The following is a 56,963-nucleotide window of genomic DNA, read 5'->3' on the forward strand; positions in this document are numbered from 1 at the left end:
CAGTTATATGGTCTGTTAACACGCTCAGGGCACGGAGCGCTGCGCTCGCAGTCACGATAGTTCTCCGAATTCTTGTAGTTTCCTTGGACGTTTAAGGAGCGAAGTGAAGACTGTGGGTGATATTCGTGAATACCAAGCTCGTGACACTCCGGGACAGAGTGAAAGTGTTCCTGCACAGAAGAAAACAATCCGGAAGAGCACCACTTGCATTGCGCCGAATTGTAAGTTCGGCTACAAACATGCAAACCACGCGCTAAAGAATCATTGGTTTCGAGGCGCTGAGACCCAGAACTTTCAGAGAGACGTCAGCTTGCCCTTCGTCGTGCTGAAAAAAATGTTTCAACCGCATTAGTCATGTGCCAGCGCCACTTCAAGGAGCATGTCATCGAGCGTATGACCGGCAGGAAGATTGTGCAGATTCCGATGACGTATGTGCGGTTAGAGTGACGCTGTTCCTTCGGTGCTACGCGACGATGCGCCTTATATATTGAACATTTCTAGAAAAACAAGGCGAGACTCCAACGGCACGTCGGCCGTTGAAATAATCCGGAAGAGACAGCGAGCAACTCCTCTGGAGACATTGGCCAAACTTACACACGCTCCAAGCAAATAGGATGCGAATGCAAATATCGCGTGTTCTACTAGGTGAAGAATGAGTATTTGTAGACAAGTGATGAAATTAACCTACTCAAAGACGGCCGACGAAATGTTTGTGTGCAAAAGATTCAGCTTCAAGTGCAGCGGCCGCGGTTTACAATGCAACGACTGGCAGATATGCCCTGCCGCTGGCATCTTTTCTTTTCCTTTCGCCAGCTGAAGCGTTCAGGAGTCATGGGTTGTGAGCAGCATAAAATCGAAATTACGAACAGCATCATCAAGCTAATACATTGCTCGCCTGCATTCCTTGTGACGACCAAAACTTGGCTCCTGAGCCTACTCCAGAAAATACAAAGCACCTTACGCTGCGGCTACTCTACGTGCATTTTGAGCGCTGTGATGCAGTGAAGTGTTTCATTTAAATCTATAGTTGCAATAAAAGCTTGGTTTTGCTGCATGGTTTGCGTGCGTGACCGAAGAATTACCTAAATTATTATTGTATTCATACGATCTTCACGAGTCCAAACTATGATTTTATTGCGATAGCAATTATATGGACACTCCAAAGCAGATTTCTGCCGTCGTCGTCGCCGTCGCCGTGAGGTTCCGTATGACGTCAATGGTGATGAAATCGTTGCCGCGCGCCGCCGAACGCTGTATGTACTAGTGAAAGGGCGCGAGGGACGCGCGCTTTCACGGGGAGTGAACCCACGGCGGAGAACAAACGCGCGTTCTGCGCTGTGCTCCCTTATGGGCTACAGAAGTAGGCGTCTCTTTCCTCCTTTACAATCACCATATATGTCGAGCAAACGCGCCTTCTTCCGACGCGCGAAAGGCCGTTGGGGGGAGGGGAGGGAAGGGAGGCGACGTTTAGCTGCTGCACCAAGTGCCTATTTATATCAGAGGCTCCGGCAACAGTCACCAACGCCGCACTCATTTTTGCGAACGCGGGCAAAACGCCGACGGCGTCGACAACAGTTCTGCGTGTTATTATCGGCTGATAAATACACACAAGTAAATAAAATACAATAATAAAAAAACACAAGACACACTAACACACCTGAGCTTAATATACACAATGATAAAGAAAAAATAAATACGAGCAATGAACAGTAGATATAAAAAATGAAACAGGGCGCGGATCAAATATACAAGAATACACTTAACAGCTATTCACTAAAACAACGTTCAAAAGAAATCAAAGTTCAAAAGAAAAACAAATGGTGTCATACGCATTGCCGGGCAGCAGCAGCAAGTCCATAAACCGTGGAAGTCGGTGCACAAAGCTTTCCCGAAGAAGGCTGGCGGTCCGATCTTGTCGAGGTGGATGCGAATTGCTGAGCTGGGGTTCCCGGGAGTCTAGATTGGACGTCTTCTCTCAAGCAGGTTGAGCTAACTTGAGGCGAACTACCGTGAGCTTCGTTGCAGACGCTGGTTTGACGTCTCGTACGTCAACAAGTTCCTCGGAGTTCCGACGTGGCCAGGCGGCCCAGGCGATACTGGACGGCACTAGCCCCCCAACGGCTTCTCAGCAGCGCATAGGTTCAGCTTCTAGACTAATCAGCAGGGCCCAAAACATGCGCCTAAATAGCCTCTCATTTCCCTAGTTCCCTAGGTAGGGAAACTGCCGCTACGTAGCATTCTCCGAATTCAGCTCTCTTAGCTCCCAACAATCTTGGCCGCACTCGCACTATGGACGAAGAACCGCAGATCAGCCTCTCTCCCACTGTCAAGGGCCAAGGTTGATCCCGGCACTACCACGTGGCCGTACGCGCACACTTCGGGGCCCGTAATTCGGCGTGTCGATGTCGAATGCATTGTACGCTGCACAGTCAGGAGCCCACGTGTTTGCCGCTCGTAATTCGGCGTGTCGAGGTCGAATGCATTGTACGCTGCACAGTCAGGAGCCCACGTGTTTGCCGCTCGTAATTCGGCGTGCCGATGTCGAATGCATTGTACGCTGCACAGTCAGGAGCCCACGTGTTTGACGCTCGTAATTCTGCTGCATGTTCAAGTTTATACAGCTGATAAAGCTACAATCATTACTCCGTATAGCTCTCTACAAATTTGCTATCGCAATTGATGCTTCGCCTTTCAGGTGAAACTGCGACAATTTTTTCATGCTACAAGCTACTGCTTTCATCCTACATAATCGCACGATGTAAGAACTTTTTTTTTATCACCAACAAGTTTATAATATATTTTATAAATTTATATTAGCCCCAATACTAAAATCCTTTGGTTAAATTTCCTTGACTGCAGTCAAGGAAATCGAATCAAGGGATTTTAGTTTCAATATTTAGAATCAAAGGATTTTAGGAATATCAATATTTATTCCATTGTGTTTTACATCCCTTCAAGCCAAAGCATTTCTTTTGCACATGCCGTGGTATACGAATACGCCCTGCACGTTCGTGTACAGCCCCTACATACTACATCTATTCTGCAAAGCAAACTTCGCCTTTCTCGCTTCAGAAGAACTGATGAAGGGCTATTTCATCCATGCAAAATTTGTGCTTCTCCGTGTTTACCGATTCTTGAACGATTCGTTCAACGTTTACGATTCTTGAACGTCAAACGGAGAAACAAACAGGTGACGGAAAAGGCAAGTACGTTACCTTCGCAAGTGACAGAGCTCTGCTGCGTTCAGAAATTTGTAACTGTCTATAATGTCACTGGGAATGTGGTTTTCAGTTTAAATACGATGGTAAATACGCCGCAGTTGCAATGTAACGTGGCCGCAGCAACAGACGAGGCGCGCCGCCTGTGACAGACCCCGACCGCAGCGCCAATTTTGTCATGATGCGGAGAAGCGCTGAACTACTCTTCGTGCCCGGCGGCTGGCACCCCTACTATAGTGCCTAGAATGTAAGTATATTCTAGGCACTATACCCCTACCCCTCTAGCCACCCATCTAGCCACCGTACCTACGTCACGCCTTGAAGAAAATGGCGGAATGTCCAGAATCATAGAGTATGTCCAGAATAGAGTGTACTAGACAATGGTCGAGTGGGCCGAACGGCGCTCTGCCGCTGAGGCGCCGCGTGTGGAAAAATAGTGCGAGGGCGCTGCGAGCGAACTGGATTGGAGCGGAGGCGCGCTCCGCTGCATATTCAACGTACTTTCGCTGCGGGCGCCGAGGCCGATTGCGCATAGTACGCTCTTAAAATAGTGCTTTATTTCAACTGCAAATTTATGTTTACACCATTTTGCCAAACATATATATTTGAGGCATGGATTATACAACGCGACGTCTTCAATTTTGCTGTCGTTGTCAAGCGCGTCGTCTGCTAGCGAGCGCGGGACGCCCAGTTTTTCTCGCAGAACCTCTGTGCAGTACATTTTTTTTTTATGTTTTAGTTGCTTCGGTGTGCCCATGACTCTTGACGGCCTGTACCAAATGTAGTTTTAGCCATGTGAACTGCTGTTTTTACCACTGTCCTCTAAAAGTAACTGGTATCTCCGCACCATGAAGGCTACGTTGAAAAATTTATTATTGATACCGTCTCATTTTACGCGCGCTTCTTGTCGCTGGATATTGATCAGGGACAATGATCGAAGAAAACAATATTAGAGTGAAATAAACCAGGTTTATTAACTGCGTGGCGCGAAGAATGACCAATGTGTTTCTAGGTAATTAAATCAAAGGGTACATAGACATATATGTTCACGATATATATGTAAGGGAAAAATAACAAATCTTCTAAATGCAATAATTGAAAAAGTGAGAACTCCCGACCGGGGGGAATAAGCGCACGTGTTTGAGTAACAAACACACTTACTAGTGAATACTGCAAATAAAACTCGCATTCGCAGAAATAATATTCATAGCAGGCAAAACCATCTTATATATATATATATATATATATATATATATATATATATAGTAGTGTGGTGTGTGTGTGTGTGGGTGTGTGGGTACGATGCCGAATAGTCGTTTCCGTTCGAATGTAACGCATAACAGCACTATTGAAGTCTCAAAGGTGAGTGACTGCATGCAAGTGAGGACTGTTATTCCGAATGATTGTGCTGCCGGAGAGTCGTGGCTGTTGCGCAGAGGCGCAGTTCCTGAGAGAATTAACGGACGGGTGGTAATAAATCCTGCTTAACAAGTTCCTAGCTCTCAATCAATATAAACGCCCCGTTTTGGGGCAGCCTGTAAATCTGCTAACTTGATTCAGACAAGGATTTTTGACAGTCTCACCGTGTTTTCAACCCATTAAAACTGAGTGCCCCGTGTGGTGCCACACTTATCTTCTTCAACGAACGCAACAGATCTGCACATATATCTACGTGTATGTGAGACATGCCGTTCCTTTAATTGTTTCATTACGGTCGTTATGATAGTGCACCGAATAACTGAAAGCAGCTGTTTATAATATACAAGCTGCTGAGTTAAGCGGTCATACATTTGGGAACGGCATTACATTTATGCATGAAATGTAGGATAAGCGTAACATGTTTTTCTCGGAAATCAGACTCGAGAATAATTTATGTTGTTGACACCCCCAGAAATAAGCCGAAGAACGCAGCCACCTGCTTTTTTTCTTTTTTAATATAAGCAAATTCTTCGGTTTTACGTGGCAAAACCACGATATGAGTTTATATAGTTTTTGCCACCTGGGGTTCTTTAACGTGCACCTAAATAGAAGTACACGAGTCTTTTTCTATTTCATTCCCATCGAATTCCGCGACCTGGATTGAACCCGCGTGCTCAAGACCGTATCCACTATACTATATAGCCACTAATTAGGCTACCGCGCAGACTTTCTTTTGTTTTTCTTTTCTTTTTCTTTGAAGTATCGACTGGGAAAAAAATCCACGTACGGCTTACGGCCAAATATTAGCATATAGAATTGCCGCTTTAGGCTATGGGATCAAATATCTTTGTACGCATTTTTTATATTATTGTATAATAAAATTCCCCTTTGATTTGATTTAATTAACTAAAACCGTTTTCGGCGCTCGAGGTCCGACTGCAATAAATGACCTCTTAACGATTACTCCGCATTCTGTTACGCGAGAAAGGCGAAAATTTGAATGAAATGTTGCGCTGGCAGCTTTTTTTTTTTTGTATAACAATACTTCCCGTAAATCTGAGGACAAGGCGCCGGATGGGCAGCTATGTTTTATTTGTTTGAAGCGGCAAGCAGGAAGGTTGCATATCTTTCTCCTTCTGCGTTTCGCAGGACCTACTGATGAAAAACTTTATGTGCAACAATACACACGAGAGATACATGCTGCTGGAAGAACGAGAAAAGTATTTTTTCTCCGAAGGAAACCGTACAATAACATAGTAGAATGAAAGCCGACACTGCGGCCGCAATGCACGCGCAATGGCCGAGCGGTATTAAAAAAATAATAAAAAATAAATAAAGAGAAAGAAAGTAATTTATACTTAAGGCATAAATACATGTCATATGCAATTACGAACCCCATTTTAGCGGTCTGAACGCAAATACCAGCGCGCGAAGTAGTACGAATGACCCTGCCGAGCAGTATCGCCAGCAGTTTCCAACGGCGCGACCTTGATGCAGCCCAATCCACTTCGACCGCAGCGCCGCCCCAGCCGCTCGTCCCACTCGACAATATTCTAGTACACTCTAGTCCAGAATAGCGGCTTTGTTTTCCACTAAGCGCGAGACACCGTTCCGCTTTATATTATTTATTTACAGCGGTGTAGCTCTGTGCAGTGCAGTAGACTTATTCGTAGTATTATCGACGCGGGTATACGCTTTCTCCCCGTGAATGAATCCTTGGTGCAATTTCAAAGATCGCTTTAATTAATTTCGCACAATAGACCCGTATGATGCTTGAATAATATCGCTGATTAGTCGCTCTCGCAATTAAGTGGTGTCCAAATCCTCTAGCTTTTAATTACGGTGGCTAGATTGGTACTTTTAATTGCAAATCTTAAAGGCCATGCTTTAGTTAGTTGAAGGTGGCAGAGTCTATTTTGAGAACTGAAAACATGTCGTACACGTCAATTTTTGTGCACCACATATGTCGGAAAAAATTATATTGTCTGGCAACTCTGGGACTCAAATTACTATGCGCGTGAACAGGCGTAAAAATGGCTGCGCTCTTCCGTGGTTCCGACAGCGATTCCGACGATGTTGGTGAGCTTAAATTAAATGAAGACTATGCCAACAACTACAACAGGTGGAGAGAGAAAGAAGAACTTCAGAAATGTTAGTAGTAACGCCTCTTTTATTTCTTAGTCTCTGCGGCTTACATGCCACCGCGCGAATGTTTACACATGGTAGACGAGCCATGTGGTTTCTTGCCCTGGATACGCGTTCTAGTCAAGTTCTATGACCGTTTACTTGCCTCGGGAAATTTCACCGCAGTCTTTAATTTATTTCTTTAGTGAAGGACAAATATGGCGAGGACGTCACCTTGGATTGCTCTTCGAGTTCATCGGAATCAGAGGATGAGGATGCAGAGGTAAACTTGTCAGCTGATCTTCAGGTCGCATTAATTTTCGCGAACCTCTTGGTGCTATTTTTGCCTCATATGTTTTTTTTTTTCGTGACAGGAACTCACGCCGGCCCTCGAGAAAAGGTTCTTGGAGACCCTCAGTGCTCTTAAAAGTAAAGACCCAAAGATCTACGACAAGGGCACAGTGTTTTTCGAGCCTAAAGGTAGGACACATCACTTTGTGCCTGGGATAAGTTCGGTAACGCTTCCGCACAGCGGTGTAGCTCTGTGCAGTGCAGTAGACTTATTCGTAGTATTATCGACGCGGGTATCCGAAGATGGTCGTGTTCAATACCGCTCACGAAATCGATTGATGTTGACTGTCGCAGTCGTAGCAGTAGTATTTGGACCTATCGTGCTTCAAAGGCACAAACTGAAAGCATCATGGTGAAAGAGGCGGTGGCTGTCACAGTGCGTCTGTTCTATATGCACTCGGGTGACACGTCGTGAAGTTTTGGCAGTGCTTTTTCTGCTCTCTGTGCCAAGTTTTTTGTCAGCTGCTTTTGACACATGAACTGTATTCCAAGTCGATCATTTTGTTCTGACGAATAATGATTGGCCCGGATCTTTTTCAATCATTGGCATCTTCATACTGCACCATGCTAACACCTGTGTTCAGATTTCTGTGGGACTGCTTGCACTATCTTTTTGTTGTCATTTTCTTTAGGCAGTGTCATTTTCTTTAGGAATGCTCTACCTTCGACTTTGTCTTGCTAGGCGCCGACAATTCAGTACCTGTTTTGTGCACACTTAGTAGTTCACATGTTCTTGAAATATTTCTTTCTTTAGTAGCAGCTGTGGGCTTTACTTAGGTATTTCAATCGTAATCACATTAGGTTATCCTGGTTGCTTTTTAACCTTTGGATCTTTTAGTTCTGTGTGTTTTTAACTGTCGCCTGGAGAGACTGCTGAAAAGGCTTGACCATTGACAAGTGCTGTATATCACGAGAATTTAGTGATACCTATAAAAAAAATGGCAGTGTCGCCCGTAATGCAAAGCAATAGCTGGCTCAGCATTAGGAACTGTAAGTCTTGCACAGTTTCGTGTTATTTCTCTTGGAGTAAACCTTTGGAGAGGCACACCATATGTCTCTTTTAGAGAAGACCAAGTCGTCAACATTTGTGGAAGGTGCATACCCCTGTAGTGGAGAAGTTGTTCTTTAAATATGATAGACGCAGCCTTTATTACCTTGAAGTTGTCATAAAGTCGAACCTCATTATTTGCATAGTTGCATGTGACATAAAAATACGCTTCTTATATTCTGATATCAGCAAGAAAAACTTTATTTTACTAATGCATGCTGCTGGGCTAATTGATTCATAATTCAGGCTTAAGAATACCGCAAAGTTAGAAAAACGAGACACTGACAAGAAGGACAATATCCTTGCTATATTCTAGCAATAGAATCAGTTGGAAGTTGTGGTGCCTGTCCTGTCCTTCTCTGTCTTATTTTTTACTATATTTGAGCTTGAATTTTATATTTGCTTCGTTGTATTCAATAATTCAATATATTTGTGTTTATTCTATTGATGTATGATAATTAAAGATTGCTGGTGGCCATGAAGCATGACTAATCCTTCTATCCAGTTTCATGTCACTTTCTTGAACACAATGAGCATCCCATGCATTTGTTTACTGCTTGTATACATCACTTCAGTTGTTCTATGTCAGATTTAACCGTGATACTTCTTTTTGTTTTTTCACAGGAGATGCAGATGAAGGTGAGCCAAGTAAGGAAAAGCAAAAGGAGAAGCCCATGTTCCTGAAGGACTACGAAAGAAAACTGATTGTTGAGAAGCAAGGGTAAGCTTTGCCCAAGGCACTCCTTTCTTTCTCTTTTTGTAACTGGTATCATTTGTCATGCATAAGCACGAGAAAGTGCATAAAGCATGTTGTCCACATGGCAGGATTGTACTGGCCATGGCACCAAGTTCCCAAATCTTCCATTGTGCTTTGAGCAGTGTGGTTGTCTACTGACACCAACGTAAAACTTTGAATAGTGATGAGGTGCTGTAGCGCACTCAGTAAGAGACTGGTTTCTGTTAGTGCATGTGTTCTTACTCGGTGCTGATCTGAGTTTTTACAACACCGCTGATCTGAGTTTACAACAACTTAGTTGTTGCCCAACTCTTAAACATTCATGGTGGGTGCCCAAAACTTGCTTCACTCTTATTCTTCCTTTGAACAATACAAGTGTCCCATTGTTTCCTTATTCTCCTATTTTTTATCGTGTCATCCAGGCTGCATCCGCTGTCTGAAATTTCTGGGGTGGGTCATCTTTAGCTGATTATATAAAAATAGAAAATTGCTGCGAAAACAAGCAGAGGCTACTCTTATCAGTTTTCTCTGACACATTCTTTCAAATGCTTGTTTAGTGAAGATATTAACAGCACTGTAATTTCCTCTTAAAACACTGATTGATGTAAAATGTTGAGTTGTGCACATTTAGGATATGCCTCCAAGTCATTTTTTAGTTATTGTGTTTAATTCAAAGTTAATCAGCTTTGGAAACAATGTTTCATGTCAAATGTTGAGGTGTATATACATTATAGGAGTGGTTTCTACCATTCATTTTCAGTCATACTGTGTTTAAGGTTCATGACTGTTGGGTTGACAAATTGTTTCTCTGTCCACTCTTCATATTGTTCATTTTGCACTTCTTTTTTTGGCGCAGCGTATTGTCAGATGATGAAGACGACGACGCAGGACATGCTGCTTCATCAGCACGACACAAGCAGGCCCATTTTGCCACTGCTGCCGAGGAAGAGCAGTTGAAAAGGAGGTCTGCCACTGTTAACTTTCATTGATAATGTACTAGTTAATAGTCTAGTATTAATAATATACTATGCAGCTGCTGAAGAATACAAGAGTTTAGAGACTTTACAAGAACGTTGTGCACAGCCTAACATCAACAAAAACTGTCTTTATTGAGACACCAGCGTTCATATATGCAACGATTCCTTTCCTTTGATTCTATTTTTTATCGGCAGTCGCAGTGAGTGGCTGGTATACTGGCAATAATGAAGGCGTGCCATCAAGCCAGCCGATGACGAAGGGCAACAACAGTGGAAAATAAAAATGGAAAATTAAAAGAACCGTTACATGATTACCAGTAGGCCTATCCTCAGCCTTGTGCTGGGTTTAAGGTTCTTTTTCTGGAAACTGTTCAATCAATCAATCAATCATTCAATCAATTCTTTATTTCCAACAGAAGTTGGGGGGTCCCGCAGGCAGAAAGCTGTTGCAAACGACTTGAGTGTTGAAGGCCCTCATACATTTTGGCTATAAAGTGGCAATTGTAATTTTGTGACTAGAGCAGCAAAGTTTTTCGTTTTACTTTCTGTAGAAGACAGTAGCTTTTTTTTGTCATTTTATAGCATACAGGGCTGTATTGAACTCTCTTCAAGGGCATTTGAGCAGTGTTCCTGTGGAAGTTCTGCACGCAAGGTTCACAAAAGGTTCCTTCCAGCAGTGCTAAACGCTCTATTTTTTCACTATCTGCTGAAAGGTGCTTCTCTTAATGTTGTGCATTGTGCAGCTTCAAGGTAGCCCTTGCAGACTTCGATGACGATGAGGAGGATGACGGGTCACTGCTGCGGACAGCGAAGCACAGTAAGGCGCTACAGGTAAAAAAAACAAAAAAACTTGCATACTGAAGCTTTGTATAGGTGAAGCAATTTACAGTGTAATTATTGAAAAGCTTATGCAATAAAATGCAGTGAGGTCACAAGAGATCTCTAGTGAACTACCATAATTAGATGTGTGTATAGTGATTTTTGAGACCGAATTAAATATGAATTGAATAGTCCCAGAAGCTGATCTAATATGGAATACTGATCGAATATTTTTCGAATAATGAATAGCCGTTATCACAATTCTAAAACAATGTTCAGATCCCCAGTATTATTAAAATTAGCAAGTTTCTGTCATTACAGAGTATGTTATAAAGCGTTGCTCATTAAAAGCACAAATGAAGCATTAGGAACAAACAAGCAGTCTCTTCGCATACGCAGGACTCTTCAGAAAGCATGAATGATCGCTGTACAGCCTGTAAAGTATAGCTGCTTAAGTGGCGTAGCCTGCACCACTACACAAGTTGTCCTGTTTTATGTCTATACTGTGCCTGCGGGAGGTGAAAATTTATCGTACAATTGCTCAAATTTTATGTTTCGCCATCAGCATGGGACAAGTGCACTCCTCTGGTAATCATTTACGGAGCATGTCAGCTATTTTTCCTCTTGGTAATTTGTCCCGATTTGTTTACAAACTTTTTTTACTTTTGCACTGAGATACTCGCCGTAGTGGCTCTGTAGCTATGACTTTCTGCTGCTCAGCACAAGGTCATGGGTTCAATTTCCAGCCATGGCGGCTTCACTCTAATGGAGGCTGAATGACAAAATGTTTGAATATCAAGCATTGAGATCATGTTAAAAAAAACTTTAGGTTGTCAAAATTAATTAGGGGCTGTCACGGTTCGTTTATGGAAAGCGACTTGAAATAACATCGCTATCCATGTTTTCTATTCAAATGAAGGATGAGAGCGCTTGATTTCAGGAGTGAAAAGAAGAATGAATATTTGCATATAGAAAGTGGAAGTAAAACGTACACATAAAGGATAAAGAACACTCTACACTGCTTATAGCAAACACGTTAGGTGTATCCGAATGCACAACGACAGTGGAATGAGAGTGGGGTGCGACTCGCCAACAGATCGGGCACATGGTCGCGTAGGTGAAGAACGCCAAGCCGTCATCAACAGAAGGTACCGGTCGCTTCTTGAGCGAACTCCAGGTTGTCACGAGAAGGGACCTAACCTCTCGAGAAGGGCTCGAGAGGTTAGGCAGTCCAGGTTCTACCTGTAGGAATCTGGAAGCTCGGGCCCGTGGCCCGACAGCTCACTGCAGTCGCACGGTGGGACCTTGTCGTAGCTCCGGAGGCTAGGCAGTCCAGGTTCTGCTGGTAGCAGTCTTGAATCTTGGGCCCACGGCCTGACGGCGTACTCCCGCTCCCGGCGGACGCTGACTTCTTCGGTGCTCACTTGCGTCTGAACACCACCACACCATTCTAGGGTCTCTCCCACATCTCTTCTTCCTTCCTTTTCTTCTACGTCACCCATCGTGAACGGCCCTTAATGGTCGCTTTCTTCTTAGTATTTTGTTCCGACGGCGTGTCAGATTTCGTGCGCGTCGCTTCTTTGTCATCGGCTTCTTGCGCTCACCCATTCACTCTCGATGTTAAGTTGTCTTCGCCACACCGCTCCCTTTATCTACGACACTGGCTTCACGCGCTGTCACTCCCTAACACACAACAGGGGCCTTCCACTGCAGCATTGCTCATGACCTTTAAACCATGTTCGTGAAGCATCAGTTGATTTTATACTGACACAAATTGCTAAATTGCACCCATTGGACTATTGGGAAGGAGGATTTTAGTGTATTACATAATGTCCTTATAAACATCTTTGATGAATGTTTATGTGCATCTGCGGGAATGCTTGCACCATGGTGTCAAATGTGAAGACATTAATATTTTACTTTGCCTTGAAAATTTCCATTTATAAGTCTACGGAGAACAAAGCCTCAAGACACTGCAATGTACTTGTACAGAGTAGCATGGTGTCGGCTCGTTGACTGAAGATTCACAAACAGCGCAAATGCTTTCAAATTTCCAGTCTATGGGCTATCATTCGTCTTCGGAGTGGCATCTGATATATATTTGACGAACTTTTTCCGCGCATATTGCATGATAACAATTGCCAGTTTATTTGTTTAGCATGGCACTTTAATTCTGTGCCCCTTTATGGAGCAGTACAATCAATTTGTTCTTGTGCCCTGCTTTTGGCATGCATTCATTGCATGCATAGTATGGTAAGAAAAATAACTGATATATTTATTGATTTATACTGCTGTGGCAGTTTGTAATGCAATGTAACAGTGCGTTTTGTGGACTAAATTTAGTCGACAAAGCACTTAGTTTTTTTCTGTAGTGCATTCAATGTTTTTCATCATTATTGCGAGTCCTAATGCTTTTCAACAGGGGGGCAGGATGCTAAAACACTTGTGTACCTAGATTTAGGTGCATGTTAAAGAACCCCAGGTGGCTAGCATTTAATTTGAGTCCTCCTCTGGTGATGCCTGTCATAACCCATTGTGCAACTTTGGGGGCATTAAACCACCCATTTTTAAAGAAATAGCTGCTTTGGAGCGCCAGGTGTCATTCATTATTAAAGGAAGCGTCTACAGTTGATAGTAATTTGAATTGAATTCTGGGGTTTTACATGCCAAAACCACGATTTGAGTGTGAGGCACGCCATAGTTGGGAACTACAGATTAATTTTGACCACCTGGGGATTTTTAACGTGCCCCCATTGCACGGGATATGGGCATTTCTGCATATCACCCCCATCGAAATGCGGCCGCCACGGCTGGGATTTGATCCCGCGACCTGGTGCTTTGCAGCGCAACACCATAGCCGCTAAGCCATGGCAGGGGGTTACAGTTGATGGTGTTAGTTAAACACCAACATATTGTATTTAAATGGAAGCACTAGGGGAATGCAGTATTAGAAAATGCGGCTTATTTCTTGTGTGTTGGCTTTATTCGCTGAGAATGGCGAAGCACGCAACATCCAGCACCGAGCACATCTAGCCATGTGCGAGCTTTTAGTGCCGAGGCAACCGTAAGAGGCTTGGGTCTTCACCTTCATTTCGAATTCCAAGCACCAGCATCATTAAGCTCATATTCTATGTGCCTCCACTTTGAGTTGTCAATTATATCCGACCTCACGCTGCAATCAGCTAGCCTGCTGGTTTGCTCAGATGGTAGAGCAACTGCCCTCGGAAAGGTGCTGGTCCCAGGTTTGATCCCTGGATGAGGACAAATTTTTCAACTGCAAAGCTTTCTTTATGAGAAACCCGTTTGTGTTTGTGTTGTGTTTTTGTTCCATTTGTTATGTATCTGAAGATATGTGTTAACTGTTTCTTAGGCTGAAGCGGATGAGGAATACAAGAAGTGGCTGAAAGGGGAGGTGGACAAGATTCATCAGAGAAAAGATGCCGAGAAATTGGCAAGTACCAATCGTGCCTCGATGTTCACATTACATATAAGTAATTCTTAAATGCATATGTACTACAATGATTGTGTGTGATGTCACATTTTGTTTAACACAAGGAGTGTAATGAATGTATTAACTCTATAAATGGCCGCATAATTAGTGCACAAGTAATTTTTCTTAATTTCTTCCTCTGTTTTGCATGAGGTGCTAAGTTAAGGTATATTTTAAGCTTTACTTCTGATATACTGAACAAATAGATTTCCAAGATGCCTTCTGCTTGATATGTGCCAAGAAGGGATGCTAAAAAGGTTGTCAGGTGATTATGAGGTCAGTTTGTTAGATTATACCTACAAATACCAAATACAAACATTAAACATGAAATAAGCAAATAGGTCATGAGCTCAGTCTTGGAAATTCATAATAGAAAAGTTTGCTCTGTTTTCATTGCTAATAATAAACCTTTTTCCAGCAGAGAAATGCCGATATTAAGAAAGTACACTACTAGTGTAAAACTAATTTAATGTTTTTCCTTGGTGTTCATTTAAAAAAAAAAAGACAGTTGTAGTTTACATGGCAGCTGCTAAACAAAACTGCTGAGACCTTAGTCATATTGATCAGCAAATGCCAGTGCAGAAGGCAAACAGTGCTCATAAGAACATAGGCACAACAGCAAGCCTTATACTGCTGGTACATGGGCATTCCAAAAACGAAGTGGGCGATGCCACAGGCAGTTTCAGTGGCCATCGAGTCAATAGTCTACAAGTCAGCGGAGTTGCCAGAAACTGTATTGAAATCTCTAAGGCCTTCAAGAGGAGCGGACGCGGACATTCTCGTCAACAGCATGTTCAATGTGGCGAGCAGTAAGCAATCTGTTCGGTGAAAAAGAATAGCAAGAAACTGTTTACTCTGTGAATATAATTTATTTTCTTGCAGCAAGAAGTGCCAGTCCCACGTCATGACAAGAACATTGCAGCCAGTAGCCCAATGTTGCCATAGCGGTCAAATAAAGCCGACAACAATCTGTACAGAATGTGCAAATGCACCATCACATAACTAAAAATTGTGCATTATTTCAGTATGCCATCTATATACTGTACAATTAAGGCTGTTCACATTCGGGGATGCAGAATTGTCGCTTGCAGATTTCAAAAACATTTCAATGACCGTCGAGTTTGCTGTGTATTAACGATAGTTTCAGAATTTTGAAGGCTATCAACTCGATATCCAATGAAAAGTACCCATGTGACCGGGGTATTACGGTCAATTTTTCAAATTCAAGAGCTCTGTCTTTGTGCCTGCGTTCTTCTGTGTCTCAAAGCTCTGGCTTTGAATTCTTTTGCCCAAATGAATGTGAACCAACTCTTTCATCTTTCTACACTTCCAAACCTGCATTCTGCAGTTCTTTAAAGCTCGTGACACTGATACGGCACTTTCTGCTGCACTTTCAGGGCTATCTCCACGACTACTGGAACAGCAGCAACTTGGACAAGGCTGAGGATTTCCTCCGGGACTACATTCTCAACAAACGCTATCTGGAGAGGAGCAGGTTGCCGGCAGCCAAGCTCGACGATGAAGAGGATCTGAGTGCAGACGAAGCAACTCTTCAGGAACAGGAAGTGTTTGAGCACAAGTTCAACTACCGCTTTGAAGAGCCAGATTCTGAATTTGTGAGTGGCATGTTTTGTTCTTTTTTCTCCTTGGCTATTTTATGTGGAAAAAGGTGAATCTCGTGACACGCTTTACTGCACCACTACTACTGCACCACCACTACTGCACTACCACTACTGCGAAGAACACCAGTAGTAGGTGCCCTTAATGATCTAAATTGGTGCCAGTAGGGTACTGTTATTTTACAGGTACAGTGGAATCTCGATGATACGAATCTCACGGGGTCACGAAAAATATTCGTATTAGCCGAAATTCGTATCACCGAAACGCAATTAAAACTAGTGAAATTAAGGGGGGACGCGGGGATCAGATCGCGAAAATCGCGAGAAAAATCGATTTTTGAAAACCACGCGTTTCGGTATCTGCAACGCCTAATCTACACTGTATCAAAATGGTTTGGCTGCAAACGCACTAAAAGTGCCCGAAAAAGATTAATTCGTCAGTGCGCAGGGTGAGAAAACAGCTTTAAATCGCGCAAAATCACCGCAGTTCACTGAGTCATATCTCGTATTTCCCGCCACCGAGTGCCGCCATCTTGGTATCGTTCGAAAGCTCAAAGTTTCACTGTTCCACTTCTCAATTCGTCCGTAGTCGCCACCTTGTAACAAACGCACAAACACGAAAGAAGCGTGGGTCTGCGATAGGTAGTCACACAGGCCCTCCGATGAAAGCGGGCCTCCGATAGGCTGCCGTGGTTGCTGCTGTGACAGGGGCAAGATGGCAACCTCAGTTGTCTGCTTCGTAAACCACGCCGGCTTCTTCACTTGACACGCAGAATTCGGATTACTGAGAGCTCCCAGGTTAGTGATGGGTCGTCGCTAGTTGAAGAAATTTTGGACGAAGCACGCCTTCGGAATACGGACGCGCAAGCCTCCTACGGCAAGAAAAATACGGCGATTAGCGGGAGAAGCGGAGGAGCACCCGACTGAACGTGCCGCGCTACCTTGTACCGTGGATTACGTGACACGCTATCTTGCACCATGTGACTCCGGCACCGATAACACAGTCGACGGAAGATGCGCCAACGGAGGCTCCTGCGCCTCTGCGTACGGCCGCGTGAATCAGCCGAGATCGTATCTTGGTAGACATAGCTCGCTGCCACTAGGCAAAATGGCGCAAACACAAAGAACTGCGGCCCGAAGCACAGCAGCCACTCCGTCCGCGCCGATGGCATGCGTAAAAGGCGGAAAAGCACAAAAGCAACAAAACCGCCACCGCTTCAAACTCTTCGCGCCAAGTTGCGGCCTCTGCGCTGTCCGGCGCCGCGCCTCCGCACCAAAAGAGAAAGGGAGAAAGCGCGTGACTGCGCGCTGTTCTCTTTCGCGGCCGTCGGTGGGGCGGCGTTTATTCGTATCAACCGACGCGGGTCGAAAATTGATTTGTAACAACCGTTCTCTAGCACGTTGCAAAGTAATGGGGCTCGGCTGGGACCACAGAAAAATTTGTATCATCCGGTAATTCGTATTAGCCGTGATCGTATCATCGAGATTCCACTGTATCTGATTTATTAGATAACAATAGGAAAAGGATAGCAGTAGTAACTGGTCAGAAGAAAGTGCTGCCTGGAAGTGCATTGAAGATGTATGTTTGTATTAGACATTCTTTCATTACATGCTTGCTTAACCTTTTCAATGAGGGACAAATTAAGAAAAGACAAAAATCAATGAGCAAAACCACAGTGCAGCTGGCCTCCGCTTTCAACTCAAGGCACCCTTGAGTCTAAGTAAGGTGGAAATGGGGTGAAGAATGTCCTGCCACCATAATGCCAGCTGGACAGGATGTACTCTGAGCAGGCACTGATTGTTATATTACTGGCGGTCACACAAGTTGCCATCCTAATAAAGCCTTATGCAAGACAACGGTCCTGGACTAAAGGCCTTTTACTTCCCAAAATAATGTTTTTTTTTTTCCTTCCCTCCCCTAGTGTAATATCATAGAAATTGAAAAGAAGTGTGAGCTCGAGGGGAAAAAAAAAAGGTGAATTACACACTGTAACTGAAATAAAAAAATAGGCTTGTGTAGGGTGTGCAGTTTGAACAGGTAATTTTTTAAAGGGATACGAAGGAGACAGAAATGTAGTTGAGAGTAGCAGAAGGTCAGACATAATGGCAGGTCAGGGAATTGGTAGGCATAGCTGTTCAAAAAAAAAGCTCAATGCCCAACACAGTTTTTGAGCCTATAAATGCATTTGTAATTTTTACATTGTTGTTGCTTCTTTTACGATCCAATGCTGTGGTAGACTGCTGAACACGAGGCCGCACGTGTAATTCCCAGCCAAGGTGGCAGCTGGTAATCAGTTAACCTGGAGCCTTCCATTATGGCACCTTTCATAGCCCCAGTGCTCCTTTGGCACATTAACTCTTTCCCTACGATGGGGTAAATAGGTGTTTTTGTAGGTTACACCAGATTTTATTTTTCTCAAGGAACTACTGCACTTAATATTTTATGTAATGCATAAACAAAAAGCAGAATGAATGCACTTTTCATGCATAAAGGTTTTCATAATGAGGTGTATGTCGTAAAAAAAAAAAAGATACAAATTACCAAAATCAACATTGTGGGATAGAATTGAACTAAGCTTGTAAAGACACGCTTGTATCTACTAAGAAAAAAAATGTAACAAAAATTATTTTCGAAAAAATTGATTTTTCATTGAACAGGTATTCCGTTACAAAAATTTAACTACAAGCACTACAGTTGGGCATGCTGGGCTGCTAGTCGCCGATGTTCCGGGCTGGTTTGCGTCGTCTTCGCTCTCAGAGTCAAAGTTCAACAAAAAAGCAGAATCACAAGATCTGCGATCTTTCGAAGTGTGCGGGCCGTTCTCAGAGGTGGCCATTTTTGCTTTCTACTTTGACGTCGCGAAACTTTGGAGCGCATTCAAAAATTGCCGCCTGGTGGGAAAAAAGTGAACTGCTTAGAAAACAAAAATATAGTTCTCCTCCTTCACTTCTGATGCCGCAGTGTGTCCATAAGCGGCGCGGAAGGTCTCAAAAGCGGTGCTTCAAACCGTCGTTAGCGGGCTAACGATGCCCAATGGGCACTGTACGGAAAGAGTTAAACCCAACAAATCATTCAATTGGTCTTCTGTTATGGGCATTTGACCATGGGCCATCCATTCTTTTTGTTTGCAGATCAAGAAGTACCCCAGAACAATGCAGGATTCCATGCGGCGGAAGGATGATCGGCGAAAAGTCAAAAGACAGGAAGTGAAGGAAAGAAAACTACAGGTGCTCTGACACTTTACCTTTCTGTCGGCACCAGCTGCAACGTGCAATTGTGCGCAGCGGTAGATACTGCTCAAGTTTCTAGATTCTGTGTGCCTTTGTTAATGTACAAGCATGACAACATAATTATCCATGAAATATGTGCAAGCCCGAATTGCAACTCTTTTGAATATTGCCACGCTTCATGGGAATGTATTCTGCGACGATAACTTTCGGAAACAGTGTCACCTTGGTGATAGTATCGCCATCAAGCACGCGCTGATTGGCTGGTTGAGAAAAATTGGATGACGTGCTCAACCAGCCAATCGGCGCACACTTGATGGCCAAGGCGTGGCCAAGGCGATACAGTTGAATCCCCTTACAACGAATGCCGCTACAACGAAGATTTTTCGATTCCCTGTCAGCTGCCCATAGAAAATAATGCAAAAAAAAGTCCCTTCATAACGAAGGCGTTTCATTTGGTATTTCCGCTTCAACAAACTTTTCGAAAACGAAACTGGCACTGCCGAGTAATCAAATTAGAAGGCCCTTCCAAAGCTGTGAGGATCGTATGTCCGCTTGACAGGGTTTTCGCGAACGAAATCAAATTCAAAGTAATTTAAGCCACTGCAATCTATAGCCACGTGTGGTCATCACGCGCCTGCGCGAGACTGCAGGGGATCACCGCAATCGCTGCCGTTTTCTGTGGTCTGTGCCCGGTCGAAATGGCTACGCCAACGAAGAAGCGTAAATTTATCTCTGTCAAGGAGAAGGCACATATGATCGCCGAGGCAGAAAGCGGAAGGCAAATATCTCGTAGTTTCAACGATTGCGATAGCAGATTAGTAGACAGCTATACGAACTAAGGATAGTAGTTTTATTGGCCGTACAAACTTGTAAACATTCGCTAACTAAATTACCAAGCATGGTGACACGCACACACAGGTTAACACGAACACATCTCGCTCGATGACCGCGGAAACTGTGTCAGCATGCTGGATTGAGAAGGTGCCGTCACTCGCTTCACCGCGAACTAAACGTCGAAAGCACAGCGCACTTGATTCTACTGGCACTAGTTGCACTTTGCCCACATCGCAGATCGCTTTGAAGATGAGGCCCGCGCGGGCGCTCACTTTGCGCACGTCGCAGATTGCTTTCAAGATAGCGCCCGAGCGGCCGCACCGCAGTCACTGTTGTCAACAAGATGCTAACGTCTCGTCGTCTGGGGTAAATGACAATCCGCTAGACAGACCGACTCTGGCGACTGCTTTGAATATAATGGATCCTTTTCACCTCATCAGAAAAGTTATCAGAACCCACGACAATGACATTGCGATGCCTCTTTTAACAGACTGTGAGACCCGCGTAATGCCTTTGCTTGCCGCGAAGCGAAATAAATCCAGGCTGACCAACTTCTGGAAATAAACTTCCGGTAAGCGCAAGCTTGTCAACTTTGTCGTAAATACAGTAAAACCTCGGTGATACGAATCTCGCGGGGTCGCGTGAAATATTCGTATCACCCGAAATTCGTATCATCAAAACATACACAATATCAAGAAAAATGAATTTATTTTTACTAGAAAAGATTTCTAATAGTGGAATCCCATTGATACCTTCCTCGCTGCTGCGTTTTCCCGGCTGCTACGTCGCGTTTTCGCGGTCCCGACCTAAATCCCATTGACTTCCATGTATAGTCAAATCTCGATAATTCGAACTCGCAGGGGCCCAAAAATTTGTTCGAATTAAAAGGACTTATTTTTGAAATATTCGTGCACCATAGCACGACGTACGAACGGTGTGTTCGTGAAATATCGCGGCGCGCAAGCACATATCGAGCGAGGGCCACGAAACTGCCCGCGCTCGCTTCGCGATAACGGCAGAAAACGAAACTTCAGGGAGCGGGCGGCGCAGGCACGGCGAGAGAGCGAGGTTGTGGTTGTGAAGAGGCGACACGGCGACGGGCGCGCGCGGGGACCCTCACAGGTGAGGGAGGAGGGCGGCAGGGAAGCGGATTTGGCCTCGGCAACTCTGTCGCTTCGGTGGCTCCCCTCGCCCTTCCTCTCAACACCCTCGTAGCCCCCTCACCTTCCGACTGTCTCCGTGCACTATCTCCGTGCGCGTCCGCCGCTCCCGCCGGCCCGGCGCCGCTTAGCCCGCTCCCTGAAGTTTCGGTTTCTGCCGTTAAAGCGTTGGCCGAACTGGGCCTCCGCCGTTGCTTCCCTCTGCGCTGCAGCCGCAGCGTTGGCTGAGACGTCGGCACGTACACGTGTGTTCCAGCGCCACGCAGAAACGGCGACCTTGGCGTGATGTCGCATTTTTTTTCTTCTTTTTTTTTTTCTTTTTCTTTTTTTTTTTTTTTTTTTTTTTTTTACTCCGCGCGGCGTTGAGGGTCTCGCCTAAGCTTTTGCTCTCTGGCGGTGTCGGAGCAATGCCGGTCGGAGGCGCCGCCGCAGCGCGCCAAATCACGTGGCGCCGCCACGTGATTTGGCGTGCTGCTGTGCGCGGTTTAAGTTGCAACAAGCGACCGGCACGTTGCAGATACGACGCACCCGTGCGGGTGCCGTTACTGCCGTAAGCGACCTGCGACGTGCGCATAGTGCGCGCCCGCGCGGACCTTATCGTCGAAATGATCTGCGATGTTGACAAAGTGCGCCTAGTGCCAGTAGCTTCGTATGCCTTCGACGTTTAGTTCGCGTTGAAGCGAGAGACAGCGCAAAGGTCAATTCGCTCGCTGCTGTTGCTGCTGCTGCGTTTCCGTTGCTTCACCTTTCGGGCGAAACTGCGGCTTTTTTTTTTTCTTTCTTTCGCGGTCCCTTGAAAAACGTATCAATGGGACGTTTTCTTCTTGTCCAAATCGTCAACGATCGCCTTCTGAAAGGCGTATAAGTGCGCGCACGTGATCTTGGGAATGTTTTCGCACGCCACTGAACGCCTGAGCAAGTCGAGTGCAGGGAGCGTTTTTGCCGTCGGGGCTGCGCCGCGGTCATCGTTGCAGCATTGGTCCTCGTCTAATTTCTCGCTAAGCATCTGCTAGGCTGTGATGTGGTCCGGTCCGCTCGACGTGGGGACCAATGAGAGATTGCGCAGCCGCGTGACGTAGTCGGTTGCTTGGCGACTATGGATCCCGCCCAGATCCCGCTGTGACGGTGGCCCCGCTGGCTCGGCCGCCGCCGCTGTTGCTCACGCGTTCGTATGATCCGTAGCGGCACGGCAACACGTTCGGAACAGCCGATTTTTTTCGTATTGTGAGCAATGTATTTCGGCCAGGGAATGTTACGAATTCGTATCACACCGAAATTCGTACCAGCCGGGTTCCTATCACCGGGGTTTTACTGTATGCAGTGGAATTGTGATAACTCAAACCGCTTCGTTGCGACGGTGCATGTGCCGTAAAATGAGTGTTTCGCGATCGGCCGGGCACGCACGCGTGTTGGGTTAGGCGTCGGCCGTAATATACGAAAAATGCTGGTATATAGTATACCAAAATTTGTATATATATACCAATTTCGCGTCAACGAAGTTCCGCCACAAAATTTTTCACGTGTCCCGTGAATTTAATTGTAGCGGGACTCGACTGTAGTATCGCCGAAATGGATCGTTGCAGAATACGTTCCATGGTTACACGTTTTGCCTAATGACCGCTTTACCAAACGGGCACTGTTACTATCACATCATCACTCTTGTGTATGAGGCACTTTCTGTATCCGAAAGCTTGTGAGCGTTATCACAAGTTCAACACCAAGAAGACGTTTAAAATCAGATTGTTTACCAGACACAAATGGTGTTGTGCATCCTCTAATCTACGTGAGCACCAGTGATCGCTCTGAAATGTACTGGGATGCATGTATAAATACCATCGATGACCAATAATTCAGACTTCACGAGGAACGTAAATAAGTCCGAGCTATCAAAAGTCCGAAAAAAACAAATGTGCCCAAAAAAGAAAATTTTATTTTCGTTTCATGCACCTGTGCAGGGAAGAAGTGATCGATTTGTTGCTGCACACACTTCCGCTTACGTGCAGCCAAGTACGCCTATATTTCTGCCGGTTTTCTGTTGTCGCTGTACGCTGATGCTAGGACTGCAAAAGCTCGAGTCAGATCTGCACGGCACATCATCATCCGAGTTAAAGTTGCTGTTTGACGATGTGAGAACTTGCTCAATTATTTTGTCATCGTTCAGTTAGGCACACAACGCGTGCTGTCGACGTCTGTAAAGCCTTCAAATGTAATGGCGGCAGGAATCGGCGCACGGCAGCCTAACAGATGATCAATGATGTCCGCATTTGAGCTCGTTGTGGTAGGCGGCAGTTCAGGCTTTTCAGTTGCGGAGTCGGGGTCATTTGGACTGCGACTCGAGACTCATTCGGAGTTAGACTGTGAGGGGACCGTTGGTGCCACTTGACGTGGCCTGTCGATAACTGCACGAGAAAGACCTCTTGGAGCCTGCAGAGCGCTGTCTGGAACTCCACCTGAACAAACAGAATGGCGAGGGCTGGGATGCCGGAATAGGATGTGATGATCGCGATGTTGATGCGACCTCACAATTCAGGCAAAGCCTCCAAGATCAGCATTTGTAATTTAATCTGAGGCGTAGTGCTGCGACCAAGACAAGGCCTCAGGGATTACCGTTTTACGTGTAATCTCTGAGGCCATACTTCATGTCTCATTGAGGTTGCCAGAGGACATAATGGCGGCAGAATCCGCATATGCTACAGTCATGGGTGGAATCCGGATAATTGAATGTAGAGCTGGCGGCTGTCCAAAATATTGGTTGTCTTTACACATTAAGTCTACAGGGCCATTGGTGGTGCTGCGAAGCTGTCCAAATTATCAAGCATGTCCGGATTGTCAGTGTCCGATTTATCGGTCGGCGACTGTACTGGACTGACTTTATCTGGAAGATCAGATGTGACAACCGACAACTGTGCTTGCCATTGTCTTGCACTTTGAGTGTTGCTTGCCTCGCTGGGCACAAGTCTGCCCAATAAAATGTCCTTAACTGTTTTCTTAGTATTTCATGTTTTTCAAGATCACTACAACGGGACAATATTATTAGTAGCCATAAATTACCAACAAGCTTGTCATTCTTTTATTTTTGATGGGCTCCTGCAAAGCTTTACTGGACTGCCATGTAAGGTACCGTATTTACTCGCATAATGAACGCACTCGCATACTGAATGCACCCTGAACTTGCTGCCGGGAAGTAGAAGAGACACGGTACGATTCGGCGTCTGATATGGTGTCCGTGAGTACGCTTGTGTCGGATGCCATATCAGACGCCGAATCGTACCGTGTGTCTCCTACTTCTATTGCCATTGCAATTATATGGGCACTCTAGGCGCACTTTTGTCGTCAGCGCCGACGATCGCTGCTTCATCTCCCGCATTCAAGGACGGAAAGCGGGGCGCATTCCGTCGCGCGCATGGTGTCAGGGGTAGGGGGGTGGCGCAGCAACTGTGCATTGCGTGGCCGCACGTGCCCTATCTTGAAAGCGATTTGCGTCGGAGGATGAGTCTAGGTGTGACGGCGGCTTATAACTTTGTGCATGCTCCGTTCTCGCCGCTCAGTTTGCGTTAAGGGGGGAGGAGGGGATGAAAAATAACTTTTTTGTTTCTTGGCAGAAAGGGCTGAAATTTGGCACACACGCTGTACATTGCAATAGAGGGACAAATCCAAAATTTCATAAAGATATCTTCATTAGTTTTTGTTTTATAAGAATTTACAAAAGTTTACAAGTTCCTTGCTCGTGGAAAGCCTGGCACAGTAACGAAACATGGTACGGAACTGGGAATACTTTGTATGTTTGCCCAGATGTCTAATCTATATCAAGACAGTGTTAGATTTTTTTTTTAGTGCCCTTATAATTTTTTACTCAACATGACATGCATGTAACTTGTGTTTGACTGCATAGAGCCATGCAGTAATTGTGAAGTAATTAAATAATGGAAAAATAAATGAACATTTCAAGACTGTCTTGATGTGCAGCACAGTTCATGGATCACAGCAAAACAAACTGGATCAAAATCGGTCCAGCCATTGTTGTGCTATGCTTTCCACGAGCGAGGTGACCGACCAAAAAAACACTATTGAGAAAACGAGCTGCAAAGTTTTGCAAGCAGTGCAGGTTTATTAGAACGCATCAGGGCGGTAATTTTTGGCATCAGTGCTGTCAAGCATCTTTTTGCACCTTTGCCTCTTCGTTTGGTGGGCTTTGAAAATTTAATAGCCTGGCTAGTACATCAAATTGAACTTCCGTTCAGTTGCGGACATCGCGCGAAGGGAGTCGCGCACGCTGCATGCTCGCGATTCTGCCGTCACCGCTGACGCGAAACGCGGCTCGAGGCGCGTCTGAATGGTGCGCCGTTCGGGCGACTATTTGTCCGGTGAATTTTCGGTTATTACACTGTAGCTCGTCGACGGTTGGGGCTCGCTCAGAGGCGGCGTGTTCATGTCGCACGATGCATCAAACTAAGTACACCGTCTTCGCCGGCGATGGTGACCTTCGACCCGCGTCGATATGATCTCGGCTGGTTCGCGCGGCCGTACGCCGAGGGGCGGGAGCTTCGGTTGGCGCAGTCTTCCGTCGACTGCGTTATCGGTACCGATGGCACAGGGCGATTGTCGGTTTCGCTGCTTGAGTCACACGGTGCAAGATAGCGCGGCACGCAATCCACGGTGCAAGGTAGCGCGGCACGTTCAGTCGGGTGCTCCTCCGCTAATCGCCGTATTTTTCTCGCCGTAGGAGGCTTGTGCTTCCGTATTCCGAAGACGTGCTTCGTCCAAACTTTCTTCTCCAACAAGCGACGATCCTTAACTAAACTGGGCGCTCTCAGAAATCCGAATTCTGCGTGTCAAGTGAAGACGCCGGCATGGTTTGCGAAGCGAACAACTGCGGTAGCCATCTTACCCGCTGCCGCAGCAGTAACCAATGGGAAGACGCCATTCAGCACGGCAGCCAATCGCAGGCCCGCTTTCATCGAAGGGCCCGTGTGACTACCTCTAGCAGACCCGCGATTCTTTTGTGTTTGTGCGTTTGTTACAAGATGGCGAAGACCGACGAATTGAGAAGCGGAACGGCGAAACTTTGAGCTTTCGAACGATACCAAGATGGCGGCGCTCGGTGGCGGGAAATACGAGATATGGCTCCGTGAACTGCGGTGATTTTGCGCGATTTAAAGCTGTTTTTTCGCCCTGCGCACTGACAAATTAACTTTTTTCGGGCACTTTTAGTGCGTTTCCAGCCAAATCATTTTGATACAGCGTAGATTAGGCGTTGCAGATACCGAAATGCGGGGTTTCCAAAAACCGATTTTTCTCGTGATTTTCGCGATCTGATCCCCGCGTCCCCCCTTAAAGTGATACACAGCATGAAGGTCACTTCGCTTGCTGTTACTGCCGCGCTTCCTCACGCCAGCATTTTGACAGCGAGTGTCCGCGGTCATCGAGTGTGATGTGTTTATGTTTGCCTCTGCGCGTGTGATACCATGCTTGTTAATTTAGTTAGTAAGCGAATGTTTACGAGTTTTTAGGGCCAATAAAACTACTATCCTTACTTCATATAGCTGTCTACACACTTGCTATGGCGGCGCTCTATATATCACAACATATATCATCATCACACACTTGCTATCGAGTAATAGCGAGTAAATACGGTATTGTTTTAAAAGTTGTACACCAGTGAACACATTCAGCTAAAGCCAGGGGACTTCAATAGCATTAGTCTGAAAATCATTAGTCGGACAATATTTGCACCATTTCTTTAATTCACATTTTCTGAAGGGTGTACTCCCAGTGCATGGTTGTACCTTGCTGGTCAATTTTACAGATACTGCATTGAATTTAATTCATGTCGAAGCATCTTGCATCAGCTAGCAAGCATGCTTAGTATAAAAATAATATATAGTAGTTTGATTTGAAGGATGGTATAATTTTATTTCAATTTAAAAGTTCAATGCTATAAGACGTTTGCCTTTCTAAATTTTGTTAGGTTTGTGCAGTTAGGAACCCGCCGTGGTTGCTCAGTGGCTATGGTATTCGGTGCTGAGCACGAGGTCGCGGGATCGAATCCCGGCCACGGTGGCCGCATTTCGATGGGGGGCGAAATGTAGAAAACACCCGTGTGCTTAGATTTAGGTGCACATTAAAGAACCTTAGTTGGTCCAAATTAATCCAGTATCCCCCACTACGGCGTGCCTCATAATCAGATGGTGGTTTTGGCACGTAAAACCCCATAATTCAATTGTGCAGTTAGGCATAATAGTTAGGCTGCTTTCTGATCTACTGCGGTAGCTTAGTGGCTGTGACATTGCACTGGTCACAGCACTGCTAAGCTTTATATCACAGGTTCGATACCAGTCACGGCAGCCACATTTTGGTAAGGGTGAAATGCCAAGACGCTCGTGTACTTAGGTTTAGGTGCATGCAAAAGACTCCAGGTGGTCAAAATTAATCTTCAGTCACCCACTACAGTGTGCCTCAATATTGTATTGGGATTTTGGCACAGAAAACGCCAGAATTTAATAAATTTTTGCCTTGATGGAGTAACTCATGTTGCCATGTTCCTGGATGCTATGAACTGTTACTGTGACTAAGCAGTTTTAGTATTCTCTTGCTAAGCATACGGAAGGGAAATTTAATACAATCGAACCTTGATGAAGTCGCATGTGACATGAAAAAACCTCCATTATAAACATTCATATATTTGTTACATGCTGATATCTGCGAAAAACGTTTTAGCTTTACTTCGTTATATGCAGTGTATTTTGTTATGTCCGTGTTCATTATACAGTAGAACCCCGCTGTTACGTTTTTCACGGGACCGTAAAAAAAAACGTAAGAGCCGGGAAACGCAAGAGCCAGGAAACAGGAAAAATTGAGAAATGGGAGTAGTGTTGAACTGCACACAATATTTTAATTCTTACGTGCGACAAAAAGTAGTTTCGCCCGACAGCCGAAGTATCGATTGCGGTGAGCTATACAAAGTAAGAATAGTAGTTTTATCGTCTGTATAAACTTGTAAACATTCGGTTATTAACTAATTAACAAACATAGTGTCAGCGCCCACAGGCAAACATGAACACATCACACTCGATGAGCGCGGACACGCGCAGTTAAGCGCCGCTGCAGAAGCGAGCAAAGTGAACTTCGTGCTGCTGTCTATCGCTTCAACCCTAACTGAGCGCCGAGAACACGCAGCACACACAAAGCCACGAGCCGCCGACGCACCTACACTGCGTAGAATCTACCCCCACGCAGATCGCTTTCAAGATAGGGCCCGCGGGACCGCGCGCGCGCCGCCGCGCAGTATGATGCCAGAGCACAACGCTGCCCGCTACCCCCCCCCTCCCCCTCTTGCTGGTGCCTCGAGCGCAACGGAAGGAGGCGCGCTTCCTGTCTGCTTTTCTTTCGCGCGCGAGACGCGGTCGTCGGCTTCCCTCGCACGCTTTCACTCGCACATTCAGCATACGGCCGCGCGGCTTCCCTCGCACGCTTTCACTCGCACATACAGCATACGGCGCGCGGCGACGTATGTGCGAGTGAAAGCGTGCGAGGGGAGCCGACGACTGCGTCTCGCGCGCGAAAGAAAGCATACGGCGCGCGGCGACGGCGTTATCGCCCTTGGACTTTATACGGAACATCTATGAGCCAAAACCAATTTTAGGGCCGCAACGCGTCATAGACATCATCTTTAGATAGCAAAAGCGGATATCAAAGGCCATACTTTTGCTGGCGGAAACCGAAAATACGTAATAAATGTCGCCCCCAGCACTTTGGGCGGCCAATGCCATCGTCAAGCAACCAAGCCAAGCGACATGAAAAGTCAAAATGGCCGCTCGGGCCGGCGCGGTGTGGCAGTTCGCAACGTATGATGCGGGAACGGTCCCACAGTTGCGACGTAACAGCGGGGTTACCAAAGCATTGGGTTCTATGGGAGCTGTGCCGGGACCGGCCGAAAACGACGTAACAGCCGGGAAAACGCAGCACCCGGGAACGTAACAGCGGGGTTCTACTGTATCAAGGTTCTACTGTACCAGCTATAGCACCAGTGTTCCACAAGGGCTGGAAAGCAAAAGTACCCTTAAAATATTTTCCAGCCAAATAAAGTTTCTATATATATATATTCGTGTTTTTAGATTTAGGTACACAAAAGAACCATAGGGGGTCAAAATTATTCATAAGCCTTCATCTATGTTGTCTTTCATAGTCTGCAAACAAAGGTATTGAACCCGAACAATTGCTTGTGAATATTCCCAGCAATTTTCTAACATCTCCTGAACATCTTGAGGATTATGAGTCATTTTTCGAATTGCACCATTACCATGGCCAGCAAAGTGTAACAGAAAGCTCACATGCAAAATTTATTCAGCAGTAGCTTATCACTGTTTTCTGTGCAGAAATCTGATGAGAAATTGGGGTTTGTGGTTCATGAGATGTAGCTTCTATCATGATGTTATAATTTATATTATCTCCTATTATTTGGTACAACCAAATAATAGGTGATTTTAATAAATAGGTTGGTATAGATGGTTACACGATGTAATCATCTTTACATTGGGACAACATCTGTAGCAGCTATAACTTGTCTATGGTACTGGAGGTGATAGTATTGCCATGCATCTTGCCATATCGCGCTTGCTAATGCATATTGCCGGTGCATTCATTTCTTTGCTTTCAGGAGAAAGAGCAAAAGAAGGAAGAAATCAATCGGTTAAAGGCACTGAAGAAAAAAGAAATCCTCGAGAAACTTCAGAAGCTCAAGGAGGTCACGGGAAATGACCAGCTCGGCTTTGCGGATGCCGATATTGAGGGAGACTTTGACCCTCAGGAGTATGACCGACGCATGAATGCAAGTACTACATATAGTAACAGTATTGACGATGTAAGTGAGCAGTACAGTTGAACCCACTTATAACAATATTCAAGTGCCACGAAAATTCCATTGCTATAACTTATAATTGTTATACAAACCTGAAAAAATTTCGAGATAAGCAAAGTTGCGGAAATTGCTGTAAAAAGTTGAGTTCTTTCTAAAAAAACTCGCCACTACTGACCAGCTTTTCAACAAGAGCTTCTAAACTGGTTCTTCGTAAAGGTTTCGAAGGAAAAAAATTCAAGCAGAAACTCCACCGGGAATTGTCTAAGTATGCGAAAACATTGTGCCACTTGCCCATCTCCACGCAGCCCAGTGTCATTATCAGTGTTATGACACTTAATCCGGCCAGTACAAATGACAGCACTGCGGCAACACAAACTGGTGCAGACGGAGGCGCAAGGTGCATTGATAACGCAAGCAAAGTTCTAATCATCATAAGCCGCTATCGCTCTTTAGCTCCTTGTCCATCTGTGTTGAACCATTATAAACCATGATCAAAGTACTCTGGTGGCGGCATGGACCGATCAAACGTACTCTGGCATGGCTGCGTGGACCATATCTTGAAAGCGATCTGCAAAGCGGACAGAGTTCCACAGGCTGTGTTTTTGCCGCTTTGCTTGCGTTGGAAGTGCCAGGCAGCACAAAGGTAAAGTCGCTTGCTGCTGCAGGCTCCATCTTGAAAGTGATCGTCTTACACGAGGGACGGACGGACAGTTTTCTCGTTGGGTAAACATAAAAATGCTTATGCATTTAAAATAAAAACATACCAGAGATACCAACCAGCTCCGTTTTGCTGCACGGCGGTTTTATTAAGTGCAGAAAAAACTGCATAAGGCTTCACGGTAGCACTTGGACCTAGAAAGGCATCCTCAAGCTACTTCACACATCGCATGAGCCGATCGTTCCCACCGCTTTTCTTGTTTCTTGCACGTTTCTTGTTTCGGCTGATGTCGGCACCTCTCGAGGCCCTTCATCGTCGTCGCCATTGTCTTCACCGTCCCCTCCCTTTGTAGCCATCCCAGTGATTTCGGCGTCAGTAAATTCACCTGTAACCGGTACATCTTTCTCGCATAGCGCATAATTGTGCCGCGTTCGTTGCATAGAATAAAATTTTAAATGGAATTCACACATCTGATGGTAAATCACATGTGTTGCATAAAGTTAACAAAACAAACTGCGTCAAGCGTGCTATTTTGCAGCGCTTACTTTGCGCAAGCCTGTGCACATGTCTCTCCCATCACATGACGTGCCTCATAGCTGCTTCACAAAGTTGTTATGCGGCTGGTTCAGACTTCACGTTCGGGGCAAAGCAGCGCGCCATGCTGTCAGTAGAGTGTACTAGATTGGGGGAGTGGGTCCAACGAGGGCTCTGCGCTGAGGCATTTTTTATTGAAAATCCAGGTGGCGCCACCGTCACTTTCTTCCGAATGAGCGGCCCCGCTCGCCGGCCGGACGCTTGTCGCGTCGGAGACCCTACCGCAGCTGCATTGAGCATTGACAGGCGGATACTCGGTGGCGGTAACACTGAGATTATTCCCCATCGATCTATTGTAAATAAAATGGAAAAAGAGCGGCGCAAAGAACGCAAACGACGCAACAACGACGGTGCGTCGAGCAGACGACAGCTACTCCGCCCGCGAGCTCGCCTCAGCCAATCAGCGCTGCCGAAACAGCCGGAGCCAACGTTTATTGGCCGGAGATCCAGAAGAAGGCGACGCCAGCGCCGCCAGATTTTCCGTGTTTTTTGCTTCACCCTCGCCGCTTGCTAAGGCGTCCGCTGGACCCACTCCCCCTTCTAGCACACTCTACTATCAGGCTATCAGCGCAGTTGGAGGGATCCATTCGTGCTTTGGAGGGTGGTGCGGCAAAGAGCTATGGGCGCAGCCCATTCTTTTTCTGAGGGGTGAAAGGGCGACGGGAGAGAGGTGCGCGACACTGGTGATGCGGAGAAGGCTGGAAAACATCGTGGCGGCGTGCTGTGGCTTGAATTTATTTTTTCGTTTCAAGGATTTCGCATTCCATTACCTTTCGGCACGGACACCCAGTGGCCAGACTTCATCATTTTAACCGATAATGCGGCCTGGGGGCATTGTAGTAAGCAGGTTATTTCACCATAGAAAACATGCAAAAGTTAACGGTGCATCAGCTTCTCATTGTTATAACTGATATATTGTTAAAACCAGTATCGTTATAAGTGGGTTCAACTCTATTGAGATTTGTGTTTGACATTGGTCAGTAGCATGTTAGGCAGCTTTATGTCCATTGGAAGATGAGTGCTGATTAGCTAAGCCAGTACATCTGCTGCTCCAGTGAAGTGTCACGTCACGAAATGGAAAGTAACCTTCAAAGTGATCAGTCAACAGTACAGCCGGTGGAACATTTGAGAAGGGGTCACTCATCAGATCAGTGTCCATTCAACCAAGAGTATTGCATCATCATCAGCCTATTCACCGGCCCATCTTGCTCGACCAGACACGGATGCGGTCCATTCTGGGTGACGAGGGCGGCGCGAAATGCAGCATGTTGCATCTCGACGTCGGTTGCAGCTGGGGCACACCGACGAACGCTGGATACGTTGGCCGCAGCCTCGGGCTGTGGCGATGGTAACCTGGGAGAGGGTGGTAACCTCACCGAGCGATGATGTCACGTGCGTCGCCTAGGCAACGCGCGTGGGGTGAGAGGAGGTTACATGGCCCAGCAGCGCAGCTGTGGCAGGTGGCTGCTAGGCAACGCGAGGCGATGCACAGCTGGGCCAAGTTTTCTGTTAACGCTCCACGGCCTAACCAAAAGCTTAAACAGCTCTGCTGCTAACATCGGCTATCCCCGTTCACTCTTTGATGCACACCGCTCTCTTCTTGTCTCTTAACGTTAGGCCTAGCATTTTTCGTTCCATCGCTCTTTGTGCGGTCTTTAACTTGTTCTTGAGCTTCTTTGGTAACCTCCAAGTTTCTGCCCCATATGCAAGCACCGGTAAAATGCAATGATTGTACACTTTCCTTTTCAATGACAGCTCCCAGTCGGGATTTGGCAGTGCCTGCCGTATGCACTCCAACCCAATTTTATTCTTCTGTAAATTTCCATCTCATGATCAGTGTCATCTGTGATTAATTGACCTAGATAAACGTACTCCTTTACAGACTCTAGATGCTAACTGGCGATCCTGAATTCTTGTTTCCTTGCAAAGCTATTGAACATTGTCTTTGTTTTTTGCATATTGATCTTCAACCCCACTCTTACACTTTCTCAGTTAAGGTCCTCAATCATTTGGTGTAATTCGTTCCCATTGTTGCCGAACAGGGCAATGTCATCCGCAAACCGAAGGTTGCTGAGATATTCGCCTTTGATCCTCACTCCTAAGCCTTCCCAGTCTAAGAGCTTGAATACTTCTTCTAAGCATGCAGTGAATAGCATGGGAGAGAATGTCTCCTTGCCTGACCCCTTTCTTGATTAGTTTTGCATGCCGCAGTGCAAATCAGACAGGGACAAAGGACTGCTATTGCTTTTTCTAGTCATGAACGAGTGTTTGAGAAAGTGTTTTCTCCTTTTTGTATCAGGCGATATTTAACAGTGAGTACTATGAGCAAGATGCTGAAGAGTTGAAGCCAGAAGACCCCTTGGATGAGGAATTAGGATGTGAGTGAGCCAGCTACATTGCATTGTCATGGAAGATGATGATACTGAAGTTCATCATGTTCTCTTGCATTTGCACTTCCCCTCAAGCTAAAGTGCTGATTTTACATGTAACTCGTATACTCTCAAGTTTAATTATACTATGTACTACCTGGTAGTTCTGCAAGGGTCTGAAAGGTTGCTAAAGTGGAAGCTTGGGCGAGGTGGTATCACATACTTGGAATTATAAAACAGTGCAACAAGACATAACACCAAACAAAGAAAGACAGAGCGCTGTCTGTGTCTTTCTTCGTATGGCGTCTCATCTTGTCGCGCTGTTTTATAATTGCAAGTAGGTCGGGAAGGACCTGGAGTGTAAGCCTATATGCAGTTCTAAGTTGTGTAATCTCTTGCTACTTTTTGAATTAAAATTCGTGGTGAATGTGCATTTCGGGATATAGTAGATTGCAGAAATATATAGCAGAAACAATCAGTGCAATCGTGGTGCAAAATCAATCGTGGTGCAAAAATTCAGCGAAGATATGACGATACACAAAGCATGTCCAATTGCACCTACAATAGCATGTGCTTTGACTTTGCACATGTCCTCGAATTGTTATTGTTGAGTGGATAAACATTAAGTTACCCTTAAGTTCTCACAGGAAGCTCATTTGTAAAGGGCAACACTTGCTGCATGTTTTGCCAGGAAAGTTATTTCGGTAGAAGGCTTTGCTAAAATTAGTTTGTATCGAGGCGCTCTAACAGCCTCGTCTTGACTTGTTGCATTGTGGTGCGATGCAGTGGAAGACTGGGACCAGTGGCAAGGGGGCGAAGGCGAGGAGGGTAACGAGGAAGCTGGTGAAAATGAAGGCTGGACAGAAAACTATGATGACGACTATCCTGGCTATGAGGGTGGCACTGGTGACTACCAAGATGTAAGTTTTTATTTATCACCTACTTCTGCTCTCCTTCTTTGTAGAAAGAAGTGCCCATGCGAAATACGTTTCATATGTATTGTTAGGGCAGTGTGTTCACATTATCACATTGTGGTGACTATGGAGAACCAGACGGTGCCAAAACTGTCACGAATATAATTCTTTTTTGGCAAACTTGTGCCTAGTAATTCCAAAAGAACTTGCTGTTGGACTAGTTGGTAACACATCTTAGATAATTAAGAGTGCAAATACACACTCGCACGCACGTGCACACACACACACACACACACACGAGATACTTCCCGAGCGAAATTGAGTGCTGTGTGTGGTGGACGTATCTAGTGTGTCGTGTGTGGTTGCGAGTGTGCCCCTTCTAATTATCTAAGCTGTGCCCTGTAAAACACGTGGCACTTTAAACACAAAAATAGCGGTGAGCACAATTGTTGGTCATCAAAATCTCATCTAGGAGTGCATCTGCTGCTTATAACATGATTCATCGTAGTACATTCTAGTGTAACCGCGGGTGCTCGCATTTACTATAGGATGTACACTACTTATTCACTTTGCGCACACAATCTGATTAGTCAAGATACTTTTGCTGTAGAATCACCATCAATATTCAGGAAAGTTCCAATACATAAAGGCGCGCCTTGTGCCGAGGGGTAACTTTGTAACAGTGGATTGGTGGTGAAAAATAGTAATCGGAAACACATAAACACTGTACACATGTCGGCAAACTAAAGCAGAAAACTTAAAGCATGCATCTTATATGTATCAGCATTTGCATTAGGAATTGGGCGGTAGCACGTGGAGCATGTGGAGCGTTGCCACTTTGTACCTCTGCCCCACTACATATCCGTGGTGCAAAACTGTTTATTAAAAAGCTATACGGAGAACGAAGCATTGACAGCATGTTGCATGTTTCTTAATATGTTAGCAAGGCTTAAATTTTAATCTGCCATAGTTGTTACATTGTGCATGATAATTTTGTGTTAGAGCTCATAATTGGGACATGACATTGCTGGCTCAGGGCTAGATATAAAGATGCCACTTTGTCCCTTTACATGCTCTTGATGTCACATTAATGGCAGGGAAAATTGTGGCTCTGTTTTCATTGCAAGGCTGCATCATTGTAAGCTTGGCATTTACAGTACAGTCAAACATCGATATAACAAACCTCGAATTAACGAAATTTGTGATGTAACGAAGTTTTTCGCTGCAAGCACAACTTCGTTATATCAAGGTTTGACTTATTTTGAACATATGTAGCAGAACTGGTCATTCGTCACTGATGACTCCTGATTTCTGTAGCAGGCAGTGAAAATACTGTTTATTTCTAACAGCGAAATCAAATTTAGTAAGCACCAGTGTGGTAATTACCAGATGTGGGTACACATTGGTTCTTATTTTCACTTTAAACGATAATGAAAATGCAAATAACTAGGCCTGTTGAATTCACATCTAACATTTTGGAAATCATATGAATGTGAACTATGATATAGCAGTACAAGCTGTTTTATTGGTGCTTTGATTTAAAGTGCATAATTGAGTGCGTAGTAGATCTTTGCTCCCTATATAAGCTGGTATTCACTTTCCTTCATTTCATAATTGTTTCAGGATTCTGAATTGACGGGTGAAAAGAAAGGCAAGCGTCGGAAGAAGTCTCATTTTGCCAAGGTTGTCAGCAGGAAAAAGCCGGTGTTTGATCCATGTAAGCAAAGTCTCAATGCTGCTGCAATACTTTGCGAGGAATGCTATGCATTGTCGTGTAGAAGTCAATTCGAAATAGTATAAGACTTCAACGGCCCTTCCATAAAGTATTTTTAGAAAGCAGGTAGAGGGACAAAAGAAAGCTTCTGAAGTGCAAATCATGAGTGAAAAAATTATTTGTCATAGGTGCATGCCATGATGCAACCTGTTGCAGATAAACACTTGAACCTCATTATAATGAAGTTTAAGGGGACCCGAAATTACTTCTTTATTACGGTTACTTTGTTATATCCATTGTTTCCATTTACTGCAGTATACAGTAGAACCCCGCTGATACGTTTTTGACCGTAAAAAAAAAAAAAACGTAAGAGGCGGGAAGCAGGAAGAATTGAGAAATGAGGTAGTGGTTATTTTAATTCTTATGTGTGAAAAAAAGTCGTAGTTTCGCCCGAAAGCTGAAGTATCGATTGCGATAGCAAATTAGTAGACAGTTACACAAAGTAAGGATAGGAGCTTTATCGTCCGTATAAACTTGACTTGTGAACATTCGCTTATTGACTATATTAACAACCATGGTGTCAGCGCCCACAGGCAATCATGAACACACATCACACTCGATGAGCGCGGACACGCGCTGTCAAACGTTGGCGTTAGGAAGCGCCGCTGTAGCAGCGAGTGAAGTGACCTTCGTGCTATTGTCTATCGTTTCAAGGCAAACTGAGCACCGAGAACACATAGCACGCACAACGCTATGAGCCGCCGACACACCTACACTGCCTAGACTCTGCCCCCAACGCAGATCGATTTCAAGATACGGCCTGCGTGGCCGCGCGCTGCCGCGCAGTACGTAGTTGATGCCCGAGTACAACGCCGCCTGCTATCCCTCCTTCCCCCTCCCCCCTCGCCGGTGCCTAGAGCGCAACGGGAGAAGGTACGCTTCCTCCCGCTTTTCATTCTTGTGCACGCCGGCTGCCCTCCCAAAGTGCCGCGGTCGTCGGCTCCCCTCGCACGCTTTCACTCGCACATACAGCATACGGCGTGCGGCGGCGGTGTTATCGCCCTTGGACTTAATACGGAACATTGATATGCCAAAACCAATTTTAGGGCCACAACGCGTCATAGAAACCATCTTTAGATAGCAAATACGGATCTCAAAGGCCATGCTTTTGCTGGCGGAAACCGAAAATACGTTGTACCTGTCGCACCCAGCACTTTGGACGGCCAATCCCATCGTCAAGCCACCAAGCCAAGTCACATGAAAAGTCATCATAGTCGCTCGGGCCGGCGCTGGCTAGCAGTTCTGAACGCATGATGCAGGAACGGTCCCACAGTTGCGGCGTAACAGCATTGGGTCCTATGGGAGCTATGTGATGACCAGCCGGCAAAACGCAGCACCTGGGAACGTAACAGCGGGGTTCTACTGTACGTCCAATGGGGTGCACAATTGTAAATGTGGAAACAAGACGACTTTGCAGCCCACGTAACCACTACATGGCCACGCATGCGATGAACTTTGAATAAAATAAGGAAATCTTTGGCGTGTGCAACACGCGATTTTAGCAGCTGACATGACAGCCTTTGGATAACTGCCTTCTGTTCCATTGTGATGGTCTTTCGCGTCCACTTTCCACTTGGGTCGCCCCTGTCGAACAGCACGTGGCACACAACACAGTGCTTCGCTGTGTGATCGAGGAGACAAGCGAACTTCACTGCGACAGCTTGGCTCGGCCGGCTTGTGGCCTCTGGAATTGCACTGATGCTAATGCAATCTTGGCGGCCATGCCCAGCTGCCAGCCAGCGCGACTCGCTGTAGGGAAAGGGAGAAGTGAATGCACAGCTTGGGCGTGATGCCCAAGATTGCGCCAGGGAAATCTCGGAGGCTACGCCCAGCTGCACCTGCCTGCGTGGCACGCCGCACAGATATGAATGCGCTAATGTTTTACACCGCCGGGCGTTGCCGCGCAGCGTGGCAAGGCTCGTGTAGCCAGACATGCGCAATGGTGAGAGGTCAGTGGAGAAGTGCTGTAGTGAGCTGCTGCTTGTGTGCAGGTGCACGGCTGCGCGCGGTGATGTGAAAGACCAGTGTTGCTTGACGACGAATTCGACGCAGGAATTTTGAAATGCAGTGGCCGAACGAGTGTCGAACCCCGCGGAAAGCGATGTACTCGGCGCGTAACGGTCGAGTATTTTTTTGTTTCGGAGACAAATCTACTTCGTTATATCCATTGGCAGGACAATTTCACTTCATTATTACGAGGTTTTAAATACATCTGTCTCAATGGGGATTTCCAGGGGAATTTCATTTGCTTCGTTATGTACATTTCGTTATATCTCGTTTCGTTATGAGTTTCGACTGTACTACGTCTTGTCGGCTTTGTTGTCACTCCCAGTAATGTTGCAGGTATCTGTCACTGCTGCTAGGGTTGTCCTCTTCAATTCTTGTCTGCTACAGAAGCATCAACGTGGATCGCTGATATCTATGTCGGCTGGTAGTCTGCCATTTTTGCAAAACTAAAGTGTCGTGCTTCACAGCTTTCCAAGGCGCAACTTCTGTACCACAAGGTGGTTGTCAACTTGCTGCTTTTTGTTTCACAGATGCCAGGCTCATCAAATCATTTCAATTCCTAGACACACCTGACAACTTTCACAGCACAGCAGACATTGTGAGCGACTGATCACATTTACAAGATTGCGACCCGTACATTTTTTGTTTGAAAAATTTACTGAGAACTGACTCCATAGACAACTTTGAGCCAATGTCAAAACCTACACTGTGGCCGGACACAGTCGATTCTGCACGAGTGCCAGCATGCATGCCAAGGATAAATGTATTCCACATACCATATATGTTGTCTCTCAATGTAGTTCAGCTGTGCTTGTTCAAATTTTTAAAAGAAAAAAAGAAATAAGGAAAGATGTAAGGAAACAAATTGATAGTGTGATACATGCTCCCATGCCTTCAAAGATAGTTTCCCTTCTTACCCTTCCTTTGAGGGCCGGTCCTGTGATCCCATTGATGGAGTGCTTTTATCAGATTCTAGATTTGCTTAATGTTGATTGAACCGAACTAGGGGATCAAAATAGTTTTCGTTTTCCTTCATTGCAGCCAGCAAGTCATTTGAGGAATACTTCGATGAGTACTACAAGTTGGACTTTGAGGACATCGTTGGTGGAATGCCCACTCGTTTTCGGTACCGCTCTGTTGTCCCCAATGACTTTGGCTTGACTACAGAAGAGGTACAAACGTTCATTGCTTTCCTTGCTTGCTGGCTCGGCATGTTTTGGTGTAGCTCGTGCTAAAGCACAGTCAAATGCTTTGTTGCAGATTCTTTCAGCAAAAGACAAAGAGCTGAATCGATGGTGTTCTGTGAAGAAAACCTGCCAGCACAGGTGAGCCCAAGGCATTTCTGACATGAATGACATTTTTTTTTGGTGCTGGTATATTCCTCCTGAAGAGTTACAAATTGGGAATTCAGATTTTTGCTTAGGATCTCTCGATTTGCCTGCGCATCATACACACCTTGAACTTAGCTTAAAGCCCAAACACCATTCCACATCAGGAGCATTAAAACAACCTGTTCACCTGTATTTCTCAGCGGGGGTTGGCCACTCATAACTATATACGATATAAGAAATTAATATAATTGTAGGTAAAAAAAAATTCATGAAATAAGGCCCACGAGCTTCTGAGCACGGCTGTGTTCCAATGTTTGCCGTAGACAGCTAAGCGGACAGTGGCCATCTAAGATCTCGTTCCAATTCTGATGAAGACGTCAAAGAAATCTTCGTGAAAAAAGCATCAAAGTGAAAAAAACGATGGAGGCTACTTTCCTGTCCAAACAAGATGGTAGCTGAGCGGGACGCTTGAAAACTCAATGGGAAGGTTAGGTTGTCTGCGCACAAGAAAACGTAGTCAAGCTTTCCTTTGCGCTTAATGTAAGTCACATAGTGTTTTTCATGGGTTTGCAGATGAAGAGTTAAAGTACAGAGATAATGTACGCTTTTCTCAACATTTTTGTGTTGCCACTGAGGTGGTGTCTCATCGCATAGTCGTCTTCCAGACTGTTCAAGACATGTTCCATTACTTGGGCTCGAAGCTGTCTTCTGCATAGAGTTAATATAACTACCGTATTACTTGAATCTAGACCGACCACAATTCTAAGCCGACCCCCGAAATTCCGAAGCCAGAAAAAAAAAAGAAAAGAAAAAAAAACTAACCTCAAATGTAGGCTGAACAAAAAAAGCGAGGACAGTGTTCACAAAATGAAAACAGCATTTATTGAATATGAACATGCCGAGCTCATTCTCCGTCATCATCACTGCTAGCCTCGTCGCGATCTTCCTTATCGCCACCATCTTCAAACAGTGCACTATATTCAGTACCATGAAGTGCATTAGAGATGCTGCACTTTTTGAAGGAGTGCACGATCAAAGTTCCTGGGTAAATGCCATCCTCGTTGCGGCGCATGCAAAAAGCATTTCCCGTTGCCCCCTCCAACAATGGACCGTGTTCTCATCGATGCCGAAGTCCCGCTCGGCTTGAACATTTGAGGATCCTCTGCGGCTAGCACAACTTTTCGTTCGAAAGTGGCACTGTAGTGACATCACTGTTTGGTGGCATTATGATAATGCCACGCCACACGCCGATGCTGATACTACAGATACGACACAGGTCGAAATGGCATGTCGCTTGTGTACTTCAGTTAGCTACTGGTACGGCTAGTAGCGGCTGCGATACTGACTTTTCTCGATGGTGCTAGCTGTGCACCATATTTATCAATTTGTGTTAAAAACTGTCAATTTCTTAAAAATCCTCGAATCTAAGCCGACCCTAGAGATTCGAATAAATATGGTAAATGTATGCTTGGCTGCCTCCTTAGCTGTCTATGTGCGCCGTCTCTGATGCTGGTCAGAATTGCTGATGCCGTACGCCGTCTCTGATGCTGGACACCTCACAACATATGCTCCAGGATCACGGCAGCAGTTAGGGCTAGCTGGTGTGTAACAGCACGAAATTGAGTCTTGTCACTTATGACACTGTTCTTGAACAAAACAACCCATTGGAACCCTCGCAAAGCTGGTCTTTCTCCGTGCCGTCCATACTGTTTGTTCTCTGTCACCTTAAAGCTCTTGATACTTCCCAATCACCATCAAAAGATGGCTGAAAGTACGATGCAGCTAAATAATTAGCCACAGCACTGCCATTGCTGTTTAAGAATGCTGTACAGTCAAGTGCCGCTACAACGAAATTCGCGGGACACGCGAAAAATTTCGTTGTGGCGGAACTTCGTTGACGTGAAATTGGTATGTATATATGTACGCCAAACGGAAAGCCGCGAACGAAACCGAAACCATCGTCCGGGAAATCTTCGCGGTGGTGCGGGGACAAAGGTTATCGACGTACTGAAGGCAGTCGATAAAGTCGATTGCGGCCGACACTTAACCCAACGCGCGTGCCCGGCCGATCGCGAAACACTCATTTTGCGGCACATGCACCGTCGCAATGAAGCAGTTTGAACTATCACAATTTCACTGCACATTTATGACAAAGTCGGCGATTTTGCACTTACCGGAATTTTTATTTCCAGAAGTCGGTCAGCCTGGATGTTTTACGTTTCATGGCAAGCAAAGGCGTTACGCGAATCTCGCAGTCCGTTAATAGAGCCATCGTAATGTCATCATAGAGAAATAAATTCAATTTCTTTCTCTATGATGTCATTGTCGTGGGTTCTGATAACTTTTCTGATAAGGTGAAAAGGATCCATTACTTTCAAAACAGTCGCCGGAGTCAGTGGGCCTCTTCAATTATGCAATCCCGGACTGTCCACAAACCGTCCGCGGCTTCCAGTCTGACTAGCCCTGACAGAAGAGCGCATCACAGTCACGTGGTTCAGCTGTCGGGGGCTGTCTGAGATTTCAGTCGAAGCACCGCGACCGGAAGTCACTCTCCTGGCTGCCATCGTCTGCTCTTTGCTACTCGTAGATAGCCCCCTACCTAGCGAATTCATTAGCGTGGCCTCCGAAATGGTGCAGTCTCAGAGGCCACCTCGCCGACACAACCATGAAGCTTGCACAGTGGAACCGTAGCCTGAGCTCGTAGAACGTGTTCGCAAAGCGTTTACGTCGCTCTAGCTAGCTCATTGCCCGAGAAATTTAAGCGGAAGTTCCACACGGACGTAAGCAAAATCGTGGTGGTGGTGAAAACCTTATTGGCCCTAAAATTGCTGCGGAGAGACTCCGAAATCATGGTCGTGCCACGTCGCTGTTCATGCAGAAAGCACCTGCCGACATCCTCAAAGCACGCGAGACCGTCTGCTAATTAAAAATTATAGGCCCAATGCGTGTCTAGGAGAAAGCGCGTGTAAACCGTCTACTAATCCTACTTGTCAAAAATTAAATGCGTGAAATAGCCATATGCAATATATGATTCCTCTCACGCTAGTTTCAATTACCGGAAAAGCAAAATTTCCCTGCTTACTGCGTACATAGCAATGAGCATGACAGATTTTGCGAAACACATTAAGAAAAGCAGGCATGTGCGCCTGATCGCTGTGCTTCTCTCTTAAAAAACACGTAGACCGAAGCTACAGCAATTAGACGGCTCGTGAAAAACTTGCATGATGGCACACAAAGTACCGATGTAACAGAAGCGATAACTCAATGCACAGTAGTTGCCGTCTGGAGTGCGCAAAGTACGCAGAAGCACACAGCATCTTTCACAACATGGCGTCAAACACTGCGCGCATCTTTTTAAGACAGCCATTGTCCGCTAGCTACTTGCGCTTGTCCAAGCAAATATCTGCTGACAGCTATAACACTCCGCGGGCAGTCCGGAACTTCCGGTCCGTGAGAAAATGAACGCGGTTCTGACAACTCTCGTACTAATGGGTGGAGCTTCGGAAGCTGTCCGAGCAAAATCGAATGCGGCACAGCAGTCCCAAGCAGTCTAGGACTGTCGGGGACGGATAATCGAAGAGGCCCAGTGTGTCTAGCGGATTGTCATTTTCCCCAGATGACAAGACATTATAATCTTGTGGACAACAGCGGCAGCGGCGCGGCCGCTCGGGCACTATCTTGAAAGCAATCTGCGACATGCACAAATTGAGCGCCCGCGCGGGCCTCATCTTGAAAGCGATCTGTGATGTGGGTAAAGTGCAACTAGTGTGCAACTAGTCGTGTGCGCTGTGCTTTCGATGTTTAGTTCTCGGTGAAGCGAGAGATGGCACGGACATCAATTCGCTTGCTGCTATTGCCGCGCCTTCTCACTCCAGCATCTTGACACCGAGTTTCCGCGGTCATCGAGCGGGATGTGTTCATTTTTACATGCACTATCCTTAGTTCGTATAGCTGTCTAGTTCGTATATCGCAATTGGTGCTTTGCCTTTCGGGCGAAACTGCGACATTTTTTTCTTCCGCTTTCTGCCTCGGCGATCGTATGTGCCTTCTACTCGAGCGAGAGAAATTTACGCTTCTTCGTTGGCATAGCCATTTCGACCGCACACAGACCACAGGTGACACAGAAAACGGCAGTGATTGCAGTGATCCCCTGCAGTCTCGCGCAGGCAGCATGATGGCCACATGTGGCTATGGATTGCATTGACTTAAATCGGTACTTTCGAATTTGATTTCGTTCGCGAAAACCTCATTCAAGTGAACATATGATCGTCACAGCTTTGAAAGGGCCTTCTAATTTGACTACTTGGCAGTTCCAATTTCAATTCAGTCCCAGTTTCGATCTCGAAAAGTTTGTTGAAGCGGAAATACCGAATGAAAGGACTTTTTTTGTATTACTTTCTATGGGCAGCTGATGGGGAATCGGAGAATCTTCGTTGTGGCGGAAATTTCATTGTAGCGGCATTCGTTGTAGGGGGATTCGACTGTATCTACTGTATGCAGTGTGATCAGCTAGAATGCGCGAAACGCAAAAAACGCCTGTGTTCTGTGCATTGGGGGCATGTTAAAGATCCCCTGGCTGTCAATCCCGAGTCCCCCACTACGGCATGCCTCATAATCAAATCATGGTTTTACCATGTAAAACACCAGAATTTAATTCAGTTGATCTGGTGGAATGTGGTGGTGATGATGGTGTCGTCATCCACAGGACAGCAACTTAGTGTCATCTAGTAGCAGCCTGTAGAAATTAACCAGCATGCCAGAGCGCAACTGACACTTTGTGAAACTTTTGATATCCCAAAAGTGGTAATTTAAACATGCCAAAAGCTGCGCTTGTTGCTGCTCTGGACAACCTGCAATAGCAAGGTAGCTTAGCAATGTGAGTAAATTGTTGTCTCTTTTAGGTAATCAGTTTATTCTTTCTGGCTAGGACTGAAAATGAAGAGATGCAGGATCTGCACACATTCCAGAGGCGAGCCACCAATGATGCGCTGAAGCGAAAGATCTTCCCCAGCTTGTACACAGAACCGTGAGTACAGTGTTGCTGAAACAAATTGTTCTTGCTCTTTGAATACCTTGAGTTAAAGGCCACCTGCAATGAAATTTTGCACTGTGTAAAAATCCTCATTTTGTATGTAGGTTAAAATTTTTTAAAAATCGCCACCGTTACCATTCACCGGAAGTGATGCATGACCTAGAATGTGTGGCTCCTCAGCATGACCTTTAAATCTAATCTACCCATGCATGACCTTTAAATCTAATCTACAATTAGTACCACCCATGGCTGCCTGCAGCGCACTGAAAAATCTCAGAGGCGACAAGCTGGCATTTTTGTTATGCTAGCCAATAACCACCAGGTGCATGCATTGTCTGCTTAAGTGTTGTTTAGGGACTGCGAATAAGAATATTATACCGTTACCAGCACTGCAACTTCTTGCTTCAGTGGTATATACAGTAGAACCCTATTGATACGATCCCGTTACGTACGATTTCCGGGCGCCAATCTTCGCAATCGAGAGTTGCGCTTATTTTTTGATGTTCGTACATTCCTAGAAAACACAATCTTTCGGTTCTAACATTCGGTAGATCACCAAACTGGGATCATATATGTTTTCCGGCCGCTAGATCCCATGTACACAAGAAAAGGCGCAAGGCCTGTGCGATCAAGAACAGTAGCTGCTGGCCGCAGCAGCTTCCCCACAATACTCGCCCGCCTGTCTCACGAAAACACTGGTGTGCACTAAGTTCTTTATTCCGGTACCCGCAAATCTCTTGCTGGTTCGTTGCACACTGCATTCTCAGCTCTCGTCGCCAACCCTATTGCGATAAGCATCTTCACTTATCTGTTGCACAGCACGTGGGCCATAGTGCCGTTGGAAGCGTACTGGGCCGGTATTTTTTAGCGATGCCTTATGCCTTATTCTATACTAGTCTTATCATCCACCGCTCACGGCCGGCTGATCCCGTTGATAACGTGAGCAGACCATCGCTCTGACCACTGACAAAGCGCGAAAAGGCATTAGCATCGGAAAGGCATACTACAAAATACCGGCCCTGCACGCCTTTAGTAGGCGATAACCCAAACACCCCGCCGGTCCCTGCTGCAGGCGGCGAAAAGGGAGCATCATTTTATCACCCTGGCACCATCGTAGGCATAGAATTTCGTCTTGCCCACCAGCTCGATTCCGTTTATATTTCTGGTGGTAGTCTTAAAATACTAAGCAATAGAAAAACGACAACGTGCATCTCGGTTCACTTGGGCTCTGCCAGCTCGACGCGTGTCAGCATCTGGTGCAGCAACAATTCGTGCTGAGTAGGCACGTGAAAACTTCCCACCAAAATGCCCCGCTTGGAGAAGCTGCTGACCCGGGACAAATTCGCGGAGCGCAATTGTAAGCTTGCCGAAGCCATAAAATTGACAATGTGCGTCTCGTGCCGCTCGAGCCACACAACCTCACCGTCGATTCGCACAATGCTTCGCATTATGTAGATGTCAACTACAGTTGAGTCTGTCAATTTTTTTAGTGACTACCGATTGTATGTTTTCTCGGTTAGTACTTTTTCTCTTCTTTTTCTTTTTTTCCAGAACATATGAACAAGGTTGTACTGTACCTACTCACTTATAACTAACGTAGCCAAAGTGAAATTTTGTTGCAGATGGCCTTTAATTTTCATGTGCTTTTGAAGGTGTATTGTGTACACGCTTTGAATTGGAGATATGGAAAAAAGTACTAAATTAAGATGCCTCACATGGGATCAACAGTGGAAGCCTCAGCCTGGAGCCAACGCTTTAACAAGCACATAACTGCTTATAATTTATTTATTATTATTATTTATTAGTTACCTGCATGGTCCCGTAGGGCATTACAGCAGGGAGGTTACAAACTTAAATAAATACATGAACAAATAATTACAATGCGTGGAAGAAAGCATCATTTTCTGTGATGTATACAATGTGCGATGGCAAACTGTTCCAATCTCGAACAGTGCTAACAAAGAAAGAATAACGGAAAACGTCACCCCTACAAGAAAATTCTCTGACCTTCAAACAGTGGTCCAGTCGCTTAGATATGTAGTGTGGTGCCTGGATATATTGTTCGCAGTTTATGCCTGTTTTAGAATAATAAATATTGTGGAAAAATTTTAATCTGATATGCCTTCTACGATCCTTCAGCTCTTGCCATCTAAGTTTGTTTGCTTTCTGTCATGCTAAGCTGCTGACTATAGTTACCAAGAACAAATCTAACTGCCCTATTCTGGATTTTTTCTAATTTATTTACAAGCTCAGATGTGTGTGGGACCCAACAAACACATCCATATTCAAGTATTGAACGTACATGACTGAAATACAGCTGCGTTTTTAAGTTACTCGGTAAATGACTAAAATTGCGCCGCAAGAATCCCAAAACTCATGCTGCCTTATTTCCAGTATAGTTAACATGCTTGTTCCATCGTAAATCAGAAGTAAAAAAGACGCCTACATATTTAAATTCCTTGCTTATGTTTAGAGTAATACGGATGATTAGCTCGTTTTCTTGTGAAGGTGACGTGAACAGTCTTATTTATATTTAATGACATATCCCAACGCACACGAATCTGCTATAGTATTTAAGTCAACTTGCAGGATTTGTGAATCGGAAATAGGAATCTACGACTCTATAAACAACACAATCATCAGGCAAACATCCTGAATGAAGACTGTATACCAATTGAAATATCATTAATGTACAACAAAAACAATAGTGGCCCCAACACTGAGCCTTGGGGACGCGTCTCTACGTTGGCCACTGTTGATCACTTCAGTGTGATGCGATGTGTCACTGTACTACCAGTTTCTAAACATTCTAAACAGCACAGAGGTTGACCAATACGTACAGTCGAATCTCGATAATTCGAACTCGAAGGGGCCCGAAAATTTTTTCTAATTAAAAGGACTTATTTTTGGAGTATTCGTACACCATAGCACGATGTACGAACGGTGCGAGCTGCGCGCAAGCATGTAGCGAGCGAGGGCTAGAGCACTGCACGGGCCGATTTTTTCAGCCCGGGCCTGGCCCGAGCCCGTTTTTTTTTGTTGGGCTGCCCGCCTGAGCCCTATCAAAACCTTTATGGCGAGTCCCGGGCCCGGCCCGGGCCCGGAAATAATCTACGTTACCCGCCCGGCCCAGCCCGCCACCCCTTTACCTTAGGCCCGAGCCCGGCCCGAACCCAGCCCGAGACCGAAAAATACATGTTTTTCAGAGTTGAGATGCCCGAGAGTAGCTCGCTGCACATTACATGCACACCACCAGAAAGCCCGAGCCCGGCCCGGGCCCGGGTTAAAAAGCACACGCCGTGCCCGAGCCCGGCCCGAGCCCGTGAAAAAACTGCTCTGCCCGGCCCGGCCCGGGCTTTCGGGTAAGCCCGAGCCCGTGCAGTGCTCTAGCGAAGGCCACGAAACTGCCCACGCCGGCCAACTCCCGCATCCCGATAACGGCAGAAAACGAAACCTCAGGGAGCGGGCGGCGCCGGCATGCGTGCGCGCAGAGACCGTCGAAGGTGAGGGAGGAGGACAGCAGAGAAGCGGATTTGGCCTTGGCAACGCCATCGTTTAGGTGGCAGTGGCTTCAGTGGCTCCCCTCGCCCTCCCTCTCAACTCTCTCGTAGCTCCCCCACCTTCAACTGTCTCCGTGCGCGACCGCCGCCGTGCTGGCGCTGCTGCTCCCGCTGGCCTGGCGCCTGCTTAGCCCACTCCCTGTAGTTTCGTTTTCTGCCGTTATCGGGAAGTTGGCTGAACTGGGCCTCCGCCGCTGCTTCCCTCTGCGCCGCAGCTGCAGCGTTGGCTGAGACATCGGCACGTACATGTTCCAGCGTGACGGATAAACGGCGACCTTGCCATTTGAGAGTGAAATTGAGTTAAGTGAGTTGAGGGGTCTCTTCTAAGCGTTTTCTTTATGGCGGTGTCGGAGAAATGCCAGTCGGAGGTGTGGCCGCGTGATTTGGCGCGCTGCTGAGGGCATTGTCGGTGTGCCATATGTTCGAATTAACCGTCGCAAATGCTTTCGCGTTCGAATTACCGGGCGTTTTTGCCCATAGGAATACACAACTTTGACGGGACCACAGCGTCAGTTCGAATAAACCAGAAGTTAGAATTAAGCGTGTTCGAATTAACGAGATTCGACTGTATTTGAATGCCTACAATGGAAGATTATTTTGGAAATTACTACCTAGAAAAAGCGATTCGTGTTAAGTCCGGAACAACGCTTTAAATATAACATTTCCCCTACTTTTCACTCTCGCACTACGGGGTGAACTAATCTACCAGACGTCTGAGCTGTGCAGGAAATCCAGCATCTTGTTGTTGTGGGCAGAATACAAGCATGCATGGCATGTGCAAAGGGAGCGTGTGTGTTGTGAACTATATAATATTAAACAAGCCAGGAGCTGCCACAATGATTGCTGCTGTGACAGTGACACGGGTGAATTAGAACAACCATTTTCACGAAAGTAAACTGCTGATACTGCTAGTGTCTCCAGTGCTGACATTGCTTATACATATATAGAAAGAATCAAATGGTTCGCCCTAGCCTTTGCTGCACCACACCATGGTGCACAAGCCATTACTAACAAACAAACAGTGAGCTGAAATAAGCAATACTGGCAACTCCTTGCTGTCTATGTGCATCTGCTCAAAGTTGCATAGATGTCCTCTGTATTTTTCTCTATTCTTGCAACCATTTAACGATTTAGCGTGGAAGCTTGGGCGTGTTGGTGATTCATTGGAAAAAAACACAGCGCAAAAAAGACAGGGACACGAGAGAGTGCTATGTGCGTCTCGCTCTCTCGTGTCCTTGTCTTTTTTTGCACTGTGCTTTTTTTTTTTTTTTTCATTTAACGATGCCAGCTTCTTTTTTCTTTTGGCCCTATTGGTGGGGGAGAAGTCTGTCTGTATGCTGGGAGCGGTCTCTGCAGTGCACATCATTTCCTCGTGTGTTACTTCTTGACCGTGCTAGAGAACCAGATTTCATGATGGTGGTATAAACAGTAAAAGCTGGGAGCCTTTCATTTTTGCTTGTAATGGTGCTTGTGGTGCCGTCCGATGGCAGGTTCAAACGCTACACACAGCCTGCACCACGGCTTTTCTTTCTCCTGCACGTTCTTGTGCACTGTCGCATGTTACGCTTACAGCATTTCAAAATGCCAGGTGGTGGTTATTCACAGAATTCTCATCCCTTTCTGACTGCGTCATGGCTTTTAGATATGTTCTAGGAGCCTGCACAATTTTAGACTGCTGAAGCATAAAACCCCCATTGCAAAAATTTGTGATTTCACAATGTTTTTGGCTAGATGTGAAATTTTTTTCTGTGGAGGTTTGACATTTGTGATGATAATGCATGTTGTGCGTTGTATACTTTGTAATGACCATGCTTTAAGGCACGATTATTATCTTTCAGTGCTGAGACAAGTGAAACAACACCGTCTGAGGAACCGAGCAAAAAGAGGAGACGAAAGAAAAAGAAATCTGCACTCGTCAATGGAAGTGCTGAGAGTACAGAGCATGTCAAACCCTCGGACACTACATCGGCAGCAGTTACTCTTGACACTTCTAATTATGATGTGACTGCAGCAAGCAAAAAGAATCGCAAGAGGAAGACATCCACTCAGACTGAATCTTCTTCGGTTGGCAACAATGACTCGCAGCATGCAAATATTGCTGTCAATGATGCTTCTGAACCTTCAAAGAAATTCAAGTCTAACGACCAGAATACATCTGCTGAGCTCAGCCAAGGCTCCATAACATCTAGGAAGTTGAATATTGGAGACATAGCAAGCAAGGATGCTGAAATGTCTGCAAGCAAAAAGAAAAGGAAAAAGAAGCCAAAGGGTGCAAAACAGTCAATGCCATTTCAGCAAAAGACCCAAGTTCCAGCCCTGAAGGTGTCGGACAGCAGGCTAAAAGCCTACGGCCTGAACCCCAAGAAGCTGAAGAAGCAGTTGATATACGGCAAGAGAAAGGACAATTCTTGATAAAGCCCTTTGGGGAAGAGTCAACAGGCAGCCTTCACGTTGAGAGGCAATGCCGAAGGACTTGATTTTAATGTTGGTTATAAAAACTGTAAATACCTCTTACAACGGTCTAGTTTTTTGTTGTTTTTGGGAGCCTGTTTTTCTTGATTTGTGGCCATCATACCATCATAAGCAAACCTCCCTTTAGGAAGTAGTTGTATTCTTGGGATTCATCACACAAATGCATAGTCCTGAAGATGTTGCATTTGTACAATTCAATGCCTTCTGTAATATCCCAGGCTTCTGACATACCACCTTGACACTTGTTAGATGGAGTGGTTTGTATTTCTTCAGTAATTTTTGAATGTGTACTAACATACATGAGAAGCAGTATTACATGATTACAAAATTTCGTCATTTTGAAGCCCAGAAGAGTTTCTTCTTCTAATGTATTTAATTCATCATGGCAGATTAGCGTGCACCTTTATATGGTTTAATTTGACATAGATTTGCATGCACCTCTACTGGCCTTTCGGAACATTCATTTCTCTTAAGGGGGGACGCGGCTTTCGCATCGCGAAAAATGGCTAAAAAATCAATTTTTTGAAAATCACATTTTCAGTTTCTGTAACTCTTATTCTATCTGATTCCGAAATATCATCACTGAAAACCAAGTAGAAGTGCTCTAAATAAATTGATGTATCAGCCAAGGTGCCGAAAAATTGCGCGGAAATCGCGAAAGAACGGCGTTTTTCAAGCCACGATATCTCCGGAACGGCGCAGCCGAGCGCCGCCATCTTGGTCTCGTTGGAAAGCGCATTTCTCCGTCTTCGAATCTGCCGCTTCAGCTATCTCCTCCATACAGAAACAAGCACACGAAAAGCAAATGATTGAAGGTCGTGCCGGAGACCGATGGGCCGCGCCCGCCACGTGACTCAAGCGCGGTTCGCTATGGGTCCGGTGCTCGCTCCGTGATGGCGTCGTCTGCACCGCTTGTTGCGGTCTCCTCGCGAGTTCTGGACAGTTTCCGTAATCTCGACGAGTGTTAAAACGGGCGCTACGCGGACATCGCAGTAGCGTGGCCGATCCCGCTTTTTGTGGACGTCTCAGACTCGCGGCTAAGCATACCGAGCATCGGTGACGCGGACTTCGCGACCGAGCTTCGGGCACGGAATCCTCGGACACGCGGCTAAGCCTTTCGCGCGTAGGCGTCTCCGGCTCGGCGATGAAGCACATCGCGCGCGGACTTCTCGGGTCCTTGCCTAAGCATTTCATGCATCGGCGCCTCCGACTGCGCGACTAAGCACATCGAGCGTCGACTCCTCGAGCCTGCGGCTACGCATTTCGCGCGTCGGCACATCGCTCAACGAGTGTCGACTCCTCGGACCCGCGGCTACGCACTTCGCGCGTCGGCACCGCGAGCGTCGACTCCTCGAGCCCGCGTTTAGGCATTTCGCGCGTTGGCACCTCGGAGTGTGCGACTAAGCTAATCGAGCATCGACTCCTCGAGCCCGCGGCTACGCATTTCGCGCGTCGGCACATCGCTCAACGAGTGTCGACTCCTCGGACCCGCGGCTACGCACTTTGCGCATCGGCACCTCGGACTGCGCGACTAAGCTCGTCGAGCGTCTATTCCGCGGACCCGCGACCAGGCATTTCGCACATCGGCACCTCGGACCCGCGACTTATCACATCGCGCGCCGACTCTATTATCGTAATGCCACGATATCTCGTACCAATACCTATCATGCCACCCCTTCATAAAGAGAACCCTCATCGTGAGTTCTGTTCACTAGGCCGCTTGGGCTGGCCTCCATAGCCATTGTCAATGGAAGATGATTCAGAAGGCTGCTGAGAGCCTTCATTCAGTAACATTGTCGATTCTACCAAAAGAAAACAATGCCTCACTGACTGCACTATAGAGACTGCTATCAATGAGGCAGTCTGCAGGTGCAACGCTAGAACTACTGTATATTTATGCCCACATAGTTCTGCACCTCACTTGGTTTGAAACCCAGGCACCATGCTCTTTGTAGAGCAGCAGTAAAGAATGCCATACAAACATGAAAAAGGCAGAACGAAGGCTCAGCAGACCAGAGGCCACATGTCCAAGAAGCCCAACGTCACAAACACATCAAAGATTACAAATTTGGTGCGTTTTAGAGAACTGATGAGAAGGAGAAACTTTGAGAGCCATTTTCTCAAAACTGTTTTTTCGCCTTTCTGCTCAGTTTCTGGAGCAGATTTCTTCGTTACCGTTTAGCCTATTTTGTTTGTTTTATTTTTTTTTTTGTCACGTTCCTTGGGCTACAGTGCAGGTCGAGACAGTCTCGCTATTTTATCTTGACTTTTTATAAATTTATGGCGTGGCTATTCGTTCACCCCCAAAGTCTGCTTGGTGCGAAGGTAACTATCTAAAAAATTTGTGTTGCGAAAAAAAAAAATTAAGACTGTCACGTCCTTCAGCACGCATTGAGCTATGCAGTCATTACTCAACGAGCCTTCCATCATGTTTTGAAGTTCCCCAGTCCCTCCAGAAAGTTCGAGAGAAAAATTCTGCTCAATAAAATGTTCTCAAGGTATCACTCTGAAACTTTTATGGAAGTATCAGGGAGACATTCTAAACATTTGTGCCAATTTTCATCAAAATCCATAAAGAAATCAGGAAGTTGATTTTCAAAGCCACGTCCCCCCTTAAGAAAAAATATTATGAGTCTTAGAGCGGCTTCAGAAAAATGTCGCAGTTTCACCCAAAAGACGGTGCATCGCTTGCGATAGCAAATTTATAACAAAATGTTAGTTTTATCGGCCGTATAAAGTTATAAATATCCGCTTACTAACTATATAAACACGGCATCCTGCGCGCACAGGTTACATGAACACATCTCGCTCGATGACCGTGGAAACTCGTTAAAACGCTGGAGTTAGAAAGCGCGCCAGAAGCAGCAGGCAAATTGACCTTTGTGCTGTCTATTCTCTCGTTTCAACACGAACGTCGAAAAAAAGAACAGCACATACAAAGCTACTGACACTCAGCGCATGCCCTTTGTACCCATCGCAGATCGCTTTGAAGATGAGTCCCCCTCGGGTGCACACTTCGGCCACATAGCAGTTAGCTTTCAAGATACAGTGCCTGCGTGGCAGCTGCGTCGGCAGCAGCCGCAAGAGCTGCACGCAGCTCCCCACTGTCTCCGTTGCCTTCTCGCTCCCCGTGCCCCGCGAGCTAACGAAGTCCGCGCGCTTCCGGCCGCCTTCCTCTCTCCCGTGTGCGTTGCCGGCTCACCCTCGCAAGCTTTTTCACCCGCACACAGCGTACGGCGCAACGGAAACTTAAAAGAACACACAAAAAAAAAATACAAATTCCGCTAAGTGATTATGACAATAGTGCTGAGCTGACCGAAAAAAAAAAAAAAAGGGCCCCTTTTCGTAACGTTTTGTCTGCCAAGGAAGGGTGGGCATGGCCTCCGAGAGGGGAGGATAGTGTGCGTCTACTAATCTTCACTACTAATTTTGAAGGCTATATAGGGGGCCACTGGAAGCCAAGCCAACGAAAAATCCAACATGGTGGCCCCCCAGATCGGGTAGCGTGGCTTGGAGCGAGCAATTTAGTCCAGGAAATCAAAACATTGGCACCTAGATTCGTACGAAAAATCGGTCGCGAAAATGCATTAGCTCTATGGGAACCCTAACGGTACATCTCAAGTCCGGAATATCCAACAAGTCCGAATTTTTGTAGTCCGAAAAATCCGTCGGTTACTGTAGCATGTATTGAGCAACAGAAAACTGTATCGGGAGTTTTTCATGTTGCTCTACAATTTTCTCATTGACACTTTGCTGTTTAGGACAGTACTTCTCGACTTACATAATTAATTACAATTACCTTATTAAATCTCAGTAACGAAAAATTTACTGGCGGCTACTCGACAGTACTGGAAACAATACACACTAAGTTTGCTTTGCGTAATGCCATTCCCCATAGAAATAATGTGTTAAAACACTTAAATAGGCAATGCAGTTTTACGCCGACCCCGCCTTGTATGACTCCTCTCTGGTACCGTCCTAGGAGAAAGAAAGAAGGAAGAAAAAAAAAAAGCCGTAAGCAGATACAGGCTGATACCTGAACACACTGCAGCCGGCTGATAACGGGTGTGCAATACCGTATTCGCCCGAATCTAACGTGACCACGATTGCAACGCGAGAGGCGACTTTCCAGTCACGCGAAAAAAAAAAGAATGCAAATGTAACGCGAGATGAACGGAAAATAAATGGTACCTTTATTTCAGGAATCACAATTCGGGAACTAGTTCACTTATCATCGTCTGAAGAGGAGACTGAGGGTTCCTTGAGCAGTATTCTCGGGCGATCACTTTCGTAGATAGTTTCACTTTCGCGAAATTTCGTGTGATTTGTCAGTGAAAGTGTCCTCCCCGACTAGCGTTTCTGGCGCTGTACTAAGCTTGCTATCAGGGCCAAGAGCGCTGTCAGCCGTATACTTCGTTACTGTTCGCCTCATCCCAGGTCCATTACAGGGACGAGCCGAGTCTTACAATAGGGAAACTATCTCCTAAAGTAGTCGCTGGAGAATCATCTCCCGAGCCATCGAGCTTGTTCGAGACAGATGTGTTTCTTAAAAGAATGCACAACCATTTCATTCAGGGTCAGTACCAGGCCACTTCGATTTCCGCAGAGCATTTCCCACTGGCCTCGCATTTAAAGAGGGCCTGACGTTGGTCCTACCATCCACAAATTGTTGACATCGAGACACCGAGCCGCGGCAGACTTTCCCAGTTCCTTGGCCATCAGAATTGCTCATCTCTCGAAGCGGCCATCATACTGAATGCGCTGCGTTGTTATAACGTTGTTATAACGTCGTTAATGAACGAAGTCGAACTGCAAAAGGCCGTATGTTATTAGAGCTTTGTAACCAGTCTTAAGCACCGTGAAAGCAGCGTGGATTGCAACCAAAAACAAGACTTCGGTCGACTTGTCTGCAGATTGGATTGAGACGCAAAGTTATAGGTTGCCAACGTAACGCTAGAAATCGCGAGATTTAGAATATTTGCTTTAAAATGGTCTATTTTGCCGTTATTCGAATGTAACGGGGGGGTGTTGAGTTCGAGCAATGAAAATCATCAAAAAAAGAAGGTCTTGTTACAATCGTATAAATACAGTAATTTTTTTTATAATTTAATCTACTGTCCTTGGAGCAGTGCAGGTTCGTGCCGCGGGCTTATTCAGGCAGTCTGTTCCTGTTTTTTGGGCAAGACTGAGTGTTACTGTCTATATTTCTAGCTTTTCGATTATACGACACCTGGATTATATGACGGTACGCGTAGTCCACTCAAAGTCGTATAATCGGGGTTCCACTGTATATAATATCCAGAACATTGTGTCCATGGTAGCGACGACGGCGAAAATTTGCCTGGAGTGTCCATGTAACTGCTATTGCAATTATAGTACATACCGTATTTACTCGATTCTAACGCGCCCTCGATTGTAACGTGCACCCGTTTTTCGTGACCAAAAAAAAATTCTTTACAGTACTGTGCACCTCATGCTTTCATACCTCTCATTTGGAAAAACAATTTACTCCCGGTGCACTAAAGTTGCGATGAATAAAAAAAAAGTCGCAGTTTCGCCAAAAAGGTGAAGCATTGATGGCAATAATAGCAGTTTTATTGGCCGTATAAACTTGTAAACATTTGCTTACTAAATAAACAAGCACGGTGCCACGCGCGCACAAGCAAGCATGAACACTTCTCACTCGTTGACCGCGAAACTCGCTGTCAAAACGCTGGAGTGACGAAGCGTGGCGAGCGAACTGACCTTTGTGCTAGCATCCCTCAGGAGCTCCTGATTTGCCCAGGAGGCGCTGCGAAAATGATGCTAAAGAGCATCCCCTCTCCTGAACTGGGCAGTAGCAAGGTCGGTCGTCTGCTTCGGAAAGCGCGTTTACAATATGGACCTGGCACTTTCGGTTGTGCTGTACCACGGCCTGCCGTGAATATCGGGCGCCGAAGATATTTTTCAGGGGTGGCATGCTGCATAAAGGCAAGAAATTATGCAACGCCAAATGAGTACTCCATTCAAGAAATCAGCGGCGAAGTTTTAGCGCGGTGTCTATCGCAAGTGAAGCGAGTCGTGTACGTAGTTGAACTTCAGGTAAGGTTTGCACGCTGCTAGATTGAGGTGCACAAACGTGAGGAAATGCTTCCTATAAATGAATTTACAGCAGCAATAAGTAGACATCATGTGTGCGGAACTGATCGAGTGCATGACGGTACGTGCCGCGACGGCAGCAGGTCTTGTCAGCATGCGCGAGGTATGAATACGCTCGACGGTGCACTGATCGTACGTCGCCTTCCTGTCTTTGACCTGGATCGGCTTTCACTGACCCATGGACTGCATGCCGTTAGACAAGGTATGTTTGCTTTCCGCAGAGTGTCGTAG

At 45.8% G+C, this 56,963-nt stretch overlaps 1 protein-coding gene across 1 annotated transcript; it reads left to right on the top strand.

The window, feature by feature from the left end:
• The first annotated feature begins 6,633 nt into the window (after positions 1-6,633).
• On the top strand, positions 6,634-50,639 carry LOC119433690 (protein KRI1 homolog). The gene is made up of 17 exons (XM_037700943.2): positions 6,634-6,788; positions 6,968-7,044; positions 7,136-7,241; positions 8,785-8,881; positions 9,753-9,860; positions 10,617-10,704; positions 14,063-14,143; positions 15,580-15,798; positions 18,934-19,029; positions 29,683-29,853; positions 33,435-33,513; positions 34,291-34,424; positions 36,042-36,135; positions 39,241-39,371; positions 39,460-39,524; positions 44,458-44,556; positions 49,961-50,639. The coding sequence occupies exons 1-17, from the start codon at positions 6,671-6,673 to the stop codon at positions 50,532-50,534; spliced, it is 2,337 nt and encodes a 778-aa protein (XP_037556871.1). The 5' UTR covers positions 6,634-6,670; the 3' UTR covers positions 50,535-50,639.
• Positions 50,640-56,963: the final 6,324 nt, after the last annotated feature.

The sequence above is a fragment of the Dermacentor silvarum genome, chromosome 11 (assembly GCF_013339745.2).
Source record: "Dermacentor silvarum isolate Dsil-2018 chromosome 11, BIME_Dsil_1.4, whole genome shotgun sequence".
In the NCBI taxonomy this organism is placed as follows: Eukaryota; Metazoa; Arthropoda; class Arachnida; order Ixodida; family Ixodidae; genus Dermacentor; species Dermacentor silvarum.

Coding starts and splice junctions, on each gene's coding strand:
- LOC119433690 (XM_037700943.2), top strand. CDS start 6,671: ATGGCTGCGCTCTTCCGTGGTTCCGACAGCGATTCCGACGATGTTGGT. Junction 36,136..39,240: donor AAAGCCGGTGTTTGATCCAT/GTAAGCAAAGTC, acceptor CCTTCATTGCAG/CCAGCAAGTCATTTGAGGAA. Junction 39,372..39,459: donor TTGGCTTGACTACAGAAGAG/GTACAAACGTTC, acceptor GCTTTGTTGCAG/ATTCTTTCAGCAAAAGACAA.